Source organism: Spea bombifrons, chromosome 12, assembly GCF_027358695.1.
Source record: "Spea bombifrons isolate aSpeBom1 chromosome 12, aSpeBom1.2.pri, whole genome shotgun sequence".
Lineage (NCBI taxonomy): Eukaryota > Metazoa > Chordata > Amphibia > Anura > Pelobatidae > Spea > Spea bombifrons.
The window spans coordinates 22870440-22942528 of record NC_071098.1 but is presented as its reverse complement, the minus strand read 5'-3'; the positions used below and the strand labels follow the sequence as shown (position 1 = coordinate 22942528).

The 72089-nt window shown below is 38.5% G+C and overlaps 1 protein-coding gene across 1 annotated transcript; it reads left to right on the top strand.

The window, feature by feature from the left end:
- The first annotated feature begins 16029 nt into the window (after positions 1–16029).
- CACNG7 (calcium voltage-gated channel auxiliary subunit gamma 7) lies at positions 16030–45970 on the top strand. Its single transcript, XM_053452477.1, has 6 exons — positions 16030–16071; positions 32853–33090; positions 37570–37656; positions 40569–40709; positions 42194–42339; positions 45556–45970. The coding sequence occupies exons 2-6, from the start codon at positions 32895–32897 to the stop codon at positions 45811–45813; spliced, it is 828 nt and encodes a 275-aa protein (XP_053308452.1). The 5' UTR covers positions 16030–16071; positions 32853–32894; the 3' UTR covers positions 45814–45970.
- Positions 45971–72089: the final 26119 nt, after the last annotated feature.

The following is a 72089-nucleotide window of genomic DNA, read 5'->3' as shown; positions in this document are numbered from 1 at the left end:
GCAATCAAATGTATTTTTCTTTTTTTTCCCCTCAAACACGCTTCTAAACGCAGGGCACGTTTGTGTTGTAACACTTTAATCACCTATAGGTGTGGATCACAGTTCTTCTGAAACCGCGTCACTTTCACATCTTTCTTGTAATGCCACCTTCTACAGCTGACAAAAAACGTGGGTGGCATTTTTTGTCAATAAGAACGAGAATTATTTTTACTAGAAAACTGTAAGCTGAAGTTCATGCAGCCACAATCCATGTTTGCTTATAAATTTGTATTATATTTGTGTTATTAAGAATATAAATCAGTAAGGGAAGAAATGTAGAGGAACGTGGAATGAACAGAATAATAGTAAACATCCAAACTTAAATATGGAGATAAAGTAGCCATTTTTTCTATATCTCATTCTGACCAAAATTATCCATCTATTGCAAATATCTTGTCCACACATTAAATATCTCTAAGTATTAAAATATTAGTAAACAGACACAATGAGACCTCTGTAATCATTAGAAGTCTAGATGATCTCCAGGCAACTGGTCTCTATCACACAAGAAGATTAATTGTTTGCTTTTATCCCGCTATCCAATGGACATAAATGAAGCATTAGTCTTTTTGTGATTCTACTCAAAATGGTTAGCTATAAAATTAAATGTATACCAAAAAAAACCCCACAAAGATGTAGAGTAGGACAAATAAACGTGACTCAATTTTGTCAGTGGATGTAGCATTCAAAGACAACAATGAAGGAAGATGGTGGATTTAATTGATTTTACTGTATAGTTAAAATGTAGGATCCTTAGCTTGCCGACAATAACATGAAAAATGTGTACTTGGCTTATCCATAACTCTTTGGTTATGGATAACTCTCCATGAATCATATCCATAACTCCCTTAGAGGCTGTGGGAATTGGGGCTAATTCTGATGCCTATGGGGCATGGTTTCTTTTCTGAGTGAGGAAAGGGTTTTTAAGTTCTACGCACTCACCATCTGCCTTGCCTAATGTTATATTTTTTTCTCAAAATTTGCTATTCAGTATACCCCCCAACATTTAAGGCATCCAAATCAGGACACCTGTGTTGGAGGGTGTGACAAGACATGGGGTCAACGAGGAGGCTACATGAGAGCACAGACCTCCATTGGTTTTTCACATCCTCGTGCTGGTCAGGGTAGATCAGAGGATCTCCCCAACCAGCCCATGCTTCCCACTGCCCACAAATGGAAAGTCTCCAAAAACATGGCCTGTCCAGCAAAAACTGGACTGTTCGGAAATATACTGTACATAAGGAATAACATCGTATCTGTACTTCACAGCTCCTATAAACTGCAGTGCACGTTTAGCATTTTACTTGACAATCCATACAATATACAGGAAAAAAGTCTGTATATTCTCCAACAAACTTGAAGTAACCTAAATTTCCAACTTGCATAACCTTCAAGAAAAAAAATCAGAGCTACAACCACTTTGTACTTGAAATCAGCATTTCGTTGTGAATAAATTCTCATATTTTTGCATTTTCTAGCCTATTTATAAATATGCAACTTTACACACTTCAATCATTATTGAAAAATGAATGTATTAATTTTTTTTAGGTTAATACGTTCACAAATAGAAGTAATAAAATAACACACACACATATATATATATATATATATATATATATATTTCCATGTGTAAGAAACGGCTACTGTTAATCCTTTAGTCAAGAATTAAACATATGATTTAAATTATATGCATGTCTTAAAGATTGTTCATGTTATTTTGTACATGGTCAGTTTTAATGAAAATTGATAATGTTCTATTCTCCATTTTTGCAATTTTCAGCTTTATGGAATCTGCTGGCGCTCTATAAATAAAATGTAATCTATCGATCTCTCTTTTTCATCATTTTCTTTTACTCCCCTCTCACAACCCCTTCCTCTAATCTCCTTCCTTACCCTCTCTGAAGTCAGTCACCTTCACTAGTTCTCTGTTTTTGCAGTGCTGGCATGGAGAATATTTCCATCCTTGAACAGACCTCTCGAATTTCACCACATACAGTATTTTTTCCTTTCCAAAATAGAATCACTTATTGATCAGTTGTGTTAACAAAACCCCTATGGGGGTTACTACAGTAATACACCCATTCAGTCTCCTCTTTTAACTTCAGGTTATCCTGTTCTAAAAGGTTATTTGCGCTTTAGAAATTCGCTTAGTATTCTACACACGACAAGTACAATGCAAAATCTATTTTTTTAACAATACTAATAATGTCTAATAATATTAGGCAGAAATAAATGTTCAAATCGACAAATTCAGCAGTCCTTTGATATATTTAGTCATAATAACATGCAATATAAAAATACACTTTATCACGGTATACATGAATCATTACTGAATCTAGTCTGCCCCTTTCTACAAAAGGTAAATCCTTAACCTTTATTTGGATAGCCAAACTTTTCTCGTATATATTTTGAATCCCTTTACTGTGAAGAGACTTGGTTATCATGCCCTAGGCTATCTAGACCTCCTCCAAGAGTTCCCCTCCAAAGCCACTACCCTTACTGTTGATTGCTTGGAAAAAACTACTTCGTGTCTTCCATAGCATAAATGGGCTTGTTGGGGACATCACAATAACTTGTCCATTGAGCAATAGTGCCCAATACAGCAATCAGTTTTGCTGCAGACACCCCCCCTAGACCAGAGATAGACTAGAGTTTCACTTCATCTCCTGCAGGGATGGCTTCTTACCCAAACATACACAGTAGTAAATAGACATCAAATCAAGAAACATCAGCAACATAAACACTCCATTGTGTTGGCAGCTATGAGCTTCTGCTGTGGCAATGACGTGCACTAACATCCATTGCAAATTTTCTTTTGATTGTAATAACTATGCAGTGTTTTTTCACGTGGAATCACTGCATGCTGGGATGTGGTCATGAGATACACGTGCTAAATTGAGTGCATTTGAGCGGTTAGTTAACATTTTTGGGATCTGTGCCCTGTGAGTTGGATTGGTTACTTTCCAGTATGATTGTGGTGCATATAATTCCCATCAAAAGTCTAAATGTAAGACAGGTCATTAAGGCCAATTAGTAAACCAGCATATATGTGATTGTGTTGAGCAGAGTTTTTCTTAAAACCATTGAAAATGTTAAGCACCCAAAAATTTACAAATTCAAAAGTCCTATAAACAAGCTGTGAATTTCTCTCAAATTCTAATTAAACCGCAGTGAAAATCAGTCTATTATATAAAACGCGGTGGCATAAACAGAATTTTCGAACTTCTAGCTTTTTTTTTTTACCACCATTTAGATTAGTAACCTTTTTTGTCATGATACAACTTTTGTTCAGCTTTAATGTTATATAACAAAAAAAAATACACTGTAAATGATATATTATCTATATCCCTAAAAAAAACTTTGTAAAAGTGTTTACAAAGTTGGTCTATTGCCTAGCTTTTAATGCAGCCATTAGATATTAAAATATATCCTGCTGGTAATATTACGGAAAAAGCAGAATGTAAAATGCAATTTTCCTCACTGTTGGATTTTTACATCTTTCTTGAATTAGAACTAGTGTCCTGGCTTTTTGCCTGGTTCTCTCAGCTCCAGGCTATATAATCTAACCGTTGAAAGAACTCAGTATTATTATGTAGATCTGGGTTTTGTACCTAGAGTTTGTGTAGCAATTACTTACAAATGACAGTCTGCACCTATGAATTAATATTCAAGATTCAGTCTGCCTTTAACTTCAGAATGCTAGTATTCATTTTCGTTAGAGCAGAAGGCATTTACGGTGCAACCCTAACCTTTAGCTTCACTTTTTTATAAAACAAAAATCTAAAAGTATATGTCTTAACGATGTTGAGAATTAGAATTTGCATGTGTTTTTCGATAATAATATCTTTTACATTACAGATATTTACATGTCATATAGATCAACATTTGCTAAGGTTCGTCATGGTTTTCTGCTTTAAATAGTACAATTGAGGAGCCCATGAACTCAAGGACATAATTCTGAAGAAATTGTATCCAGGAGTATAACCGTGTAGTGGAGATTATCTATGATTTGATATTCTTTGTCCAAAATCTCTGCTTGCTATACCTTGTTTTGCTCCATACAATTGTTTTGCTCCATACAATAGCCTTAATGTGGCCCTTATTGCTATTGGCAATATTTATTCCACGGTGATTACTATTTGCAGAGATTCTCTTTGCCTAACACATCCATCCATATTAAATGACTTGCAAATGAATAAACAAACAAATGAACTGGGAAATTACAATAAATAGAAAAAACAATATTGTAAAATCCCCTAAACTCACCCAAACATTCAAACTGTTCAACATCTTTTTAAACACTTCACCATACAAACATTACTACCCCCCCCCCCACCATACAAATACTGGCCAAGCAACTTATAGGTGCCTGGAACACCATGGCAGATATAGTGATGTGATGTGTGGAGCCAAACACGACTACCTGGAAACCTGCTAAAAATCAACCCTAAGAATATACTCACACATGAGTAGGATTGGGGTTCTGCACTGTACTTACTTGTAACTCTCCAAAAATTAGCAGACTAAGGATACAAAGATTTATAATATTATAGAAAAGGCGATAAGTGCCATGGAATCTGTCCAAAGATAAATATTTTAGCTCCATCCCACTGATCGTTAAGAAAAAAACATAATATTTGTGGGTATAAACAGTATAAAGGGTCTAGAAGTATAAGATGAGATCACCAGACCCTGCAGTGCAATATGTGGGTCAAAGTATTTTTACACATAATGAGTGACTCATCTAGTATGTCCATAGAACAGCAGCTTGGATAACATGAAGAGTCACTTTAATCTCGCATCGAACATTATGTTGTTCATGGATCTTAAAATTAAAGATAAATAAAAATAAAGGAATAGTTTATTGTTCCTTTTAATAAAATAATACCCTCCACTCCATGTACAAAACATGGTGTATCTATAAGAATCAAAATACTTTCGGTTTAAGTCTCTCCAGTGTTCTGAATTAACCATAATTAAGGAAAATGTAATAAAACATGTGCACATGCAGTGGTATCTGGCATTTTCGAAGGTAGACATGAATGGATCCAAGAGCTCACACAGTGCTGGAATAATGAGGTAAATCCCAAATCCCAGGCTTTATGTCCCTAACTTCTAGGAGAAGGCAGGGCTCAGAGGGGTCAAGAGATGTTGCACTGAAGACAGACTAAGGGCTTCACACAGGGTACAATAGTTGTATGAGGGTTGTTTGTATGTCTGGGTATGTTTGTGTGTGTTAGCGTGAGTGTCTGGGTATGTTAGTGTGCATGTCTGTGTGTTAATGTGAGTACATGTGTGTTAGTGGGTGTTTTTGTTAGTGTGAGTGTCTCAGTTAGTGCTCCTCCTGAGATCAGGTTCTGAATCTGCCACTGACCAGAATCTCCTTCTTCTAGGGGAAGGGCCTTATGAACAACCATGGTTAACCCCGTGTTTACATGAGTTTTGCTAACCCCAGGCAGCTTTAGAGGGCAGGTGAGTGGCAGGTAAGTGGGAGGGAACTAGGCATGGCCAAACCCCACACCCCTGCCTGGAGAAATAATAAACTGACCGGGAAACCTTGGAAGCAGAGCTTGATTCTGAGACTTGGATTAGGAGGGACCCAAATTACTCTGTCTTTTATCCACTGATGTCTGTGATGACTGTATCATAGTTTTCTCTTATTATTATTATTATTATTATTATCTTTTATTTATAGAGCGCCAACAATGTATGCAGCGCATCTTACAATACATATATTTAGGGTATATGACAAGACTAGAACAGACACACTAAGACAAACTTGCAAGCTTACAATAAACAGCCCTAAATGTTCTTCTAAATATTTAATCCTATTAAATAAATAGCTATCAATTGTTCACAAAGTCCCCAAAAAGTTGGCCATTAGAAATGTTGGGATGCGTGGCCTAACTGACATCAAGAGCCAGCATCTAGGATCACAGTTTTACCACTTTATCTCCTGTGAGCTGCTGGGCCATGTGGTCTACATTGTAGGGGGGACTCTGCAGATTTATGAGAAGTGAAAGCTGCTGACTGACACACTTAGCAGGGCCCTCAAACGCATGTGAAATACTGTGAAGGGACAATGTTCAGCATGTTTAGGGGAGAGAATTGACTTGCTGATATGTGAGAAGAAGGTTACAATACAACAGTATGGGTGCTTGTGCTGGAGATTTATAATTGTAGATGCTGTAGGACAGATGAGGGTGACTGTTTGGAGCACTAAAACTGTACGTTTTGTTTTTTTTTAAAGATAATAGGTATATTTTCTATTTTTGAGAGTCTGAATGCCATTACTCTCAGCCACTTAGCTGCCATCGGTAAATCCATATTGTGGTCAATTCCCAGTCACAGCCCAAGGTGCAACATTTCATTCATAGTGTCCAGGAATCAGCTCAGCAAAAGGTGGCCACCATAAATAGAATGCAGATAGAAGTCATATAAGACTGAATGTTTTAGAATAACTTAAATGTTAGAATAAATTAAATTTTGTTTAGCAGATCGTAGAGATGACCATCCACATAATCTAGACAAAACTGGCATGAAATCACCAGGATGAATTATATTGGGGTTCTCACAATTCTCTTATAATAATTTTAATCCTGCTGCCACTAGCTGGAAAGTAACACAAATACGTGGGTCAGAGTTGGGGGAAAGATCTTGCCATAAAAAGTGAATCTTGGACGGATGACAATAATGAAGTAAACCACGCCAGGTGCATCAGAAATAAAGTGGCCAAAGGAACACATTTTGTACACCTGGAAAACACATCCTCCAAAATATGACTATATAAAATAATAAACTATATAAAAAAATGCAGTGTATAAATGCTGCCCAAGGCCCATGTTTTTCTGGACTTCAGGACTTTAACTAGGACTCTTAGCACCTGACGCATGGTTGGAGGCTCCACCTCGCACGTCTGAAACATTGGCTTATTGAAGCAGGATGGGGAAGCGTTAACTGGTGGGAGGTTCAAGTGCATCTGCTGCCCCTCTTACCTTGTAATGTAGGTTTTGCTAGACATTGTAGTAGCGGTCATTAGACTTGCATGTCAAGCACACAACAGGCTACATACACAACATTTGTAGAACCTCCTTACAAGTATATTGAAATACATTTTGTTAAGCTTTTGTCAATTAATGTAATGCTTTGAAAAAAACATTTATTGTGCTTATGTTATTCAACCATATGTAAATATAGTGTTGTGTGGACTGATACAGATTCCTAGGTTCATTATTTTCCCTTTTTAATGATCAATTCAAGCAATTATCTCAAGGTCATTAATTATTCTGCATACTGCTTTGGTTCCCTCTTAATTGTGGGTTTTTGCAATTGTTCCCACAAATACGTGAGCACCTGGTGTAATTCTCACCTGTTTATACTTGGCATTGCCACTGTTAATTATGTTAATATCTAGCCATCTTACATTGTTGGTGGAGATTTGCAAGAAGACATTCTGAATGCCTTATTCTAGTTACTAATGTATTTGCAACATAAGAAATGTGCATTTTAAAGATGGTGTCCCACAGTACATCAATTGCATTATCCACCATGCTAAGCAGATCTGTCATTTTATTCTTTCCTTTGAAAGTTTAATGTTGTAAAAACATTTAAGAAGCTTTTTCCATTTACCTACATCATGTGGGGGACACAGGGAGAGCGGCAGGGGACATCTGAAACTTTTTCCCCACAGAAGAACACATGGTAGTTCTGAGGAAAGGTGTGTGGCAAAAATCTCTAGGACAATAAGAAGAAAGTTTACAAGTTCCTGATGCTATTTCATTGAATGTCTCTGCCCAATTGTTGTTTTTTTTAGCATTAGCTACTGATAAAGAGGGCAAAATTAAAGGATGCTCACAATATGAATGGGGCCACACTGAGCCAAGATAGGTCCTGGGCTGGAGCCCCTACTTGTTTGCCCTGCTGAGGATCACATGGTAAAGGACTCCACAGCCATCATATGCACTATAATGTTGACTCTTGACTCTTTTAATTAAACGGTATGCAGGACTTTCTTACATAACAGATGCTCTTGTGTTTAAATCAGTAAATGATGACTTTCATACTAAGGTCAGGATGGAAGATCAAACATCCTTGAACAGAAAAACCTTAATCAATAGTATACTTTATAGTCTAGTTCAAGTGAGAAGTTCGGTCATGAGGATGCCTCCTACTGGTATTGTCAATGGAGTCCCTCAGGAAGAGATACCTTACCAGCTAAAATCATTGAGACATTTGCAGACATGTGTTTCGGTCACGAAGACAAGAAAAGGCTACCCAAGACTAAAGTCTTTTTCGTGGTTTTGCATTAAGGTACAGCACATATATTAAGGAGGTGTTTTTGTTGAAATAAAATGGTTAATGTTTTTGGGTACGAATCAGTCTATTAAAGTCTATTTACCAGTTTAGAATAATGAATGTTTTCAAAAATTACCACAATATCTGGATTGTCTGTGTTTGCTGTAGAGTTTCTAGTTATCACAGCTGGGTATTTGGCATGCCTGGAAACTTCCCATAGCAGGATACCTGGAGCTCGTCCTCTTCTGACTGCATGCAAAAGGAAGACAGAAGGGCAGCTACTCTGGACAGTGCCTGAAAATCGTGCTGCCCCCCAAAATTCTGGACTGTTAGGCGTTATAAGAATGTGCTAAGGCTACACAGTACAATGGAGGTTCAGGTCTATTAAGGTCCTAGAAGGGACCTCTCCAAAAGGTAAGATTGAGAGGCCTAGGAAATGACATCACCTGGCATCAAGCAGCACATAGAACATGAGGAATTTGGCTGCACAGGCCTCCACATTCATTGCACTGCACCATCAATGGTGGTAGGTACAGTTGGACTGGGGTAGGCCACTAAGGGCCCTAATATTACAACAATGGGCAGCAGTCTTAATTAAAAGTAATCCAGTAATATCTTCTATCTTGTTGTATTAACCCTGTCAAAGTAAATTTGCTACAATGGAGGGAGAAGAATTGCTTTCCATGGCCATGCTTACCTATACTTATTTATTAAAATTGATACATTTCCACGTATTTATATACACAGAGAAACAAATATGGTATCAACTCATAAATATACCCGCTTTGTATATTAAAATCTTATTTGCCCAAATCATTTCTAAGATAGAAACATTTATAAAATATCATCAATAGCCCTCCTCATTAACTTGCCAGCACTCTGAAATTTAAGGATGGATTAACAGACCCAGCACTCCTGACAGACAATGTGCAGGGAGGCAGTCATTGGTAAGCAATCCTTGAAACATTGCACATGATTTTAAACTTTTGAAAAGAAGTCCACAGGCTGTATATAAATTTATCAGACTTGAAGGAAATAGAGAGAAACCATAGCAATGGAAAATATACAAGCAATTTGTTGCACTATGTAGCAGAACTGTTTTTAATAATTTATATTTACAGTATGATAAGCTGTTTCATTAATGTTTCATTCATGTGCTTATTAAGCCATTCTAAGTGCTCTAAATGTTTTATCGTTGATTTCAAGTCACTCAAGTGCTGTTGCTTAATCTGGGAAACCGGGTTACATTAAACTATGACTGGACCCTGTTCCACTCAATGCCCCAGCCAGCATCAGCCAGAATTAGAGTATTGTGTGTGTGAAGTGATTCCGTGTGACTCCAGTGTATCACAGGCTCACCGGCCTCCCAAACTAAACCCTCCAATAGCGCTAGACTTCCTGTGAATAATGTAATCCGCAAACCAAACAAGACAGCCATTCAAAGCGGGTTTCCAAAACAACTGACCAATAAAAAGCAAGGGGTGTGGCTTATATTAACCAATAGGGTATGGGGAGAGGGCAGAACAGCCAACCAATAGGCACACATCATTCGTAACCTATGAGATTGGACATTTTGAATGCACAACTAATGATTGAATCCTCACTGAATAAAGGAAACCAACACGGGCAGCTGGGCTTATCCTTTATCGGAGAAGACTGCCCTATACAGATTACCCTTATAGTTCTCTGCTTCTACCCACAGCCTGGGACAAGCATTGCTCATGACAGTGACGAGCTTCAATTCCCCACTGTGACCTCTATCTTCCTAGGTAGCCAACAGCACAACCTATAGCAACCCCAGTATTACTCGCTCACTAGTGATCACAACTGGAGTGCTTGGTTAAGGCTCAGTAATGCTCCCCCAAGTTATTTTGCATCGCCAAGAATTTCAGGTTCAATACTAATACAAATTACTTCTGGGTTTTATTAAATAGGTATTCTGCCCATATATATATATCTATATCTATATATATACATATATATATATATATATATATATATATATATATATATATATCTGTGGCAAGGGATGACCCCCATGGTCAAGTGATAAGGAGGAGAAGCTGTGAAATTTATATGAAAGCATAAAAATATTTCTAATTACAAATAAGCATAGATATCTAATAAGTTACAGATATTTTGTTAATACATTGTCACTAAACGACAAACAATTGGATCTGTGGGAGGAAATAACCAATAGGGAGGGTAGAAAAGTGATGGGGAGGAATGACCCCTTGGCAGTTTTGATGTCCTGTCGCCATATGTTTAATGACATTTCCACATATAGACAACAGGGGGTCTTGCTGGTGAGATATCTGTGGAAGCTCCGCTCTGTCCTGGAAGTAGTGTGTGTGTGTGTCCAGCAGCTCATGCCGGTAGAAGAGGAGAGAGAATTTCACAAAAAGTCCCCTCAGAACTGTGATATGATAAACTTAAAGCCAGTGTATACAAGTGCGATACTACAATGGAAGTCATGGCAGGATTATAAACACAACTTCAGGTAACTGAAGCAAAGCTAAATCTGTGTGTGCATTCTGTGCGACTGAGCATAGCAGAAACATTTTGGTGGGACCTGAATCATAGGGAGAAAATGATTCTACCACTGAGTTGAGTCTATACACATTTCTGCCTTTCTACATCTACCAAGGAATATCCCAAGAGTAAAGAATGATTTCTTCCCTGAAGCACTTCACCGTTCTCGGAGGCTTAGCAAGTTATTTTAGGTTTCTAGTTCAAAAATTATGGAAAAAAAACATCAAAATTCCTTTGACAGGAGACAATTTTTTGTCATTCTTAAAATATATGGTCCTGCCCTTCTACAAAGTATAATACTGACCTTGGCACAGTCTACCTGGAAAAATCTTTTCTGGCCATGCAATATTCTTCAACAAAATAACATGACAACTTTGACAGACACAAGATGACACAAAGATAAGTTAGAACAGAGAAAGTGAGGAACCAAAAATTACATATAAAATTCTAAAGACGGTATATAGTGGTAATTGTATACTGCGCATAAGCAGAATTGTGCCCATGTGAAGTAGCGCTTCCCTCCCAAGCTCCGGCATCCTGATTTGCCGGTGGTAGAAGTTGGGAGGTATTTTGTCACTTTACATGTGACCGGCAGAGCATTGTGTATACTTCTCAAGGCCCGGGTGCCCTCCGCTCCTGATTGGGTGCTGTAGCATGCGGTCATTGGCTGAATATGTGTGAGCATAAAAGCGTAGCATGGGGCTGCATATCCATCCGTCGACCGCTGGTCTTAGAGTGCCAGTACACCCCTGATCCTACTGGAAACCTCCAAAAAGATACAAAAATTCTGTAGAGCCCAGAAAAATTATATCTGCATATCTGTGTGGCTTGGAGAAAAGATATTACAGGTGTATGATAGAAACTTAAATTCGGGGCGAATGACACTTCTGACTATGGTGATGAAGTCACTAATGAAGTCCTAATTCTGTAAATCTCAGCCAGGATCGTTCATTACGTTACTATCGCACCACCATTATTATGATTAGAGAATCAAACATAATAGGCTTCTAATTAACACTGTATATAAAGTGTACTTGATTGTTTCTGGGAATAGATCAACTGCACATTACATTTTCCATATTATTTTAATACTGTAGTAGATTTCAATCACTACTATGGGAAAAGTCCATTAATTTCTTGAAATGTGCATCAGAATGTAATGGACGAGTTAAAGGGGAACTCCCAATGTATTTTTTTTTATTACTAATACCAGATAAATTAAAGTTATGTGTCCAAAAATATTGAGCCGTTTTCTTTTTTTATCATCATTTTAACATCTGGTTATTGCAGCCGGGTATTAGCCATTTGTATATAAACATACACAAACTTAGGGGAGTTAATTAAGATTTTAATTTAAATCTATGTATGTTAGAGTTTGCAAATGTTATTTAGCATCCCTTTTTAATATGATTATGCAAATCAATACATAAGGGGGTGTTCTGCCCCCCCTGAGTTTAGCTCCAGGGAGACTGCTTCCCCCATGGACCTGCCGCCCTAGACCTGGGCCAGGATAAGACGTCATATACTGGCACTAGGCATCAATGGCTGGCACACAGCTCTAGGGAGCGCACGCCTAACTTTGGGCAGATTAAAATAGCAGTTAAGGCAAAAACAGTTGAAAATATTGGCTGAAAAAAACTTTATTTTATTGTTTGCGGCAATATGTAATGCCGTTCTCCACTTTTATTTTATTTCAGCAGATCTCATAGATGGTGGAACCGTAATCTGTTATTTATGTCATTTGAATAATAAATGAAATGTTCATTTGCAGTATAGAAATAGCAGAAACTGCTATTATATTAGAATATTATGTGGACTTCGCTTTAGTATCTGCAGTACCCCAGGTAAATATAATACGCTGTCTGAAATGTTCAAAAGACAACGGTGAAATTTAACCAAAAAGTACAGAATGCCCTGAAATACACATCATTAATTTCTACTCCCTAAATTACTAGGGGCTGTCTCTTAGAAAAAAGGTTTTGGTTTTGGTTATATGAATTGGCCAAAGCATAATTAAGCTCACCCGCCACGTCAAGGCACACTCTCAATAGGGTGAGAACCTACTCTCACCTCCTACATAGTGGGCACACAAAGCAGTTTATACTGCTACCAAAACCTTATTAAAAAACCTCTCATTTATATTATGTTTATATGTTTGTTGCCAACTTTATTAGGGTGAGAAGCGCAGACAGTTTTTGTTTTTTGCATACACTGTACAGCCAATACACTGTATTTGTAGCATGCTCGCACCTGTTTGGTAGGCCTCATATTACACATTTGTATTATTTGAGCCTGAGACTAGCTTAGCGCACCGACAATTTTTCTTTTCACTATGTAATTAGTTCATGAGAAAGAACTTAATGCATGGGAAATGTTGATTTAATTTTGAACCCACATTTTACCCTTTGTTAATGTTTGTTAATTCAGCTCTGCAACTCTAATCTATTTCTCAACTCTTACACTGTCGTAACTACAGAGGGCCGGTGCCTCTAGGGGGCCCGGTGCGTTTCCTTCTCCCTGTCTCCTTGTACGGGTTCAAATTTTTTTAGAAAGGACCCTTCCAAACTGGACCGTAGTGATCCAAGTCAGAAGGGCCCTTTCTAAACTATTGTGAACCAGCACAGGAAGACAGGAGCACATCGAAGGTCACGTGACCTTGTGGTGAAACCGAGGCTGCCCGCACAGTGTGTGAAAGCAGCCAGAGAGAAAGCTGCAGGATCGGTGAGAGGTAAGCGGGGGCGGAAGAGAGGTTGTATGTATCGGTATATATTATATACAGTATATAGTGTATATATTTGTATATCAGCATGGATGTGTACTTGTGTGTGTGTGTGTGCATGGGTGTGTGTGCATGCATGTGTACTTGTGTGTATGTGTAAGCATGGATGCGTACATGTGTGTGTGTGTATGTGTGAGCATGGATGTGTACTTGTGTGTAAGCATGGATGTGTACGTGTGTGTGTGGGAGCATGGATGCATAAGTGGGGTGTGATGGAGTGTATGTTAGTGACTATGAGTAAATGTGTATAATTTGTGTGTTTACATATGTTGTATGCTGGAGGGAGATGAGGGGCAAAGAAGGCACATACCAGTTGTGTGGGGGCAATGATGGCACAGACTAGCTGTTGAAGTTGGGGGAAGGGGGATTTTTCACACCAGGGCCCCCCGTGGTTTCTAGTTACGCCCTTGACCCCTTTTTTCATGCTTTCGCTCTCTGTGTATGCTTGGTATAGCCACAATGTAACATCAGCTTTATTCTTGCTTTTTCTTCTCCAACTTGACTTCAGTTAAAAACCATCTGTTCATCTCACATTTGAGATCTTTCATCTTCTGCTTGCAACATTCACGACAATCAAGTTTCCCTTTCCGGCAGCCCCCTGCCTTTCTCGATCACCTTCAATTTAGTGCAGGACCCTCTTATTCTAGAGGCATTGCATGATTCTTTTATATTATTTACTTTCTAATTGAGCTGACCCTGACAATCTCAAAATATTAACCCTTTAATAGCACATTGTGGTTTCTATATACTTACCAAATAGGTTAAAGACTCTAGTAGCAATCCTCAAGGAAAGATACATTTGAGTTACCTGCATTCAAGCAAACAGATTAACCATAACATAGTGGTGCCAAAAGCACCAATTGGGTTGTATATGAACAAGTCCCCCCCCCAGACTATCTGCCCCTTCATCCTGAGACGAGGGCAAAGACTCTGAGACCACAGCTAATATTGATCCAAACTGTCATCAGTATTTTATTTATCCGTTCTTTTTCATGTATGTTATGTAGCTGGCAGTCGCACACTAACAGATCTTTTGCACGAGTGGCAGTAAAGGTGACCAGCACTGGCAGACTGGGCAAATGTCCAGTGGGTCATTGCCAGATGACCAGACCTGGCCTGGCCAGGATCACCACAGGTTATAACTGTAGAAAATAATCCACACCAATTCATTACATCTGATTGGGGTAATACGACTTCAAGTGACCCCGGCAGAGGCTACTGTAAGGTCGTAATAGTTAGCATTTATTTCCAGAACATTTATTTGCTTTGTGAAGCACTTGGTACAGGACATCCACTGCACCAACCTCAGCGAGCCACTACTAAAAGCGATCTGTTAGAATAGGAAAATTCCTGGTTGTTAGTGATATAAGCATTTTTTGTTTATATTACATACATGAAAACAACAAATAAAGGCCACGGGTATTCTTGATCCGATCTCCTGCCAGCATTTTATCGGTTTATTTTGCTGCATTTTATGTAGCCTTGACCCTAACAGCATGCATGCGGCTGATATTTATAAGCCAGTGGCTGGCTGTCCTCAGGCAGTGCTTTATTAGCGTAGTTTTTGCACTGCAGTTCTCATGGGTGGCAGGTATGACCAGGAAACCTTAATGCGGATGCAGATGATGGTGAAGGGGAAAACCAGCTGTCTCTTTAAGAGAGCTCCCTCTGACATCACACTGATGAAGAAAGAAGGGGAGGGGGAGTGGGAAATTGTGAATTCTTGGCCACTCAGAGGGTAGAGAGTCCTCCTGAAAAGCTGTGTAGAGGAAAGACAATGGGAACCTCAGGATAGACCAAGGAGTCTAACTGATCTTGCAAAAGCTGTGGATGATTCCCACATCACTGCAGCCATCCTTCTTTTTTCACAAGCTGCTAAACAAGAAGAGAGAATCTGAACACTTCTTCATATACTAGATAATGATGACACAGAGATGATATATTTTTATTACATCCCTTCTTCTTCCCTTTTTTGATTTGCATACAAAATGAGAAGCTCCCTCCCCCTGCTACAGACAGGTCCCCTTAAGTCTTATTCTGGCACCAGTGACTTTCCAGTACCTAGACTTTAACAAGCTGCAATATCCAGTGGCCATCCCCTCCCCCCCCCATCTTACATACAAATCCATACCTACTCCAATGTATGTATCTAGAAGATCACTCTGTTTCGAGTACAGCTAAATCTAGAAACAATGTCACAATATAACTAATATCTGGACAGAGATCAGAGACTTTAACGACAAGAGAAGATCCAAAAAGAAAACTCATCCAGGATTCTATGCAGAAAGCATAGGTGCTAGAAAACTATTTTTTTTTTCTAATAAGATTTTTTTAATCATTATTAATTTTTTTTCAATTATTTTCTCGAAGCAATAAGCATGCAGATGCTAAGAAGAGGCTACCGATCATAAACCAACAAGAAAAAGGTGAGCATTTGGCTTACAGATCTAGATGATGAGACCATACTGCATTCTGTTATTAATAATGTTTGGTTTCACTGCTTGGTCCTGAAGAAGAACATTTGCACTGTGTGTGCATCAGATGGGGTTAAACCCTTGATCCTGGCTCTTCAAGGTTTTAATCACAGTGCTGATCAGTTGATTTAAATTTCCTTTTTAATCCTGCTTTTTTTTGTTGTTGTTGTTGTTGTTGTTGCAGGCAGTAGCTTGCATTATTTTGGTTGATATTCTGCTTGCCTGCTGGCTCTATGTATCTGCATATTGTGAAGATTTCTGTGCTAGGGCGATGGGGATGTCTGGGCAACATTATAGGAATGTAAATGTGTGAGAGCTAATGCTGTGTGTGGAGCAGGGATTCAGTTTAGCCCAACAGAGATTTATTGTGGGATGGATTCATGTATAACATATAATTATCCACTAACTGGCATATAAATGTTTGCCTGCTTAGCTAAAAAGTACTTGTATAATTATCTCGCTCTATATAAATAAATCTGTGTATGTGAGTGTGCGTGTGCGGTGTGTATGTTTATAGTTTTTTTGTGCTATGTATATTATATATATGGATGTTTATATATTTATTATATACATGTTATATGCATAAATTATCATATATGGATAGTCAATTACGTATAGATGTTTAAAATTGGTTGTTTTATGTGTTACACAGGGTCATAGTAAAAACACTCTTATAGATGAGTATCGAAGTCATTTATTGCACATTTTAGCATGTCTCATGGTGGAAGGGTTGAGACATTCCCCTAAGAGAGTTCTTTTTAGGTAGAGGAGGAGTACATGTAAAAAGTGTGGGAACCATCAATAATTTATGGTGACCCATAATATTTTTTTTTTTGTACGTCAGTCATGGTTTGTTAATATAAAAGATTAAGACTAAGGTTGGTTATTGTGAAATATAAAAAGGGGAAAATAGAGGACATTGTAGACTTTATACGGAAGGTGGAAGAAGTGACGGCGAGAGGGAATGCAGCAATTAAGGAAAGGAAAAGCTGATTCAATTCCTCATTGGATTCAGTGAATTTGGACGTAAGGTATGGTACTGGTGAGATGCGATGTGCAGGTAGGGACATGATTCTTACTGCAGAGGATTAACTAGAAAAAATGTTGGTGTTGGGAGGCTTAGCTCTACATTGTGTGATGAATATTCCCGGACAGAGGATGCCCATGATCATTTCCATTGGTTATGATACTCCCCGGGACTGCATAAGAAAATAAGACCGCATCGCTGCATGGCCCTTCATGGCTCATAGCTCCCTAGTACAGCAGTTTGGGCTGAATCATATCTGCACACTGCATGGGCCCTGGACCCGTTTGCTAATTAACCCATTGAGTTTCCAAGGCAAGCACAAAATTCCATATCCATATGTTTTATCCAAAAATGTATGGATGACCCACATCGGCGGTGGAAATCCTACTTAGCATGTCGTGGGTGTGTTTGATGTTAATTAATATAATCAAACAGTTTTTTTCAAGTGAGTGTCACAAGTTCATTTATCCGATACCAGTATAAATATAATTGACAATGAATTGAAGTAAGCGGCTTATAGTGTGGCCAATGAATTATGGGACCCTGAGCCAGTTTTCCCGCTGATATGTCACATAAACAAGGGATTGCAACTGGAACAGGATCAATTTTATCTATATAAGAAGACCGTAGGTTCTTTAGGTCAGAGTTTAGTGGCTAACGATACTCATGCTACAAGTAGAGTGGTGCAAAGTATTGAAAATTGCTTGTGAGAAGGAGGAAAAATATGGTTTTTGCCTATTTCTACAGTAACTTCAGTTGAAGAAATGGCGTGCATGAAATTGGTCGAAAACCGCCAGTTACTCTCCACGTGGTGTTTTATATGTTGCATATATCATGACATCACAGGTGGTCATATGACGTGTAAGCAGAAACGCAGATGTGGGAACAAGGAGGGCATTTTTTTTTCTAGCGTTTAGAGAGAAAAAACAAACATAATAATGTATATTGTATAAATAATACATAATAACAAGAAAAATGTTTGATAACTACAACATTTTCATAGTCATTGAATATTATTCTGGTCATTCAACCTCATATGTAGTAGTATCACTATAAAGTAGTTATAATTGATTTATTTCATCTAGCTAAAACACTTAAGATGACCTTATCATAATGTGCACGTATATCTGAGGTCCCACTATGTCTGGAGAAACCTTTACCCTCCAAAGAAGCAATATAGAGAGGTAGAACCTATTAGATCGAGAAGAACCAAACTTCAAATGGAAACAAGGCAGTCGTTCACAGTGAAGACAGTAAAGTTTTGACTGTTTATGGAAATGGCAACCTAATGAACATTGGTTAAGAATAAATTGAATTACCTTTTTCAAAGGAACAGGATCTGCAAACAACTTAATTCTAAGCAGTTAAAGGAATTACTGCATGAAATGTTTTTTTGTTTGCCTACATGAACTTGTGTCTATTTCTTCAGCCATTGTGACTACTGTTTGGGTATGTATGTATAACACACAGGGCCGATCCTAGACCAGATGGCACACCAGGCAAGAATACTTTCCGGGTCTCCATTTATATTTTTTCACCACCACAAAATTTAGGCCAGATTATTGAGTAGTTTCTGGTTTCGTCTCCAAATTTTCAGTGTGACTATAACATTGCTAACCAGATATTTTTAACACATTAGTGTTTCAGCTGACCTGTGAGGAACTCTTCACTTAGCTTCCGGGTTAGCTCAAAGTCTACAAGCAGCAGTTAATCATGTTTGCCTCCTTTGCTGGTTCAGATCTGTTGCCTTAGTAGTTTCCATGGCTGATTTGGGGGCAGATTGCCAGTTATCACAACATATCCATCCTATTTGTCCATCCTGTAAGGTACTGGCAGTGGAGCAGCGAGACAAATACAATGAGCATACATGCTGTAAGTGAGGTCCCAGGTCATATACCCATGGGGACAACGTAGAAAGTTTTCATACAGCTAGACATTCAAACGCAAGTTTCTTTTGTGACCTACTTTGTTCAATCGAATTCCAGTGGGTCAAAACTTTACACACGCCAAGTTGACTGTGTCTTTAAACAATGTGGAAGATTCCAGAAATTGATGTAATTACTTGTTAGGATCTTCTGGCCAGTTGTCATAATTAGGAGTTGAGTGACACATATGGCTGTATTTAAGAGCCTGCTTATAAACCCATTAACTTTTTGCTCTTGATACCATGGGAAAATCCAAAACTGTGGATTTCAGAGAGTCTGGTCCTTCAGCTGCAGGTACCGAGATCAACAGTGCAAACAATTTGTATGCAAATATAAAAAGCATGGGGCTACACAGACACTGCATTGTTCAGGAAGGGGCACAAATTAAGTACCAGGGATGAACGTACTTTGGTTTGAGACTGAGCCCAAAGACTACAATAGAGCTTGTGAAAGGGTTGGAGGGATTAGGTACCAAAGTATCTACATCTACCATTAAGAGATTCCTATATCGCTATGGCCTGAAAAGCTGTTATGCCAGGAAGAAGCCCCTACTCCAAGACCAGCACAAAAAAAGCCAGAATGAAGTTTACAGGTAACCACTAGGACGAAAACCTGGTGTGTTCTCTTGTCAGAAAAATAAGAAAATTGAACTGTTGATCAACACCGTCCCAACTGTGAAGCATGGAGGTGGCAGCATCATGAGGTGGGGGTGTTTTGCTGAAAAAAGTAACAGGTGCACTTCAGAAAACTTCAGAGGGCATCATGAGGAAATATGATTATGTAGAAATAATGAAGCAACATCTCAAGAAATCAGCTAGAAAGTTAAAACTTGGTCGCAAACTGGGATCTTCAGCAGGACAATGATTCTAAGCATACCTCCAAAATTGTAATGGCTTATAGACAACAAAGTGAAAGTGTTGGGGTGGCCATCATGAAGCCCTGACCTGAATCAGATTGTACATTTGTGGACTGAGCTGAAAAAGCATGTTTGAGCAAAGAGGCCCACAAACCCAACTGTTCTGAAAGGAAGAAGGGGCAAACATTCCGGCTAAGCATTGTAATAAGCCTGTGTAAGCCGCAAGCTTTCACTGGAGCCATTTTTCTTTTGCAATTTAAACAATTGCAGATACATCTATAGAACTGATTTAGGTACTTCATTACTTCCAATTAGACAGCTGTTTTGTGTGGTCCAAATTTTAGATAAGCCAAAGTAGATTACATTGTTTTTATCCTTTGTGATAGCTGTCAGATATCTTGTGACGTTAGCCCTCTTTGTCGTAGTTGTTGCTTGTGTCCCAATTTTGATTGAGTCTCACTAATGGTGAATTCAACTCCCAAAACTGCATACCTGGTAACTTGGCACCAAGTATTTGTTTTGTTTGCCATAGAAGAGATTAATACGGGATATCCTAAGGCCGAAAAAAGGTGAGATGACGATTCTTTAATGATTCACATTTGCTTATGTGCCGGTGTAAATAATGCCTTTAAATCCTGGGAACTAAGGAATGCTAATTAGGACCAAATAATGGGGTAGTCTTTTTTTTAAAAGCCCTTTGGTATGCCATTATGTTCAAAGGCATTTACAGCATATGTAGCATTGGCCAAGTAGACCATTGCAACGTATAAGCCATCACACTTACAGTGACATTTAATGCAACATGGCGCATCATTCTATGAAAGCTCCAAGAGGCCATTTATTCAGTCATGTTTGCTTCGTCTATTTTCTCCTACCTAGCATATATATAAGTGTGGTGATTTTGTTCTGTTACAGCACAGTTTATCAATATATGGTATATAGGTGAATTTCTGATTTGAATGAATTTGTAAACTATGTAGTTTAACAAGTTCTTGTAATGATTGATTTATATATTTTTTTTAATAATTCAGTTTCATTTACTACACATGGCTTACAACCAACAATGTCCAACAATGTCAAGGACTGCAATCCTGCCAGAATTATAGTGTTTCTCTAATTACCATTTGTAGGAATTTGGAAATAGAGGACCTGGAAACCGAAATTCTCAGTTATCCAAACTGATGCAGAAAGATAAAAAAAATACCAAAAAGCCGACATACAATGGGTCTCACAAAGCATTCACATGTAGGATTTCTTCACAAGTTGTTCTTTATTGAGTGACTCAGCTAGGTGTTAAGGGGACTGTCCACAACATTCAAAAGAATTAGCGCCCCAATGACACAAACTTAATTTTGTACCTATAAAGGTGAGCTTGGAGAAGGGAAAGAACTTCAGGACAGGGACTTCATAAGTTAAGGCTAATGCTGCCACCTGAGAGACTCAGATCTCAGCTTTCTTGAGGTTTACATGAAATTTTATATTTCAAACAAATTACATTGATGAATTTAGTTATGTTAAAAATTGGTAAAAAAGGTTGGGATGCATCTCTGAACATTGTAAATCAAAGACATTGATACCTGAAGACAGGAATTATTGTGCATGTGAGTGTATCATGACTTAAGGCCGCATTCAACATATTAAGGGAAGCCCTGTGCATAATACGGTACTATACATTCTACATTCTCCTGAAGTTGATGGTTTAGGCAGCCATTTTGAGGATGAGATAGGGAGAACTTTAGTCACAAAATTCATCCAATATTTCAGCTGTGCCACTTTAGGACGTCCACCGACTGGCCCCCACTCACTTACCCACACTGGTAAGTCTAGGGGGCAGAGTGGCATATCAGGGAGGCAGAAGGGCATACAGGGGTTATAAGGCATTTCTGGGGGGGGGGCAGAGTGGCATATAGGAGGTATAAGGCATATCTTGGGGGCAGAGTGGCATAAAGGGGGTATAAGGCATATCTTGGGGGCAGAGTGGCATAAAGGGGGTATAAGGCATATCAGGGGGCAGAGTGGCGTAAAGAGGGGTATACCATATATCTTGGGGGGGCAGAGTGGCATATAGGGGGTATAAGGCATATCAGGGGGCAGAGTGGCGAATAGAGGGGTATACCATATATCTTGGGGGACAGAGTGGCATATAGGGGGTATTAGGCATATCTGGGGCAGATGTGCATAACTGTGGGACAGGTTGGCAAATAAAAGGAAATAAAAACAAAAAATGCATTTTTCTCAATCATAGTTTTTATTAAATATGAAAAGTAGTATTTACTAGTAAAACATTTTCTCCTATAGAGTAGTCTTATATTCAGGCTTTTTCTTTTATTTCCCCTAAATTAATATTCAAGCAAATACGGTATTTTTGAGAGCTATGATATGCTAGAGCTGTTTGGCCCCACAGAAGCATATATTTGTGGAAAGGAGATACCCTAAGAGGTCATTTCCCCACCAACCTTTTCTGATACCACCACTGGAAAATAATTCAATTATAACTCATGTTTCAGTTATACCCCACATGCATAGGCTTTCTATATTTTGGCAGAAATTAAAATAGCCAGAAGGCGCCCTTATCCACTATACTATACCATGATAGTTTGCATGCTTTTACATATTTGTTTGTACTGCTTTATCAGACAGATCAGAGAGCATAACTAGAGATCCCTTTAGGGTCTTTGTAGGCCCCAGGCTTCTCTCTTATAAAGTAAAGTGAACTACTTATGATTTTACGATATTACTTCAAATATCCCTTTACTTTGTATAGTTATTTGGTTCATTTAATCGCATAACATGTTGCAAGGCCAGTCTTAGACCTAATAGCTGCCCAGGCAAAAATACACTTTGGTGCCCCCCCCTATTTTTCCCCATTTTAAAAAGCATTTATTGTATGTTTCCAAAAAACGATTCTGATCTCTTAGAAAAGAGGGGTGTAAAGAAGGGCACAGTGATTTAGGTCCTAATAGGTCAAATCTGACACTAGTTAAATGTCCCAGTGGCTGGCACCACTTTAGACTTGTCTCCTTAGGAAGAATGTACATTTCCCGGTGCCCAATGATTCCCAAGTCTTCTGACACGGAATCATATTGCTAATTCTGGCCTTAAGGTGCTGATCACACAATGATCATGATGCAGGGCTGTATGATCAGCAGCAGGGGGTCAACGGAGACCCCAGCAAGGTCTCTGTTACACTGGGCAGTGCTACCTGCAGTGTCAACATTGACACTGTGGGATAGAGAATAACCAGAATTCCAATCAGATCCTGATGGGGTTAAATTAAACATCACGGACAAGTAGACACTTAAAAAGAACAGGGACATGCTATAAGCAGTTTTCGTTTAAACATTTTGCCATGGTGAGAATGCGCATGGACTATTTGTTTAGTTCTTGCTTAGGCTAATTAATTACTGCATAGTTTGCTGCTTACTAAAATATTATGGTTGGATCTCAGGGGGACTCTTTGAAACATGAAGTAGTAGTCTCCTAAGTAAATGCTGTGAATGCATCTTCTACACACACAAAATTGGAGCATTGTTTATGAATATGCAGGAAGAAGCTGTAGCCATATGGAAAGAAGTGTCATTGCTGTCCTCCGTCCGTACTCATGACTTGCTTTTTTTGCTTTCCTTCGTAACTGCTTTGACAGTATAGTGCCAGGGGTTCCTTCTTGCTTTGTTTTTGCCTTCAGTGGTTGGGGTTTAAGAAGAGACATATGGATAGAAAAATGCAACCTCTGATGTCAACCCTCCACAGCATTTCCACTTCTAATTCCATCGAGCTGACCATGCGCTGACTTCACAATGCCATCTGCATAATGTACATATTATCATATACGGTTGGATCAGGGTGCGAAATGGGATTCAGCCTAACAGGATCCCCTGCTTCAGCATACTACAGGGGGCACTATGGGTGCCCTCTATATTTTTTGTGCTTGGGTTGGATAAAGAGGTTGTAAGGAGCAGCTTAACAGCCACTCCACCATGCTTAGAGTAGACCAAGATAGGGAGCCACATGCTGTTTTTTTTTCTAGTTAATTACTCTTGTAATTAGATGTGGGGAGAGGGGCTTTTTATTAACAAAAGTAGTTAATTTCAATGTAACACCTGTCAGTATATTCAGTTGAAAATTATATGATTTCCAGCACTCATTCAGCTGAACTCTTATTAATGAATCTATGTGCTGCTTGCAGAAATGTAGGTGAAAGTAATCAAGTTAGGTCAATCGAGTTCCCTCTTTTGTTTGACTGGGATCTTACTTTTTAGTTTTAACTTTTTAAGATGTTAAGATTTGTTTTAAAATGTGTACTAAATAAATATCAACTTAAGAAAGAAAAGCCTAAGGAGTAGAAGGAAACAACAATGACCAGGTTACTGATGCCAAAATCTCTGAAGATTTTGCGTTTCGTAATACACGTGCACCCTGCTTCTTATTTCCATGGTGGAATTCAGTTTTCCATACTAAATCCAACTAGCTTTATCCAATTCCTCGCACGTAGTAATCTAAATGCTATAAAAAAGACATGAGGTAGGTATTGGAAAGAATTGTGATGAAACACTGCGTGACTAGGTTTTGGGTGTATTGCAGCTTCAAAATGTTCTCTGTATGTTCTCGGTGTAAAGGTGAAGGAGGTTTTTTTAGTCCAACAAGAACTGGAAACCAACAGTTTCCTTCAGTCTTGCTTACCTGCCAACAGTGCTGAAGTTTGGGTCCTGTCCCATGAAATTCAGGTCTGTGCCGACATGAAAATACTGCCTATGCACAGCGCACAGATGGCATTGCATTTTAACTGCCTACACACATGGCCTAAACACTAGTTATTGAGATCCAAACTACCCTGTATCTGTACTGGGTAACCTAGAGCTCAATGCTGCAGGGTCACTTAGCGTGCAGTGCCATGCCCCCCCTTAGGCCATGTTCCCTCATCCCTGGGATCAAGGAAGGAAATGTTACTCATAAGTGTGAGCATGGGCACGAAATGTATTAAGCTTTCTTCAGCTTGTTCTTGTAAGGGCAATACTTCTTTATTAAATATCTCAAGCAAAGCTTTGACCTTGGATGCACCTTACTCCAAACACCCTGCAGGATCCAAATAGGCTTCAGAATCCATTTTACCAGCTCCCCTGACCAGACTGTAAGCCATACTTGTTGGAGTTAGGCTCATGCCTTGCTGTGGGCAGCTAACCCACCTCTTCTCTCAGTTAAGACCACCTATTTTTTTAAGTTTCATCTTTACATCATTCTCAGAATTGTAAATATTTCTCATACCTTCAAAGGGCCAATGTTCAGTGATATCCTTTACCTACAGGCACCCAAACAAATCCCCAGTATTTTTTATTATTATTACATTAGCCCATATGTTGCTAGCAAAAACAGAATTGTATCATGTGCAATGCCTTGCAGCAAAAGCAGGAAAATATCTGTAGTTTTTAGTTGCTTATGAGCAAGAAATCACATCACTACTTGAAAGCATAGTTGGAGAATGCTTAGATCTATCATTTGTCACTACTATCTCCGAAAGTGTGCCTGAGGGACACGGGATCACACCAAGTGCTCGGTTTACATCAGAAAATTGCACAACGCATGCAAACTTAGCAAGAAATCTGCAGGAGTGCAAAGCTTGTAAAAAAAAAAATTGCATGCGTTCAATCCTTATATTTGCAAGGAAAGCACTATCTTCCATTTGGGAGGAAATAGTAGAAACCTATTTCTAATTTGCAAAACCACTTTTCCACTTTATATTGCCTGGATTATTTCCAATGACACATCGTGTTTAAGGATCATAAAGAAGAAATACAATTTGATGGGGTTGATTCTGTTCAATGCAGTGGAGGCTTTGAGGTCACAATGAAGAGTATTTATCTGTTTATTGATTGGTTTTATGTATCCGCCAACTGCTAAATTTTCACTTTGGTAATAATTGGTGCCTTAGGACACGAAGATTGTGGACTCAAAATGGTCTTGTATTGCAGACCACATAATGCTTTTATTTCAATATATTTTAAATCAAACTGCTTTATAGTAGATGTTTGATCAGTTGCATTCACGGTCCTTTCAAATAGTGGGGTTGAAAGCGAACATCAATGTTTCATGTGCAATATGTCGATGCATATGATAGCTGCATGGTCTCTGAAAAGTTTCATGATGTCCCCCTTACAAATGCATGGGGGAACCTCGCAGAGACCCCAATATTTATACACGCTTATATATGCTATGTATATACACTAGCGTCTTAGAGGGGATATTATAATGTTGGATCGATACATACAAGGCCAATATAAAGAGATCTCCGGTGAACTGTTCATTAACCGAAATGTACACGGAACAAGAGGTCATCCTGTGAGACTGGACGAGCAAATGTAGACAACAAAGGAAGGGATTATTTAAAGTAAGGACAATAAAGGGTATGAGATTCACTGCCTAGTGAGATGGTTCTATGAAATACAAATGGATGCCCTCAAAAAGGGTCTGGATATATTTTTTTTTAGAAAAGCAGAACATACCGGGCGATAAAAGATAGAATAAACAATAGTATTTGAGAGCTTCTTGATCCAAGAAGCGATGAGGTACAAATTTGGGTACTAGAAGTGAAGTAATCATCAGGAGTTTTAACTACTTTGTTCCTAAACCGAACTTTGTAATTAGTTATATTTAGAAATGTACCTGTATGTTGTCCACCTCATCATTACATAGACAACCTTCTCAACATGGCTTGTGTGATCTGTTGACCATGAGCCACTCGTCTATTCAATCATTTGAACTCAGCTGCCAACTTGATCGAAGTTCCACTGACTCAACTCAAGTGTCCTTATATCAGTTTTACCTTATTTAGTTTGTAAATGTTCTAGAAATTGTGCACCTACAAGGTGTAATTATTTAGGTGTAATTTATTTTTCACACATACGTTGTCCTATCCAGTTGGATATTAAGATAAATCATTATTTGAAAGATTAAATTTCCCCCTATTATCTCTGTGCCGGCCGGTTTGATAGCGGAGAGATAAAAAAAATATTTATGGTCGGTGACTAAGCTGTGAACTCACAGGCGGCCATATTTGACAGGACCTAGAACCTGTAACGTTCAAGAAAGTAAAACTTAAAAGATGTACCTTTGCTACTGAGTTGGCTACCAAAATCCACTTATAAAGTGTAATACTTACATGTAGTGGGTCCTATCATCCACATGTTTATGGATTATAGATCCACTTTAAGTAGGAGTGGCTAATTCTAGTTCATCTAAGAGGATAACACGCCACACATGCACCCATGAATATGCCACCCCTTCCTAATAAATTGAAAGCATCATTTCAATAAACAAAGTCATTCCACTGATACGACTCATTCAAAACTATTAATATCCATTTACTCACTAATGCTCAAGTTTTTTGCAAGGCTACATGAAGTAGCTCTCATCATTTGCTTGTTCATTCACCGCTTCAGAGCTCTTGAGATTTTTGCGGCAAACTTATGTTTTGTAATCAGACTCCTTTTCAAGCTGAATTATGGTTGTTATCAGTGTCTTTGTCTGTACACAGCATCAATACCACTAATAGTCTAATATGGTATCTTTTGTAGGAAAGTTTTTATCTAGCTCTTACATGTTTATTTTTCCATTATATCGATTACTTTAAACACATTTCCCTTCTTTCCTGAAAAAAATTATATAAAAAAAAAATAAAAATAAATAAATAAATAAATATATATATATATATATATATATATATATATATAATTATAGTAATGGGCACTAAGGAAGAGTGGATTAGGGTATTCCATCAACTATACATTTTGTGTATGCGCATGACAGGTAAAGATTAGGCTAGGAGAAGATCTTCAGATGAGTGGAGGGACCAGTTAGGTGGTTAGAAGAAAATGAATATATACACATACGAGAAACAACTTAAGAAATGAAAAAATTGTGTTTTAAATAGAATCTACAAGTGTACATACAGCTAGCACTGGTAACAGGATTAATCATGGATTGTAAGGGGGCAAGATGGGAATTGAGACTCTGTAGTGGAAACGGTGGAGGAGAAGTGTGTGAACAAGAGCTTTGGTTGCCTTTTGTTTTAGGAAGGGTTTAATATGGGAAATGTTTGTACCCAGCAGTCTTTGGAGATAGACTGAACGTGAGGGGTGGTGGTGGGGAAAATGTTTGCATGGTTCGCATTGAGGGACATATGTTAGCTAAATTTGAGAGGTAAAGATTTAGGGATTGTGCAGACATCCGAGAGAGACCAGGTAAACTGACACGGATTAGGATCAATGAGACAAGTGGTTAAGTGAGAGGAAAGAAAACTCATCTTATGTGGCTGTATATAACCAGAGCCTTGAGGAGGGAGGAAGGAGGTTAGACTGTATTCGGGAAAGCAGGCTGTTAGAGAAGATGGGAACAGGAAGAAGAGAGTGCAAAGATTTCTTGTTTATATAACAAAAAGGACCAAAGAAACGTTTAAGGTTGTGAGAAAATGAGGAGATAAAGGAGGTGAAAGTAGGTTTGCTTGGCAAAAAAGAGAGGGCCGAGTGATAGGAGCGTAACATGAACTTACGTGAAGGGAAGTTTGAGATGGGACAGTGGAGTGAGAGTAGATAAGTAGAGACTTGCTGTAAAATGGCTGTATAGCCTCAAATGAAGATAGAAAGGACCATTTGAAGTCTTCTAAAATAAAGTGGTCTTGAGTTGGGAAGAGAATGAGCGAGTGTCCCTTTGCTGGAGTATACACTGATTTGTCTCCATAAATTTTTACTGAAACAGATAAGATTACCGTATTTGCTCGATTATAAGACGAGGTTTTTTTCAGAGCAAATGCTCTGAAAAATACCCCTCGTCTTATAATCGGGGTCGTCTTCTAATCAGACCTCAAATAGAGGTCTGATTAGGAGACTAAGATCCAGATCCCCCGCACCGCTGCAGGGGACCTGGATCCTCCTATCGTCGCCCCCCCCCGCACGCACGCACGCACGCACGCACTTACCGGTGCTTCCGGAGGTGAAGTTGGCAGCGGGGGTTTGTATGCGTCCGTCGCAAATACCTTCCCCGACTGTCAGAGATCAGAGTTCCAGAGTTCCTAATCGCTGACAGCCGGGGAAGGTATTTGCGACGGACGCATACAAACCCCCGCTGCCAACTCCACCTCCTCCCGGCTGCCGCGGAATGAGACGTCAACCCGCTGCCCCGGCAATACAGCAGGAAATTGGAAGCACCGGTAAGTAAGTAAGTGTGTGTGTGTGTGTGTGTGTGTGTGTGTGTGTGTGTGTAGGGCATTTCTGGAATGCCTTACACCCCTATATGCCACTCTGGCACTTAGGGGGTTAAAAGGCATATTATGGGGCAGAGTGGCATATAGGGAGGTATAAGGCATTTCAGGAGGCAGAGTGGCGTTAAGGGGGCATTTAATAGAGCACTCTGCCTCCTGAAATGCCTTATACCTCCCTATATGCCACTCTGCCCCATAATATGCCTTTTAACCCCCTAAATGCCAGAGTGGCATATAGGGGTATAAGGCATTTCTGGAGGCAGAGTGCTCTATATAATGCCTTTTAACTCCCTTAATGCCACTCTGCCTCCTGGAATGCCTTATACCTCCCTATATGCCACTCTGCCCCATAATATGCATTTTAACCCCCTAAATGCCAGAATGGGATATAGGGGTATAAGGCATTTCTGGAGGCAGAGTGGCACATAGGGGGTCAAAAGGCATACCATGGGGCACAGTGGCATATAGAGGGTTAAAAGGCATATCATGGGCCACAGTGCCATATTGGTGTGGCAAGCCTGGGGGCAGATGTGCGTAACTGGGGGCAGGTTGGAAAATACAAGGAAATAAAAACAAAAAAAATATTTTTCTCAATCATAGCTTTTATTAAAAAAAATAGTTTACATGAATTAACATTTACTGGTAAAACTTTTTTCCTTTAGGGTCGTCTTATATTCAGGCTTTTTCTTTTTTTCCTAAGTTAATATTCAGATTTTGGGGGGTCGTCTTATAATCAGGGTCGTCTTATAATCGAGCAAATACGGTATTTATTCTAGACCTTATAATGCTGCACGTGGCACCACAGCCAGCTGCTAGGCTAATGCCCAGGATCTCCATCTCTATGTGAAGTCACTGTGAGTGATATCATTAAAACTGCAGCTCCTTAGCCGAATCGGTATGGAAATGTTCCTTTGTAATCGCAGACTTAATACGATAGGTCGCTTTTACATAGATTTATGTGTTTTTTGATTTGACACTTTTTTACAAATAGGTAAAAAAACTTAACTTAGTCAATGAAGCACAGGAACCCTGTTGTAGACAATTCTATGACAAAGTATTATGGAACCCTGGATTAATGGCTTCTGTGATTGCAAAGATGTTAAAATACAATCTCACTGTTAATACCATTCCTTGTCATGTGATGTGACATTAATACACTGGCCAATCCAGCTGACTCAGCTATTTATATCCAGCAAAGGTATGCGTTTTAGCAGAGGGTATTAGGAGACTGCAGGTGGTGTGCCATTAGCTACACAAGCCACGCTCATTTTTATTATGGTGGTTTATATTTAAAAGGCTGCTGAAAAAAAATGTTATCACCACAGCCTTTATCTTTTGCAGATATAAATAGGTCTCTCGTATTCACTATGTAAGCATTCATTTTCTATAAGTATCCAATTGGATTGCATGCTCCCTCGTATCTTCTTCCAGGGTAGGACACTTCAAAGGAACAATCAACCCCAGGACTTATGTTTTGCTTGAATGTTTGCTTTTTTCTGGGTATTTTATATATTTGTTGTTTTCATAAATACGGCATTAATGTGAATTCTACCTATTCTCAATTTATATGGGGCACACAACAAATATCCTTTGAGACATACAGATACCTTAAGAGTTGAGAACCCTGCCCATGAGCTGCCATCTTACCTTATGGTACTTTTATACAAAGATCTGCATAGAAATCATGGGCTTTTGAGGGCTTTACTCGAGAGTTTAAAATCTATACATCCACCAGAGGGGATGGCATAGAAAGCAAATAAAAGGACCACATAAAGGATCCAGTCATTTAGTCACGTTAAAAAACAAGAACAAATTACCTGCTCTGAAATTCAAGCTCCATGAGCATACCTGTGAACTTCTGGGCTCCGGCTACCTGGAGCCTTCCTTTGCGGGATGCAGCCAGGACTGCACACTGACGTCAGCGAGTGGTCCCGCTGCCGTCGGTGGGCGGTCCCACTGCCGTCGGTGGGCGGTCCCGCTGACTGAAGAAAAAATGGTCGGGGAGCAGGGCGACTCGGGGGATTCGGGTCTTGACCCGGAGAACCAGAGGAGCAGCGCTCACCCGGCAATCTCCGGGTCAAACTCGGAGAGTTCCCAGGTATGTCCATGAGAACTGAGCCCTAACGGAAGTATGGTATTATGAAATTAAGATTAAAAACAAGTATCTGTTGTAACAAAGAGGGCAGACTCTATATGCATCACCCATTTAACCTTAACACTTCCAACAGGGGTAAGTATATTCATGTATGCTCTTCTTCAACAATCATTAGTCCTAATTGTATGTCAGACCTAAGCTTGGAGCAGATGCAAGCAGGCGACATAAGCCTTACATTGAATTACAATCCCAAATTAGGTGAACGGGCAAATTGTGTTTTAGTAAATCAACCTTGTGGGTTAGTAGTTGGTATCCAAAAAATACATTGGCACCCACTTTTTCTCATATGTATTTAAGTCTATAAATATACATGTGTAACAAGATGTCAATTCTGTAACCGCGCTGGATGAGGCCTGACACACGCTCGCTTTTGCGCATTCATGACCCATTTTTTGTTTAAATGTGAAAGAAAGTTAACCAACAATGTAACCTCTGTTATGTATCCATAAACCAGCGAATATTCCACAATGTCTGCTTAAGATACCTGCGAGATAGTAAAGTCTATTCCAAAATTTAAGAGGATTTACTAGTTTCATTTCATGCAAAATGTATGCAGATGAAGGATTTGGTGTCAAAACTTTGATATATACCCATGTAAAATTAAAGGTGTGTGTTCGTGATAAATTCAGTGTTGGTTGGGTAACCTCAATTATAATGCCAATGGATTATACAGCCTAGCTCTGCTTTGGCAGGAAACTATTAAAAAATCAACGCAAGGCGTTAGTTTGTTACTTAATACCTTAAACAGTCAGAAAAACCAAATGAGATTTTTTTTTTCAGCAGCATTGCAAATTTCCTTCAGCTTTGAAGTTTTAGCCTCAATCCTCATTAATTCCTTTAGTTGAAGAAGTAAGGGGGTACACGGTATAGGATAAAAGGTTGAGGGAAGTGTGAGGAGTGAGAGGGGCCACCTTTCATCTTTGATCGCGTTAATTCACCGAGTTCTAGCTTTGGGAAAAGCTAAGAGTGAAGGCAAGTAACTGGGAATATTGAAAAACTGGATTTGTAGGTATATGCAATACTAAATATAAGTAATATGTTTGAGCGCAGGTATTATATGCAATATTAATTAATATTTTTAAAGGATATTAATGATTTGATGGGGAAACATATGGATGCGTTACTCATGTCTACTTCAATATGTTGCAGTATAAATTTGATGTATAACGACTAAACATAATGCGTTGCGTTCACTAGTTTTATCCAATAAAAACGGGGCTGGTAAATTGTGTTGCACAGGGATCCTAAAAACCTAGAGGAACAATATAGGGATCGTACTGCGTGGGGAGTGTGATCCAGACACACACAAGTACAGCAAGTGAGACTGAAATATGCAGCGTTATACTCCTAAGCTGCCTGTGGTTAAAGATAATTAAGCTATAGTAATAATAGGACAACAATAATTAAGCAACCATTAGGATCCTAACTGCCGTTTAACGGAATTGGTAGGCAAAGTATACGAGCTGCACTGTTAATAATAAAGTGTTCTTTTCTCCCCCTGGTCATTTCTTACTCTGTAGGTAACCTCAACATTGTGAACTGGGTTCTAGCTGGCTTCTAGAATGAGTAATTGCAGCAGCCGGGCATTGACCCTACTCAGTAGCGTCTTTGGAGCATGTGGTCTCCTTCTTGTGGGCATCGCCGTTAGCACCGATTACTGGATGTATATGGAAGAAGGCATAGTTCTGCAGCAGAACCAGACAACCGAAGTAAAGATGGCTCTTCATGCTGGGCTTTGGAGAGTTTGTTTTGTTGCAGGTAAGAATAATTTTAATTTATTAGATAATCTTCATGTTCTAAGTGCCATTGCGGTCAATGTTTACAATGTTATCTACCTCAGTTAGGAACACATTCCCTTTTTTTATTTAGTTTTATATTTCAAACTCCAACACAAGAATCTTACCAGCCACAAAATAGTGGTTTAGCGAATCAGAGTCATGAACACGGTCACCCAACTGTGAAACAACCAATCGTTAAATTGCTTGAAAATGGTAAACTACACACACCAAATGGCCGTAATTATAAATTCAGTATAAACAGTCTGTGATTTTGGCATAAGCTTTAGGAGAACACAGATAAAGAACATCTGGTTCATTTGGCATTGCACATGCATAATCTATTGTGTGCTTGGAAATTGATAAATTGAAAAAGGGCAAAATAATTATTATAAATACTGGAATAGAATGAAAAAGTTGGAACAAATGTAAAAATCTTGAGAATATGGTGTATATCTGACATTTACATGATGATTGTGGATGGTTTATAGGAGCCAATATACATACCCCCCCCACACACACACAGTGGCAATAAAAAGTAAGTTAACCCCTTGGCATTACCAGCATTTAAGTATAAATTTGACATAAAATATGATATGATCATCATCTAAGTTACAATAATGAACAACCACAAACTGTTTTAACTAATAACCATACCTGGGAACACTCCGGGTTTGACCCGGAGATTGCCGGGTGAGAGCTGCTCCTCCGGTTCTCCGGGTCCTGGGGAGCGGGGTCTTGACACGCCCCGTTCCCCACCCATTTTTCCATTAAATGGGGGTGTTTCCCGCTGCCATCAGTATATGAACCCCTAGACTAATCTGTTCAACAAAAGCTAATTGGAGTCAAGAGTTAGCAGACCTGAAGTCCAATCAATTAAATGGGATTGGAGAGAGTTTTAGAGATACTATGATAAAAAAACAACATGCTATTCTCAAAATGTATGTGCTGATGTGAACCTTGCCTAACAAAAAATAATTGTTGATTTGCATAAAGCTGGAAAGGGTTACAAAGTAGTCTCAAAGAGTTTACATACATAAATACAAATACAAATATCAGCCCACAGTTTGACACGTTGTTTATAAATGGGTCGATTTTAGTACTCCCTAGAAGTGGGCACCCAGCCAAGAGGCCTCCGCAGAATGCTCAATTAGGTAAAAGAACCCTAGAGTAAAAGCTAAAGGCATGAAAAAATCATTGAAACTGGTTAACATCTCTGTTTATGAGTCTGCCATATGCAAAACATTGAACAGTCATGGAACAGCCATTGCTCTCCAATTTAACATCCATGTTCACCTGACGTTTGCCAAAGAGCACCTTGGCACTCCACAACGCTACTGGAAAAATGTATTGTGGACTGACAAAACTAAGATTTATTTATTTGGTAAAAACATGCAGCACTACGTATGGCGTTAAGAGAGCACCACATACCCACGTGAAAACATCATCCCAATGGTGAAGTTTGGTGGTGGGAGCATTATGATTTAGGGCTGGTTTGCTGCCTCAGAACCTGGATATCTTGCAATCATAGAGGGGACAACAAATTCCCTGGTTTATCAAGGTATCATACAGTATAATGTCCGCCAGCTGAAGCTCAGTAGAAGTTGGGCGATACAACAGGACAATGACACTAAACATCAAAGTAAATCTACTACAGAAAGGTTTCAAGAAAAGAAAATCCTCCTTTTGGAGTGGCCCAGTCAGATCACAGACCTTATCCCATCAGAGATGAAATGAACCCAAGAGAGATGTTCCCACCAGATATCCTAGGAAAATGTCTGAGCTTAAGCAGTTCTGTATGGAAGAACGGTCCAAGATTTCTCCTAAACATTGCCCTTCTGATGTGCTCCCAAAGGAGGTTCGACCCTAAAGTAAATCCAAGGCTTCACTTTCTCCACCGGCACTGTTAATGTTTAATGGGTATGTTCAATAAAGACATGAAAGGTTATCATTGTGTGTGATGTAGATCACATCACATTTTATGAATTAATGCAGAAAACCAAGTGGCCAATCAAGCCCACCTCCTTACCTAAACTGCAGATTTCCCGCGCAGTCCCGCAAGGCTGCCCTCGAGTTGTTCCCTCACAGCGTCTCTTCACGTGACTCCGTTTTGTTCCTGGGCAGAGCAAGAGAGGAGACGCTGTAAGGGAGCAGCAAGGAGGCAGCCTTGCGGGACTGGGCGGGATTACCGGGACCCTCAGGTACAGTGTCTGACCGCTCGCAACCCCAGCAAGACCGCCCGCGTCCCCAAGTTTTTTGGCGGGTCCCCCGGGACGCGTGGTACCCGCCATCCAATGCAGTCCTCTACCCCAAACATCTCTAAAGAGTCAACAGTTGCCTCTTTTGTTCTTTGCCTATACAATATATGTAGAGGGCCAAGCTTCAAATAGAGCTAAAGAAAAGAAAGAGCGTGACTTAATTCAGTAGCCAGACAGGGAAAACCAGACACTTGAATATGAGAATAATTGAATGTCCGTGCAGTGATACATTGAAAAAAATACAGTATTGTAGAGGAGATTTCCAACATTAGTGGATTATTTAAGTAAATTTTATCGCCTGAACTGAGTTTTGATGTATCTAATGGCAAAAAGTCACATAATTGTCCCATAACGGTGAAGGTTACATATCTTCAACAGGAGGGAATCTTTCACAAGTAAAAGCTATTTAAGTGCGATAATATAGGGAGCTTATATTAGGCATTGCAAATAGGTTTATTGCTTGGAAAGTAATACATGAATTTCGCTTTAGATCTTTTAATGGATTAAGGTGCCAGACAGTGTAGGAACACCAGAGAAAATCTGAAGAGTAAATCTCTGTTGAGGATGTTGGCTTTTCCAGGGCTTTGGCCTCTATTAATCATATAGTAGTTTAGGAGGGTTAAACCGTAGAACACCTTGATAAATCTAGGCCATTGTGTCTATGCGGTAAAGCGATTAAGTACATACACTTTTGCTTGCGTGAACCTTGTCCTCTCTGAAACAACAAAGATCCATTTTAGATTAATCATGGTTTTGTCAAGTCATTCAAGTCCCATACAGAGGCCTACGTTGCTGGCATTACAGTGCCACCTAACTGATGCGCAAATGGCTTATAAATATATGTATTATATGGTTTTGCAGGATAGTCGATCGCTAGGTGATTTTTACATTCTAACTTTGTAAATACTTGTTCGCTACATGTCCTAGAGCAAGTAGGGTAACAATCAAAAATGAATAGGTGCAAGTAAAATCATAGCCACATTAATGCGACAGTCTGATGTCCCATAAATCCCCACCAACAAAGAATGCTTACTAAGGTACACACCACTGATTGGCTGCTTAAACCCCCCCCCACCGGAACCCTTGCCGAACCAAAACTGAAGCTGATTGGTGGTAAGTATACCACATATGCTCAGGCAGCAGCCACACATCTTCTGCAAGCCAAGTAGCCAGCCAGGGGACAAATTAATATGAGGATCAAATGCATTATATCAAGCGCATAATATATCTTCTGTGAAAGATAGTAATTCTATGAGATAGCTTTACACCTCGTGTGTATTTGGCAATTCTGTAGACACATTGGATGTGAATTCTATATATAGTATTTAGTACATATATATATCTAGTATTCCTAATGTATTTAACCATTCTTACCGTGAAGGGGAATACACACACATACACACACAGACACAACCATGCGAAAGTTCAGGGTTTCTTTCAATTTAACGGAAAACAAGGACATTTCTAGCTGTAACATAATTTCAAAAGCGTTTTCTAATAATCAATTAGCCTTTTAAACTTAAACTTGGATTAACAAACACAACGTGCCATTGGAACACAGGCGTGTTAGAGGGCGCCATGAAGATATTCCAAAATCAGCCGTTTCCAGCGCAAAATAGTCACGCACTCACAGGACTTGGAAAATAAATAAGTGGTTTATTCACAGAACCATCAACGCGTCAGTCCCACCGGACCTTTGCCAAGATGACGAGATTCATGACCAAGACTAAGAAGACAAGACAATCTGTAGATCATATCAGATTTGGGTGTTAATGTAAAATTATCTAATTTTATATTTATATAAATATAATTATATATATATATATATATATATATATATATATATGTGTGTGTGCAGTTTGCTACAGGGGGTATGGGGAAGGGTCAGTGAGACTCTTGTTGGGTCCCGCATTAAAAAGTCAAGGCGCTCTGTGTTCCATCATCATTACATATGTCTATGCATCAATTTCTCACGCTCAATAATTCTTAAGCAATGTCCTTAGCAATTCGCGTGGGACACAAAGCGTAATCCAATGGCTACCAGTTTTGCTTTTGAGATTGTCGGTAAGAAACGAATTATTTTTTTACTTGGTATATTCAGAATGTGTTTATGGTATAGCTAACAAGGCCTTTACGAAAAGTTCATTCTATGTCAAGTTTATTACAGGGTAAATTGTTAATCCTTTCTTCATTACCGATTGCAGGCCGAGAGAAGGGTAGGTGCGTTGCTTCAGAATTTTTCCATGGGCCGGATACAGACATCGTGACTGAAAACACTGCAAATATACTAAGTAAGTTATAAATATGGCATTTCCGAATTTTAGCATATGTGTCGATGGCTATAAACAAATCAAGCAATTGAGCTTGTAGATTGTAAGCTCATTTGAGCAGGACCCTCTTCATCTGTATGTCAGCTTGTTATGTTATATACTAAGTGTTTTATATCTACCCTATAATATAATTGTTTTATACAGCGCTGTGGAATCTGATGGCGCTATATAAAACGATATATATATATATATACAGTACAACGTTAAGAATCATGTCAGTTCCTCAAGTAAAATCTCTGACTACACATGCACCTCTTTTCTTCCTATAACGTAATAAATTCAATATGCGTTTTGCACATTTTTCTTTATTATATTGTTTTTACTTCATAACTTAAACTCATCCATCTTTTGTCCAACAAATATAAATATATTTAAATATATACCTTAATAGTTTACTTAAAGCGGACCTGTCACTTTTCCAGATCCTACAATATACAGTACAGTATTAGATTAAATTAGGTATGTGTGTATTAAAATTTTACCTTGTATACACTTGTATATACTTATAATTTATTATTATTATATTATTATTATTATTATTATTTGCTTTAATTAAATTATGCTAAAAGCTGTGATGGGGACAGTTCCTCTTTAATATCACTTCACTTTTCAATTTTAAGGTTTTGCTAGAACTGACATTTTTCGTACACGTTTGTGTTCATTTTTACAATGCCTTTCACGGATACTTCCCGTGCCACTGAATGCAGATAACACCTTTTATTGTGGTCAAAGTAAAGATCATTGGAATAGGGGCAAAAGGCATCGGAAGGTGATCAATATCACGGTTCAGCAAGTGTTACAAAAAGGTTATGTGTCTTTAGAATAAAACGCGTGAATGCATAGGAGTGGCAGCAAAATATCAATGGCTCTGTAACAATAATGTTGTATTAAGATGTAGCGGTAAGAGATCGCTTCTGTATTTATGGCACATAGTAGACTGGTGGTTTCCAGATGTATCAATCATGAGACCTACTGGAATTAGGTTTTTGAATGTTTAAGGTTCTGAGTTTATGTCTGAACCCCCCCCCATCCCCTCCGAGACTAGCTCACCTAGTATCATATAGGTTCAACTGAGGGGCGCCGTATATGACCCTAAAAAAACACAAAGACGAATCAAATAGAAGCTGTCTGACATCTTCTTTCTTCCACCACAGAATATCTCATTCGAACTGCGGTATACAGTACAACTTTAGTCTTCTACCCAGTTCAAATCCCTTCTCTGAGCAAAGGTCTGGTATAGAGAGGTTTACTAACAGTTCAAAGTGTTTTCAGTTGTTAGTGATGTTTTTGTGAAATATACCCGTGTTGTTGTGGTATGTGTTTATTTAATAGTGTTGCATGGTTATACATAATTGTGTGCATTGCTTTAATCATGAGTAATATGGAGTTCGTTGCTAGGTTAGACTAATTGCCTTATTTAGATTTATTAATTAGTGGCAAGCTGGAGAATAGACACTATAGAATATGGAGAACTTTTTAGATTTTCGGAGAGGGAGGTAAAACGGTCGTAATTTGGTTATATGGAAACTTTAATGGGATTGTTGTCCATTCCTGCCTGGCATTACCATTTGAGTTTGTCAGAAGATAATATATCAAAAATTAAGTAGAACACTTAATTAAAACAGAGGTTTAAAACTAAAAATGAATCAGTTAAAGGTTCCATGGATCTTTAACCCCTTAAGGACAATCGGCGGCCCCTAAATCCATTGAAAACAATGCATTTTGTCATTAAGGGGTTAACTATCAACTTTAGATCCCTAGTGTACAACTATAGTGTCGTCTTTTCTTATACTAATATACAAAAATGTTCTTGGTAGTCAATTCCTTAACAAATCAAGAACCAATCCCATTGTGCACCCCTCTTAGTGATACGTTTCTTTGAAACTTACGTAAATGATGCACGATGACCTTTAACAAGTATTGTAGTCTTTCTTATGAACACTTTATTTAATGTGCGCAACCTTTTGCTAAATATTTTTGGTAGACGGGTGGCAGCTAATTGGCTTTTTTAGTGACAGTGATTGATTTATAAAATTATATATATAGATATATATATATATATATATATATATATATACAGTTCAAAAACTCATTGATATTACATTTTTATTTCATTTAAAGTTATTGAAGATTAAAAAAAAAATCACAGAAACAGTAGTGTACTAAAATGTTCTTAAAGAGGGAATAATATGATTTTAATAGTGTTTTCGGTTTGTTATAATTCTTTATGCAGTTTTTTGTGGCTAAAACCTTTTCTTTGCTGCCTTTTTTTACTTTATGGAGAGCCGGGGGTAGTAGCTCAGCCCATCAGGGACCTCTAGTTCTCTATGAGGAGACATGTTGTATCTGTCAACCGCAGCAAGCAATAACAAAACCTTAAATAGCACAGCTTTGTATTTACAATAAGTTCCTTTTTAAGAGCTCTTTACTTGGTGCATAATTCCAGCCCATGCAGATGCCATATATTATTTATTCTCATTTTACCTAATTATTGAGATTCTGTGGGAAAAGAATAGATAAGCGGTCTAGTATCAGCTGATTATAATCACTAGAGATTTCTGGCGGACAAGCTAAACAAAATGATACCGTGACCTATAGTGTATCTACTGTTCCATCAAAGCAGGTCCGATTTAAGACCAGATCATAGTGCATCTGCATCTATGCATTCATTTTTTAGAGGCACCGACTGACTTAAATGATTATGGTTCCTTTTTATTTTTAGGTTTAGGTTCCCTTTAAATCTTAAAGTGTATGCTTTGACTTGAAAAAAGGTAAGGTAGTGTTTGTAACTGTGCAGTCAACTATGTGATGTGAATCTAGGGTAAATGAAGACATTTTCAATAAGGTATTTTGTTTTTCTTTGCCATTTACAGAGACCATCCGCAGTGCTACTCCATTTCCCATGGTCAGCCTTTTCCTGGTTTTTACAGCCTTTGTAATCAGTAATATTGGACATATTCGACCACAGAGGACTATATTGGCTTTTGTCTCTGGAATCTTCTTTATTCTTTCGGGTAAGCTCAGGCAGCAGTGATAGTGTCTATAAGCAAAAGAGTCGGCAACAGATGTTCTTCAGCACGTTTCTGATCATTCTATGAGAGGACAACTATTCATATGGTCTTCTTCAAAAAGGTCTATTTTTAGGGCAAGGACAGTGGTTAAGTCAGTCAGCCTTCCAATGGTAGAGGTTAATTCAGTGAGGGAATGTAAACAATGTATGGGATAGGTTTATGGATATCCTGAATATAAGACCAAATACAGAGTCTTTACAGCAGAAATAAGTGGGGACGGCGACATGGTCCTTATCTGCTGTCAAAAGCTATGTTTCCATGAGATCTGTGTTGAATATCCTACTTGAGGCTCATTTTTTCTGTTGGTAACCAATATCTCCCCGAAGAACATAATTAACAAGTGAATGTAATAATCAACCAAAGTGAAAGCTTGCATACTGAATGAAAAAATATAGACAATGCCATAATATAGACAAACAGGACCAATAAACATTCAATTATAAGCAAAATGGTATCTAATGCAAGAGTCAAAATGCTAAATTGAACTCCCGTTGTGAGGGAGCTCTGTAGCTCACAGCTGGGTTTCTACTTCACCTCCAGTTGATTGCGGAAACAAAACAAAGCTTGCAGAATTCTTGTGCCACCATGATTTATTACGTATTATCACAGAAAGCAACGTTTTGGCTCTATCCCAGTCCAATACGTCTTGTTCGTTGATAGTACTGAATAAATCATACTGCTCGGTATTGCAGCTACTGGTTTCATTCCACGCTTTGTTATCCAGATTCCTCTTATCTTCTAGTCTTTAAAAATGTAGAACAAAAGTACACAGCTGCTCTATAACCATCTATGCTTCAGATCAACAGGACTATGGACAATGCCTAATATCTAAATTAAGCATGGACTTCATTTTTTGACATTGCTTACAATCCTTAGGTAAACTGTTCTGTTACTAACAGTCATTCACTGATATCTACTTCGCTGCTTAAAAGCAGTCTTATTGGATTTGGAACCCCAGTTCTTCTTAGGTACCAGCTAGAAAAAGTTACGGTCTAACCATATCATATGTGCCCCTTAGCATGTGTCAGCATGCGCTCCCACAGTGATGGTTCAAAACGAGGTACTTGTTTTATGAAATCAGTCCTGCTTGTTATGGATTAAATATACCATAATTATGGAAGAAGGCACAAAACACTGCTTATCTTCTACGACTCTGGTGTATATTATGCTGACACGTCCTGATCTCTACCATTCATACTGTAAGGTAGTTCCACTATCTGTTTACTCTATGGCTTCTAGTGCACATTTAGGGTTCCATCATTTGGAATACCAGTGTCCAAGCATGCCTTCTCTCTTTACCGGAAGGAATGAGAATTTACCCCTTCATTATTTGACCCCTTCTTTATAGCCATGCCTGGATCCCTTAACATTTTGAGGTATCTGTGAATAAATTAATCCATGTTAATTGTATACTGGGATTGTTGCAGGTCTTTCCTTGGTGGTAGGACTGGTCCTTTACATCTCAAGCATCAACGATGAAGTCATGAACCGTCCCAGCAGTTCTGAACAGTACTTTAATTACCGCTATGGCTGGTCATTCGCATTTGCTGCTTCTTCGTTTCTACTTAAAGAGGTTTGTAAAAAATTAATATGTTCTATTTATAATGTTTCCTTGAGATTGTCAGGAAAAATCAGCCTACATTGAGCGCCGTTCCTTAGTGTATTCCTTTGTTGTCATTTTAACATACAGATACAACCAAATATATGTACATTTCTTTTTGATTTTTCTTTAATTCAGTTTTGAATTCTTAAAGCCCCACCGTGCAACATAGACTGTCTTTTGATAAACACTCTGCAGAGATGCTCACACCAGATCCTAGGCCTCTGTGTTTTACCCATATGCAATGGAACATGTACTGGGAGCCTTGGCCATTAGGTGAATGGTAACTAAGCCGTGTTCTCCAGTGTAGTACTGCATAGATTGCAGAAAAACATGGATGACAAAGCAAATAGCTTGCTCCATTGTCACTTACAATTTTGTGAGAATACTCTTCTTCTTTTGTAGATTATTAGCAATACAGCAAATTAACAGGTAGAGTATGTAGGGAACTCACAGACAACCTTCATATCATCTTGTGTATGCGTTATCTTTAACAAATTTGTGGTGAGCAAATAAATTTATGGAGGGCTGCAAACAGGCTATCATTTTTGGATATCCAAAAGTTCGTTTCTCTCAATTTTTTGGCTAAACTTTTTTTTTAAGGCAAGAACACACGGAATTCCAAGCCTTTTTGTATCCTTGAGGACTATAATTCCCTGAGCAAATACTACCCATTTACTCAGATGAAAATAAGATTGCACCACACTTTTTTTTTCTCTGTAACTAATCAGTTTATATTAAATCTGTGTCCTTATGAATTATTGTTTCAATGCGTTCTAGTTATTGTATTTTTCACTGCATATACATTTAGTTTTAAAGCATTAACATATTACAGCTGCAATACTAATAGCGTTGCCTGTATTTTTGGAATAAAAATAATAACTAGACTTGTGCAAATGGGCCAAAAAGGATTCAGACTAATTGTTCCTTTCATTGTTGGTCCATTTAATTTTGAAATGAATTTTTTTGTCACTCACCCTCACTCATCCTTCCATCAGAGAAGGCTTGGAGAGATTAAGAGAGAATGAGTAAGACTCACATTGGCGAATTTCATTAAAATTTGTACAAATCCAAGCACAAGCAACTCTAATAATAACAGCAAGGTATAGCTCGAATATCTTGTAAGACCCGTATTTCTTTTTAAAGTTCAATCATTTCAAGCGATACAGCCAGTCCCAGATGAAATAGGCCAGCATCAGTTTAGACAACAGCATTCTACTATAAAGTAACTTATACCACATTTGAATTATTGCTCTATGGACGATATTTGTGACAAAATAGGAGCAATTCTCATACATGTGCAAACATTGGAGCAATTATGACTTAAGTCAATGAAATGTTTTTGACAGCTATCTGTAAGTGGAAGGCTCTGGCCCTTGCATTAACAACCCTATGCGACGCTCAAAGGCTTTGTCTAAAACAGCCGGCATATGCAAATGACAAGAACACTTCCATTAATGAACACACTGTCTGCTGTTTTATGTAAACACTTATGACATCTAGTGCTTTAGCAAAAAATGATACCACTGGTTTCTGGGATAGCATATTAACCCATTAGTGGAACATAATATCCCTACCCAGGTATAACGGCTTGTAGAGACCTTACGGTGTTTCTAGGAAAGCTAGAAGGGGGAACTATTTACTCAATTAAATTAAATATATATATTAAGCCATTTTATCCACATACAAACTAAGGTATCTGTGTTGATAAAAGAATATTTTAAATACAACCATAAGGGAAATAAAGTATTTATTGTAACACACTGTAACAGGAACCATGGTCAACTGTGGCCATCACTGCCTCCTTCGTCGTAGTGTAAACTGGCTAAAAGTGAGCGGGCACTCCAGTTGTCTGAGTAAGTTGTGCTCCTCCAGGGAAAGTCTTTCAAAGAGTTCTACCACCAGTATAACACCAATCTAGATGCAAAGTAACACGTATATTTTATTGGGAAAAATATTGGGTCTTTAAGGACAGCAGCACTTCATCTTTGGCTAATGAAGCATGGAATGTGAAGGGGGAAGGTTAATTTATTGTGGCTGATAACCTTGAACCTGGGAAGGTGAGGGACAAGGACCAACTAATGGCTTGTAAATAGGTAATGAGTGAAAGGGACAGCCAAATGAAATGGCACCTACAATCCTAATCCGTAAAACATGAATGCGGTTATACAAGCACTGCAGAGATTCACAAACTGCCAACAGGCTATGACATAGAACATATTATAACAATGACATAATACAGTAACAGGACTGGGCCATGTCACACACACACATAAATATATCTTGTTTTATGGTTTAGAAATTGACATACACCGACCCAGATCATTACCTCGGCTAAACATATCTGGTTTTTTCCCCCCCATTGCAGTCTATAGGAGGATTTCCTTTTTTTGTGAAAAAAATGCCTATTTATATGCCTTTCTACTATTTTTTACACATTTATTTTCTGAAAATGTGAACAAATAATGTGTTTTGGAAGAAGACAAATATATATACGTATCACTATAAGTTTCTCATTCTCAGCAACATTTGTATGAAATAACAAATTATACAAACACATGTAAGTAGAAACTGTGTAAGTATAAACTTAGATTGTAATCACCATGCCCCCCTGGAAATGCATTTATAGATGCGTCTATAGGTACCAACTCAAGCATGTGGGGGTATTTCTTATAAATGCTGTTGAATACTACTATGTTAGTTTAGTTAATAGAAAAAGAAAGAATAAAAAAAAGATGGAAACCGGATATAGCGTAAAAAAAGTATAACAAATAATTTATTGGCCCCTACATACTTTGACTGGGAGTCACACGTGTGTTTAATTTCATTTTATTTTTTTCATATGTACCTCACTGAACTAATATATGTTACCAGACAATGAGAAACGCACAGCGACAAGTATATTTTAAATATTTTTTCTTCTTGCACAACACGTTATTTATTCCAATTTTTATTATATTTTAAGTGGTTGTAGACTACACAATTGTGTTTGCGGCACTTTGTAAGGAAAGCACCTTGTGTCACTGATATTTTCTGAGGTACCGAAAAAATGTAATGGACATTAACCACTCTGAACGCACCATTATGAACACTTGTGTGCCCTAGATTGCAATGAATGCTACTTTGCCTTCTGTTTTAATAATTTTTTTTTAGTTACAGCTTCATATTTGCATTTTGTTTTTGTGGCAGGGTGCTGGGGTGATGTCCGTTTACCTCTTCACCAAACGGTATGCCGAAGAGGAAATGTATCGTCCCCACCCTGCTTTCTACCGTCCCCGACTCAGCGACTGCTCAGACTATTCAGGTCAGTTCCTTCACCCTGAGGTGTGGCACCGTGGTCGCAGCCCGTCGGACATCTCTAGCGATGTATCAATTCAGATGACTCAGAACTATCCACCAGCCATCAAGTATCCAGACCATATACACATTTCTACATCACCGTGCTAAAGGTGGAGCAACTGTTTGAAAGTTGATAAGCATCTCATCAGGTTTAAACTCACAGTTTGACCTGTTTCATCAGAGACGGTGTGTTGTGGAGCCTAAAACTTTACTTCAAAGTGTTTGGAACATTATAGCTCCATTTTTCTTCTTCTTTTCTTTGTTTTTTTTTTTTTTTTTTTTTTTTTTTTTTTTTTTTTTTAGAGAGTCCCATAATTCCTCCCTGACCTTAATTATGTTTTAGACCTCTCTCTTAAAATCATTGGACATCATCACTGTATCGTACTCCCCGACCACTGACTCTATTTCTAGATTTTTCTTACTGTACTTTTTGAAATTTCAGTCTAGAAATGGCGTTCTAAATTCTCTGAAGGGAGTGGATATATTATGCAACAACAGCCATATGAGCAATTTTCCTTGATTCTACAACGAAATCCAAGAATTTCTACAAAAGACAAACATTTTCTTCTTACGAAGCTTTACTTAAAAGGAGTAGTTCATTGGCCCTTCAGAGGAAAAAATACATAAATGAAACACTTGAACAGAGTTGAATTTATAGAAAAGAAGAAAACACCTTTGTTCAAAAAATTAATTGAATTGTACAGCTGAAACATCCGACCTTCAGAAAGTTAAGTGCTGACTTTTGAGTGTCAAAGATTCTCCCACATTCTTGAAGGAAAAAAGAAACAAATCTTTTAAGTATGATGACGTATTTTGGAGATGATATGAAGTAAAACAAAATGGTTGCCCTGTGTGTGCCTGCGGAGCGGATTGAATTTAGAAATTATGTTATAGAACTCCCCATAAATGTTGCTTTCTGTTTTAAACATTACCTTCCAACTGATGTTCATCATGATTCCAATACAAGTTAGAACTTGGTAGATAACAGAATTAATAGCTACATTAGGCTTTGACAGTTTTCCTTGTGACCATCCCAGCAGCCATCCCAGCAGGCTATTCTTTCAAATAGGATTTGAGGTATATTAAGCTAGGCCTTTGATGATCAATGTAACGTAAGGATGTTATACTCTATTGAGAGGATGCTGGATAAGTGGAACAGCTTTCCAGCAGAGGGAATTTACACACGCATGGGATAGGCATATAGGCACGCAATGGGCCGGTTATAAGGCAAATCTGCTCTCCAACCAGCCTATTTACGCTACGTAGGCTGTGCCGTCTCAGCACAGCCTCCATAGACTGCATGAAAGGGCATTGTGCACCTTTAACCCCTTCAGGACCGGCGTTTGCGTACTGCGTCTTCCCTTGAAGGCCGCAGTTTTAAAAAAAATATTTTAATTCCGTGCTTGTGATTGGCTTCAAAGCGATCGCATGCACGGAATTGAGGAGGAGTGGCTGCTGTGGATCGCTGGGGACAGTAGCAGCCGCCCCTCGTGATCCCAGTGACGTTGGATTGCACCATCAATGACGCACCTGGTAAGTCCTGGTCTTGCAGTGACCTATGACCAGGAAGTACCAGGTACGTCCCGGTCTTGAAGGGATTAAGACATGGCATGTCGGGACATGATGTCATATCTCAGCAGTCCATTTCCTAAAGGTGTTCTTCACCTATTATTGTACCGGAGACACCGACCAGGGAGGTGGCAGATTAGTTAGACAGAGTGGTTCTTATCTGCAATCAAATTCAATCTTTTTGTGACCAACTCCATCTATTAAGAGACACAACCCTAATGACCTTCTACAGCAAGATGGGCCAGCTAGCCTTGCATAACGTATAGTTTATGTAGGAAGATCTTAAGTTATCTAAATTTAACTGAAATTTGCCAATTATAATACAGTTACATCACTAAGTTGAAGTTTTAAACTCACCCGCGCATTTGTTGTTTAGTGAACACACCAAACAAGGTGTAGCGTGGAAGCTGTCATTCTCATTTTCAACATTTTAGATTTTCACAGTTAATTCATCGTGAAAAATGGGAGTTTGATGTTGTTTTCTCTTCCAGCAAAATACCTTCAGAAGAAACATCAAGATGGGTATTATTAGAGTGACATGTGGACATCCACAAAACATCATTTATGGGGAGACTCATAATGTAATCTTCTTATCAGAAACACGAATTAACATTATTGATGCAACTATCCTGAAACATCTCTGAAACATGCAAAGACAGAATAAAGACTAATAAACTCAAAAGAAGGTCCAATCAACTTCCCAAAGCTGACAATGAAGTGTTGGCTAAGGATATGTTCCATGTTGCACTATTGTCACAACACATTCTGAAGTGTTGGTTTAATAAGTATAGCAAAACTAATGGACTGCAATATGCCGCTGTGATTATCACAGGGACACAGGTAGACTTGGCTTGCATTTGCCCATCCTTTATCCTTTCATCCATGGAAGACATTTTGTTTCTGCTGTGAGCAGACTATGATAGTGTCTAAATAGCACTGGAATGTATGTAGATTGTTGATATATATCAATGCAATGTAAGAAATGTAACACAAGAAATAGTGATGCAATAATGGACTGTCTGGAAGCCATTACCAGTAGCAGAAGAACCTATGGCTGGTAAGACCTCTGGATAGGTCATTATTGATAATAGTTTTCTCCTTACTAATTAAGGATATTATATTTTTGCAATAGATTAGATTTCGGCTATGCTTTCATATCCCATAATTTGTTAAATTAACTTTATGTGGGGGTGTATAAATGTTTCAAACACAGAATATGAGACAAATGTAGTATATGATGAATTCTTTTTAACTGACCAAACAAATTGCTTAGTTCCCACTGCAGTTAATTACCGATCTTATAATTAACGTTTTATGATTGTTTTGCATTTATAGTATGTGTTCCTGCTTTGCCTGTTTTAACATTATGAAAATTAGTCTTAAAGTAACTTAAAATGTGTTAAAGATGCTGTTCCACCTAGACATACTGGATACACTAGTATGTCAACGCAAAGCGATATAAGGAGATCTGTTTTATTTCTTCTTCTTCTTCAAACAAGTTCAAAACACAGAAAATGGAGGGTATTTTTAAGAAGCGTTTTATGCCCTTACAGCAACAAAACCTTTTAACCAGTCAGTGTCACTTCACTAAAGGTGGGAAGTACCCCCGACTTTTTAAAGACAATATATCATTATGATTATTTTTTTTAAAGAATTTGGATGTTTTTTTCTAATTTTGATATATAGCTATTGTGTTACATTAGGGTAGTAGGTGGACAATCTCCTTGAATTGCCACCAGCCAGTAGATGTCATGAAGAAACCACACAGAGTTTGCAAATAACATGGTTTGTCTGATGTAACTGTACAGCTAATGTAACCGTAGAAAAAGGAGCAGAAATTAACAACTAATCTTCAGTCTGCCTGCATGCCACTTGTCATTAAACCCCCCCTGCCACCCACATAACCGAATGGCATCAGATTTGATGTCTTACAGAATTGCGACTGGTGCCTTTACAAACTAAACCAGTTCAATACGTTACATTATCTGTAAAAGTTCCAAAATGTTCCATGATTTTGTATTGCCCTATTGAAATACTGTAGCATGTGTTTTAAATGAAAGACAGACCGTTACAAAGAACCTACGAGTTACTGCACATTTATTCTCAGTGTAGGAGTGTCTAATAATGACAATTCTGTACTTTTATCCTAAGGCTACCAGACTCTGACAAATCTTAGTTTGGTACGCCTGGTGCATATGAAACAGTCTACTCTCAGTAAAAGCAATCGGATTCTCTATTGCTTAATAAACAAAAAGCATTCTCTACCTAGTAGCTGGATATAATTCTGCCTAAATATTTCACATACGTTTTTATCCATTTTTTTTTTTCATTTTCAGTTAAGGAATTCTGCCATTTGTTGTATTCTGGAATACTATTGATTTGATTAGATTTTTTTGGCAATTTAAAGATGAGTTGACTGTAGTGAATTTTATACAGAAGCATAACACTGTGTTTATTGGAATTATAGCTGCATTTATAGCAACCCTTTCTAATCTATACATGGTATGTAACTGCTTCCAAAAAGTATATGTCACTTACGGTGCTGTTTTCTTTACCATTACACCTGTTAGAGGTAAATATTGGAAATAAACTAAAGTACAGGTAGGTTATATGTTGGCACAAATGGGAAATTTGTAGAAAGTGAGTATAGAGTGTAAGGATATATTGAAAATTAGAAATGGGAGAATGGAAATCCACAGCCATGATATATTTTGGTTATTTGGTTATTGTCCTAAAGGTTTGGGGCCTAACCTCATAAGAGAAAATGGAACATGGACATGTCTTACTATCAGGTGCCCCTTGGGCTGTGGACCAGTGAGGAGATCACTCAGTTGTCTTCCTGTTTCAATCTCGATATTTCCGTCTTTGGACTTTATTCACTAAAGGAAGAGTGGGCAGGACAGTTTATGGGAGAGTTGTGTTTATCAGCTCCTTGGCTTCACTACATATTATGAAGGGCCAACCTCAGTGAGCATCGAGCTTGGCCTGTCCTATATAATGCATAGTTAAATAAATGAGTTTCCCTTGAAGTCTCCTCATCCATAGAATTATGCATTATTCTAGGCTATCTCAGCTCTTCTTCCTAGAGAGCTAGTGTTGGCCCTTCATAGTGAAGTGAGAGTTAAAACCACTCCTCTCCTCTGCCAGCTCTACCTTTAGTGAATACACGCCGTTGTCTTCCTCAGTGTTTGTCTTGCTGCACGCATGTCTTTGTCTTTCTTTGTGTCACTCTATCCTTCTGTGCATTTTGCTCTATTAACAAAGTCAACTGGTCACCTTTACTGGCCAGAATCTACGGAGGTCCCATGCTCACACTTTTCAAAAAGAACTTATTGTGAAACAATATTCACTAACTTATGACTTGTTTGTGAGTGCATGCAATTAAAATTGTGTGTTTCAGGCGGTGCCATGTGCGTTAAATGAAAATATTGATGTCCTCGTCACCAACGCCCCTTACAATATAGACAAACATGCACAACACAAAAAAGGTTAAAAAAAATGTGGGTCTACAGGACCCCTGATTTACAAAGCAGGGGTCCATCCTGTGACAGGTTTGAGTTGAGGGGATTCAAAAAAATACCCCTTATTAAAATACTTGAATGGCGTTCATAGATTTGAGTGAGACTCATTAAGGAGGCCATGTCACCATGCATTCCCTACCATTTCTGAGATTTAATATGCATGTTGAACATATATTTGTTACTTCAAAGCAACTTGTGCGTTCATGAATTTGCAAGTTTCCTGCTTTTATCAACTTGCCTCACCTGCTATGAAATTTATGTAAAATTAGTGAATTTTTCCCTAGAGTATTTTTTGCAAGCTGGCCTTAGTGAATTAGCAATTTAGGCTTTTGTCCAGCTTGTGCAAACTCGTTTTTTGGCCAGCCTGTATATATAGTTACAGCTTAGTAAATATAGACCTTTTCTGTGTCTGTATATAACGATAACCGGCTGTATATACTTATTTAATTAAATAACATGCTTGGATTTTAAGATAACTCCCATTAATCCCAAAGATAAATACACAAGAAAAATAGACAACCCAGGCAGGTGATTAGCCTTATATCAAGCAAACTGAAAGAAGAAGTAGGATGTGTAGCTCCTTCTTGAAAACACATTTTATTATACATATTATTGCGTGGGCACGTGGGTTTCTCATTCAGCCTCACCTAAAATGCATAATCCCACACACACACTATAATTATAAATATATATTTTAAACTTCTGAGAATCGCTTGTCCTATTTCACAAATTTTTAAAGCTATAAACTGTCTCGCCGTTTGGATATTCCCTACTAAACATAGGGTTTCAGCCCCATGGAGCTGCCCGCCAACCCTTAAGCATGTCTAATGCAAATCATATTTGCAACTGGATCCAGAAATGTAAGATGCTGGAATTAATTTACTAAAGAAAACCCTCAGAAGCAATAGTCACTTAACAGTAGCCATACGTTATTGTATAGCAACAAATAATCTTCAGCACTGGTGTTTGTAGATCCAATTTGCAAATATTTTTGCGTATAGTGAATTGAAAACTCTATTGAGATATCATAGGAATGGATATGAAATATCAAGCGAAAACACTTAAACCGATGGTGGAAGTACTGTTCTGCCACAATCCAGTGATATTATTGATATCCATGTAACAGGGGCCTAAAGGCTAGAAAGTAAAACTTTTATATATATAAAAAAGGACTCAGGTTGAACACTGAGAAGAACACCTGACCTTCTACGCTCTGCCAGGTCAGATCTCTGTGATTTGCTACCTCACGCAGTGTAGGACAGAGAAATGGAATGTATTTGCAGCCATATGATCGAGGACGCTGTCTTATGAGGGTCGCAGACCTCCACAATCCACAAGAGGAGCATCCCTGTGTACATTTAAACACAAGAAGGGAGCAGTTTTTTGTGTGACTATATTGGGAACATTCTGGTCTGTCCTCGGCCAACACCATCAAACACATCACTGTAAACAGTAAATTGTAAATTTATAAACACAATCGCTTGTTCTCTCTCCATGACATCTCTAAACTACCCGGTGGATCATTGAAAGCCACGTCTTGATCCACCACTGAGACCTTCTTGTCTTCTCTAATGCCACCATCGCTGCTTGGACATATTGTACTCACAAAAGCACACCTCCCAACATTATAAATGGGCAAAGAGGAACCATTTTGTTTTATGAGGCGTGGTTAGGGGCATGTCAAGAGGAAGAGGCTTTAGACCGACTTTTTAGTGTGAGATTGTGACCTCCTAGATATTTAAGGAATGCAGACGATTAGTACATTTTATTTAGCTATTGCTTTACATAATATAGTGACATTTAGGGCTGTGGTACACTCATACCCAGACAACATTCTGGACTCCAAGAAAGAGGGACACTTGGAAGGTATGCAAAAAATGTAAGGCCTTTATGGTATACTTTGTCATGGTTAAATCTGTTATTTTCTGACAGCATAATCACAATAAAATGTACTTCACCTCTACGATGTTGCTGTAGATAAATGTTTATAGGTGGATGCTGCGGAGGTAGAAACATTGGGCCTAGCCACCAGTGAATATTACTGAGAGATGAAGAACAGAAGTACAACATGATGCAAAGTGATATATATTATATCTGCATATAGAAATATAATAGAATGTTCTGCTCTATACTTGTGTTTAAAGGGACACACGTACAGTAAAAAAAGAACATTCTAAAGGAAAGTATTTTAATATGCATTTATTTAACCTGTCTCAATTAAAAGGGACACTTCCACCATACACACACTTTAATACATATGATAGCTGTGGTTGCAAATAAATATAAAGATTCTCCAGAATCCCTACCCCCAGGTACATTTGCGTCTCTCTGACCCCCGTTTGACTAAACACATACATTTTTGGGAAAAACAGAATTGATTACTCCCATAAAAGTGCTACTTTTATTTCACCTGTTTGTCTAGTAAACTGGGTTTTATGACATCACCACCAAATTTATGTATTGGAAAGAGGCATGGTCCTCTCTATAAATGCAGTTGCAGTTTTTTGCATCTATAGCAGTGAAGAGTATTTTCAAACTCAGAGTTTTATTCACTAATACCCCCCACACACACACAGATTATGCTATGATCTATGGGGGGTATGCTCTGCTTATTCTTTATTTCACATCTCTGAGAAATCATAGTAATACAAAAACTCCCCTTCACAGACCAAGCGCATTGAGGACACAAGCTTTGCTTTTTTTAGCAGTTGAGATTAGGTGCGCCCCACTGTCGAGACGCAGGGAAACCACAATGTGTGACTAAGTAGGATGCAGCTTTTGTACAGAAAATAATTGGCTGGCATTCCAAAGTCAGACTGTCCTTGTAAACCGAGTCAAACTGGTATCCTTCTTGATTTGTCATTTGATTAGGATGACACGATAATGAGAAGACCTGCATTATCATTAGGATCACCCTCCTTAACCAAAACAGGACAGGCTGTTACCTGTTCTTAGTTTACAATCTCTTGATCGATTAGGCTATGCGTGTTTGCCACTTCAACTTTAATTCGATTCCCTTTTCACTAACCATCAATCTCACACATAAATCTCATAGACATTATAAGAAAGAAACATAAGCTAGGTGTATGTTGCGATGACACCGATTTGTACCTCTGATGCACTTCACAGGGTTATAGTTCCTATGACCCTTGTTAACGTTCTATCTGAGGGTCATCAGCATGTAGTACACAAAAGCAGCACAGTGTGAAAATATATATTCCCGGGAGATGTTTTGTTTGCATTTTGTGCAAGGATGCAGCATAAATCATGTAGTATGGGTCCCTTGGAGTGGAATAAATGAAGAGAGTGTTTGAGAATGGAATTTTCCAGCTTGTATATACTCGGGTAACCTAGACAAGCTTAACTATCTTCTAATGGAGGTATGAATCATTGAGTACAAGAACTAGTCTAACCATTATCCATGATATAAAAGAAAAAAAGCTACGCCACCCAGTTTTGGAGATCAGAGAAGGGGAGATCTCCCAACTGGCCCATCATCCCATTGCCTGCAAAAGTGGGACAGCGAAGCAGCCATTACAGGTTTACAGGGCTTTATACAGCAGTGCCAGAGTTATGACGCTCTTTAAATAGTCTACATCTTGCAAACCGCTTGTTCTCACTTCACTTTAATTGCCTCACCATAAATACACGGTAAGTAACACTACAAGGCCATGACACATTCCTAACAAACAACTGGAGCATAAAGGTACTGTCAACAAGATGCTAGAAGATATTAACTCAAAATACTACACTAGGATCTCTTTGCGATAAAAACAAATATTGTATCGCACGCCCTAAAAAGAAGTAACCCAGTATTATAGATACATATCCATTTACTTCTGTGTTTTTAACCACCATATGCTGCTGATATGAATTTAATTTCCCAGCTGTTCAACTCAGACCAAATTCAGGGGCACTTTTTTGATTAGGAAACAACATTCAGAGGGGTTCTCAAGGGGGAGGTCCTGGATACCCTCTGGACCTTTCACTTTGCAGCAGCACCTGTTAAAGAAGTTCCTCTCATCTATGTATTCTGGTTATACTGAAGAGATATTGAGATGAGCCAGGAAATGTGCAGGAAGTAAAAGTGCAACCACACCTTAATATCCTGTTACAGTTTTTTTTAGTTCTGCTACACTGTTGTTCCTTGTGTATTTTTTTCTTCTTTTTACATATGTATTTATCACGAGCTCCACGTGTCTCTGGAAACCAGTCACACTCCACCCATAATTGTATTTGTGATGGTTGTAATCCTGGTGCTGGTGGTGCTGCCATTACTGGAGGTGGAGTAAGGTCCACACCTGCTGCAAGAGCAGACCTTCCCTCCTCTTCCTTACTATCTTCTGAACTGCTGCTACTGACAAGTTAAAATGGTGTCAGCACACATAATGTTTGTCCCTTTCCCTTGTAAATGGCAAGAGTGGAAAAAAGTGAGGAAAAATTCCCACATATAAGGACAGTGTATGTGTATATGTGTAAGGACAGTGTATGTGTATATGTGTGTGTGTATAGGTAGCATAAATGGGCAGTGTATGTGTGGGCAATATATGTGTATATATGTGTTTATGGACAAGTGTGTGTAAAGGTAGTGCAAGTGTATATGTGTGTCTAAAAGGTTGTGTGTGGGCAGGTGTGTGTAAGGCCAGTGTATTTGTGTGTGTAAAGGCAGCATGTATGGTCATCCCTGTGCAAGGGCAGTGTATGTGTCTATGTGTGTTTATGGGCAGGTGTGTGTATATGTGTAAAGACAGTGTATATGTGTGTTTATAGGCAGATCTGTGTAAGGACAGTGTTTATGTGTAAGGACAGTGTATGTGTATATGTGTGTTTATGGACAGGTCTGTGTAAGACAGTGTATATGTGTAAGGACAGTGTATGTGTATATGCATGTTTATGGACAGGCATGTGTATATGTATGTGTATAGGCAGCATATATGGGCAGTCGTGTGTAAGGGCAGTGTATGTGTGTTTATGGGCAAGTGTGTTTAAAGGAAGTGCATGTGTATGTGTGTGTAAAGGTAGTGTGTGAGCAGGTTTGTATAAGGCCAGTGTATATGTGTGTGTGTAAATGCAGCATGTATGGTCAGTCCTGTGTAAGGGCAGTGTATGTGTATATGTGTGTTTATAGGCAGGTGTGTGTAAGGGCAGTGTATGTCTATATGTGTGTTTATGGGCAGGTCTGTGTAAGGGCAGTGTGTGTGTGTTTATGGACAGGTATGTGTAAGGACAGTGTACGTGTATATGTGTGTTTATGGGCAGGTATGTGTAAGGACAGTGTATTTGTATGTTTATGGACAGGTATGTGTAAGGACAGTATATGTGTATATGTATGTGTATAGACAGCATATATGGGCAGTTGTGTGTATGCGCAGTGTTTGCGTATGTGTGTGTTTATGGACAAGTGTGCGTAAAGGTAGTGTTTGTGTATATGTGTGTGTGTGTAAAGGCAGCATGTATGGTCAGTTCTGTGTAAGGGCAGTGTATGTGTATATGTTTGTTTATGGGCAGGTGTGTGTGTGTATGTGTGTTCAAGTAATAAAGTAAAATATATAGAACCATTTTTGTCTGAGAGTCTAGTAAATATGCTAAAATATAATATATATGGGTAGTAGAAGCATTATTAAACACTCACCCACATCTACCAGACAAGCCAGAAGGCTTGTTTTTTCCCCAGTAATCCCATGGTGCTGCCACAACCACAAGGAGTCCTGGGTAGGCGAATGCAAATAAGGTCAACAATGATCACCTTTTGCCTCTATATCCACTTTATACATGGATCCCTTGAAGGTAAATACCCTATGTACAAGACAGCCTTTAGACAAAACCCGGGTAAGAGGTGCCAGATCCCCACTCAAGCACAGCTGTTTCGTCCTTAATGGGACTCGTCAGCATGAGGGAAACCCCATTGACAAGGTGCACCTAATGGCGGAGATTAGACATTTTTTCTGGGGGGTTCATAGATAGAGAAGTTGCCGCTCTATGGCTGATTTGCAGATTTGGTTTCATTTCAGAAACATCTAGTCTATCTGACATTAAACGTATAGCTTTCCTTTTTACAGAAGTATGTATGTGCTGTGAAACTGGAGGAGGCAAGAATGCACTTCTACACTACAGACGCGTTTTCTGGGGGCACTTCTACCCTGCAGGGCCAACTACGTACAAGGTACGCAGCTGGCACTCAGATAGTTAAAATGTAATTACATGTATGTTATATTTGCCCTATTGTGTCAGGTTTTCCAATCTCAATTTAACATCTGTTAACAGAAGAACCCAGGTTCACACAGATTATTTCCAGACACAATGACTTCTTATTTCTTGTCCACACAGCAGATATTGTGTATTAAATATAAATTAAAACCAATAAATTAATATTTATTCACAGTGTCACAGTTATTATGCACCAATCTGCAAACCATCAAGCGGAAAGATTATGTTAGTTTGGTGTATTCCTGCTTGCCCCTGGGTCCTTCTGCCTAATAACACACAAAAAAAAAAAATCCCAAGCATCGTGAGTATTTTATCCCCAACATCCTGCCGCGTCAGCTTGGGCTGGTTACAGATAATGTTTCTCCAGAGGCATAGTGTCCCCTAGTGTCATAATATTAAACTGTATCTTTGTATTTATCTGATGGAATTTGGGGTGCAAGAAATCTTAGCTTTACATATCATGATAGCATATTTCCTGAAAGATCCAACAATTTGCATGATAAATATGTGTGTGTGTAGATATATATATATATATACATACATATACATACACGCACTATATATATATATATATATATATATATATAAAAAAATATATATATATATATATAAAAAAAAAAATATATATATATATATATATATAAAAAAAAATATATATATATATATAAAAATATATCTATAAAACATCACATAAACAATGGGCCTTTTGTAGGGCAGTGCTGGCTTCTCTAGTTACAATGTTAACATATGTTATAGCTTAACAAGGTCATGTGCACCTTGAAATATTTGCCCTGTTATTTCCAAAATGCATTATATGCATATAGAGTGGTTGTCACAATCCACAATACATCTTGGGGCAATGTAGCTGGTTTAGTTCCATTCGTTATATATGCAGAACTGTGATAGAAAAAAAAAATCCTTCAAATTATTATTATTCTATAGCCTAACTCACCCTAAAAAAATGTGTGTGTGTATATATATATATATATATATATATATATATATATATATATATAACACTAAAAAAGCTATCTTTCGGTTCCTAAATACACCTGGTCATGGATGGGTTAATCAATCGCTACTTACATTAATAAAGTCTGCTTTATAGTTAAGATCTGCCTTATCAAAGAAGGGAGAAGATAAATAAGCTATCTTCAGGCAAACATAATGCCAGTTTTTCACAGGAGGTAATTTGCGTCTGCATGCCGAGTCATCTTTTTAAAGTAACTTTTTTTTAAGCCCTTGTTTGTCTTGCTACCTCTTATACTAAAAAGTCCAGGTTATGTATTTATTTAGCGGTATAATCTAAGTTAATTGGCTAGTATATTTTAGTGTGAGAGTGAGTTTCTATGTGTAAACGTGCGTTAGTATGAGTGTGTGTCTTAGTGTGTCTGTCCTAGTTTTGTCGCCCCCCTTGAATATATGTATTGTAAGAAGATCTGTGTAAATGGTTGATGCTATAAAAATAAAAGATAATTATAATAATTAGTGTGTATGTGTAAATGATTGTTAGAGGGAGTTTGTGCTAGCATGTGTGTATGTTAACATGTGTGTTACTGTGAGAGTAAGTGTGTATATGTAATTGTGTGTTTGTATGCCTCCCAGTAAAAATGAGTAAAAACGTTATAATATCCCACACTATTTGCAGTTTTGCTCAGTCATTCTTACACTAAACAAAAACACGCAACGTACCCCCAGAAATGTACCACGTGCAGAGGTTTTTCAATGCTTAATGGGCCCAAAATTAAATGTTTTACTATTTAAAACATTTTGTTAAGCTTCGTCGACAGAGAAGGGTTTATAAACTTTATTACTCTACAGTAAAGGGTGTGGGATCATTGCAGACTTTTTTTCACTTTTTAAAACTTATTTCTTTATTTTAACCACTCTTTCAGAGAGTAGCACAACATGACGATTCTCCTACGCATCAGCCTCTCGGCAGAGGACGAAATGTTGTCCTTGGCTTTACGTGAGATGTAATATTGCTCCCTACAACGTTAACGGGTTAAATTTTGTCAGTTAATTTACAAGGCTCTTGGGTATGGTGATGCCTTTGAATTATACACGATTTGGACCTGAGTTGGACCATTACAGCTTTGTAATATGTATAATTCATAAATTGAATTGCATTTATTGTCTTTTAATACATGGGTCTTGATTTTTTAATCTCTCTCACTCTCCATCTGTCTGATATATTTAGTATTTTGGATCTAAATAGCTGTGCCCTGAACAAGTCATTATGTGCAGTTAAATTATATTACAAATAAAGTGATGTGTGTGAAGGCATGATATAACCAACAACTTATGGTTGATTGTAAATAGTCATTAGCAACAGATGCAGCAGCAACAACTAGTTGTAGACCTATAGTAGGAGGGTGCTGGCGTACCTGGGAGCTTGTAGGCTCCGGCTACCCTGGGCTTACCCTTGCGGAACGCGATCGGAACTGATGTCGGTGGGCAGTCCCGATGACATCAAGGGAAGCACCCCCATTTAAAGGGGAAATGGGCGGGGAGTGGAGCGCGTTAAGACTCGGCTCCCGCGACCCAGAGGATTCGGGTGTTGACCCGGAGAACCGGCGCTTCCCCCGGTGAACCCCGGAGTTCCAAGCAGGGGTGTAACTAGAAACCATGGGGCCCTGATGTGAAAAATTTCCCTGGGCCCCCCAACTTCAACAGTTGGTCTGTGCCATCATTGCCCCCACACAATTGGTCTGTGCCTTCTTTGCCCATCTAACATACAACATATGTAAATACACTTACGCAAATTACACACACTCATACACACACTCCATCGCACCCCACTTACACATCCATGCTCACACACACAAAATTACACATCCATGCTCACCCACCTCCTGCCCCCGCTTACCTCTCACCGCTCCTGCAGCTTTCCCCTGCAGTGTGTGAGCAGTCTCGGTTTCTCTGTGTGACATCACGTGACCCCGATACACTCCGGTCTCTCCGTGCCAGTTCAACATAGTTGAGAAAGGGCCTTTCTGACCTGGATCGGTTCCCTTTCTAAATAAATTTGAACTGGAACGAGGAGACAGGAAGAAGGGATCCCAGGGAGCCTCCTAGAGACACGGGCCGCAGCTGTAGTTACGCCAGTGGTTCCCAGGTATGGGTACTGGGGGCCCTGGTGACCAGTGACTGAGGTGGTAGATACATAAAACATTTTCTCAGCAGATGTGGTAGAGGCTAATACAGTAAGGGAATTTAAACATGCATGGGATAAGCATAAAGATTGCCTGGCCAAGGATGTATTAATGAGTCCTTACTTCAGGAAAAATAGGTAGACTAGATGGGCTGAATGTATGCCATCAAATTCTTTCTGCACCTATATATATAAGAAAGCCATACCCTTCCTTTTCTTGTCTGCATTCAGATAAAACAGATTCATCATACACAGCATAATCTGCTTTGCATGAAGGACAAACTGTCTCCTGCTGGGCTTTCACGCCGCGTAGAAACTGCAGCATTTTTTTTTTGCAAGGCAGATAAGATACTATAACAATTAAATATATTCTAAAACCGATCGACTGTTACGTACGACCTTACCATAACTGAAGAATTCTCCCTCCCGGTTTATTTTTGTGTTATGTAGTCAGGAGATACCAATTATTTTCTGTTTAAATACCTGGGCTTTTACTATAAATGTTTGAAGAGTATGCTGCTGAGCTCCTAGTAGGGGTGATGCTAGCCAGATTCACAAGCGCTTTCCCTTTTTTCCTTTGGGAGTAAAGCAGAATTCGATTGTTTATATATGAGAAAACAGACCATTTCAGGACATGATTTACTCTTGAATTATAGCCGTCGTGTAATAATGAATTTAAGCAATCTTGAAGAATAACAAAGTAGAGATAATAGCTACCATCCTACACAGTATTTTGTAAAGTCAAACCATTATATTTATGATTTCAAGGATCTCCTTTTGGGTGCTATCCTATTATACGCACCCAACCGAACAGATATAACTTCAGAAGCTCGGTCATCTGTCAGTGTTTTGTCTCCTTGTTGTAAATTCTTGGAATTATTTAATGTTTCCCTCTGGTTATAATGAGAATATTCTCTGTGCAATGACAAATTCAAGAGCTTGCGGGTTTCACAAAGCTAACAAAAGAAATAACTCAATGGGTTTTCGGTAAATGAGTGACCTGTATCTGCAACAGCAAAGTACTCCTTGGTACTGAGGGGAGTAGGATTCCCAATAACGACTAGTATTGGGATATTTGGGGACTGAAAATCCCAAGGTGCCCATGTAAAATACTAGAGCTCTAACCTTGTTTCAACTCTGTAAATACGCAATAAATTGGCCACGTTTGTACAAGTTGTAAGCGTCCCCTGAATTGTGTTTCTCCCGTCAGACACAAAGACAGAAAAACAATTTTTACTATTTTTACTTAGACAAGTGCTTATTGCTGTTCCAAGAACTGGTGTGATTTTTATGATGTTTTATTTTCAACTTAAATAGACTATTACAGCTCATTTTCTGCAAAATGTGTTCCACAGAGGCTCTATGGGTAATGACAATCAACTATAAGGTTACTGAATAAAAGGCTGACCAACTATATGCCAATGTACGGACACTCCGCCTGTCCCTGTGGTAGACTGTAGACCTTGTTAAAGGTGGAAATGGTAGCTGGGCAATCGGAGTGGCACAATGAAGGGAGAGCCCTCTGAGCTGGTGGTGTGCGGCTGGGGAGCTGGTGGTATTCTAGCCCAGATTTTGGTACAGTTTTGGTTTTTCTCCCTACATGCGGTGTTGTTTCATAATCTGAGTGGTTAAAAGTGAAGTTGTTTGTTTACAATAATGAAGTGTAACTATAATCCATTCACATTGTTATTTGTCACATTGTTTCTTGTGCTTGATTGGTCTTGTTCCTATGTTTGTTTGCATTATTGATCTTCAGGTTTTGACCCCTGTCATTGGACTCCATCTTCTACTGCCCTTTGAGTTATTTTGTTTGCATGGTTGATTGGGTTTCTCTGGAATTTGACTTGGACTGTGATTATCATTAATGATACCCCCTTTATACGTTTGGTAAACCTAGTTTACCATGACCTTGATTTTATCTCTTCTGCTCTTGGTGCCTTTCTTGCTTGTTCCTGTCACACTTTCCCGCTGTCTGCCGGTTCCTTAACACACTCCCTTGGACTACATGTTTGTATTACCTTGTCTGGACTGCTTATTCTGTACATTCCCCTTGTCTCAGATTGTTTACCCTAGTTATGGCCCTGACTTCGCCTTTGCTGATGGTAGGTTTTTTCTGAACATATTGCCTAAGCAGCTTTGCAATTTTTTAAATTGCTAATTTTGGCTTCTGCTAAACACTACAATTAGTAAATACACTCCATAGAGTATGACACCACACTTTTACTTTATGTAAAATTAATTGTATGTAAATGTGCACTCACAATGTATTAAGCGGTTTTATAATATAATTGTCTAAGCATCTTTAAGCATGTTATAGTCCAGGTAAAGCTAGATACTAAAGGTAACAATATAGGTCTAAACTTATTGAATTATAGCTAATTACTCTACTATGATTGTAAACCTTTTTGCAAACCGTTTATAAAAATTACATATTTCCATGTTCAGCAAATACAAATATACATAAATTAATAATATTTACATATTTTGGAATATTGATTTTATATACAGGTTAGACAAGTTGGTTACATTGAGTGTTCTACTGGCACATTGCATAACATATTTCAAGAAGATTGGTTCTTGCTGGTCTAACAAACTGTTAATATTTTTTTGTGATGAATTACACAAATATGATGAATTTCATTATTTGTTTTGACACTGCTCTATATGATGATACCAGATCTTTTAGTGCATTTTATTTGTAATAATGTGTAAAGCCATGGGCAGGCATTTGCAAGGTGTCTGTACATGGACACCAGTATTTAGTCACCACAATTTGTGCCGTCCATCACTGTGCCAGGGCCCTCCAGAGATGGACTGGACTGGGGGATATCATTGATCTACTTCTACGTAGCCTACAATGAAGGAAGCACAAGGTCTCTTCTTAGATCCGCCAGTTCCAGGGCTCCCTCAGAATACACATGGCTTCAGTGGTGAATTCTAAGCCCTGCAACAGCTCTGGATGTGTGTGTTAGTGTCTAGGTGTGTAAGTGTGTGTTAGTGTAAGTGTCTGCGTGTGTTAGTGTGTGTGGCCCTCCTGAGGTGAGGCTCTGGATCCGCCTCTGTTGTAAATGTGTGTAGCATTACTCTTTCTGTGTTGTGCCTGCAGTGAATATGAGGATTCACTAACACATTTTAACCTAGGGGAAACGTTAATTATTGTATATTTATATAAAAGATTGTGCCCTTCAAGAAGTCTGGTAACTTCAAAAACGTTTGCCATGATCTTTGTCCGTGCCGATCCCTGATTTCAGCTGCTATTGACCACTTTGACCAATTTGATTTCATGATTTTAATCTCTTGAAGCTCACAAAAACATTAATGGATCCTATTGTTGTAAGCTAACACACTCTTTTTTAGTATTTCCTTCTTTACATTATGGTTGAGCCACATTGATCTATTTCTTTCAGATGTATTCTTAAGGAACACATGCAGTTATACATTGGAATACAATCTGCTTCTTGGACTATAATGGTCAATTAATGTATATTAAACAGAAGAAATAAATAAAGCAAACGTTCTAAATTCAAGTACATAGAAATCTGCACAGTATGTGTCAAAAGATTTATCTTATTTCATGTGTAAAGGAAAAGAAGCATCATCCGAAGTGTTTGTAGAAAGTGGGAAAACAGCTTATGCTCCACAATGTGAACATTTACGTTAATAAAAAAGGAAAGCTGTGATCAAAAGGGGACAAAAGGGCTTTAAATGTAAATTTGGTGTATGTTTGTTTGATAGACTGCTTCTTCCGCGTTGTAATTGAAATACAACAAGCGAAAACACTTCTTCTACTGCCTTTTGACTTTGGTACAAATAAGCCAATCTGACAACAAATTGAAACATTCTGCTTGAACAAACAGCTTGTGGACTAATATATTCTAGGCCCAAATTTACACAATGTTTGCTTATCAACATGTTCAGTCTATTTCAGAAAGAGATTGTACATTGTGCCTCTCACAAAAATAGAATATTCATTGGTTCTTTTACAGAAAACACTGATCTCATATCTACCATTTTAATTTAACACATGTATTACCTCTGTGAATAGTAGCCCTCTACTGGCTTCTCTTCCTTAAAGTGGAACATTACATTTTATTTTTTATTTTTTAATCCTATAGTCAACGGTGCGGGGATAAACAGATGTTACATTTGCTTCATGAATATTCACGCGGCAATTAACTATATATTTGTATCTGAAACATTTTTGTCTACAGCCAAATGTATATCTCATTAGAGAGATATGCAATGTATATGCAATGTATATAATGAGTAAATGTGAACTCTTATGATCTCTCCTAGAATTTCTATACTGATTATATTAATTTCTGGATTTCCCACGAGGGAGATAATGCATGTGCTCTATGTTCTTAGGGACAGCAATGTATTGTGGCTTAGACCGACTAAAACCAGGCCTGGGGCTGCAGTCCCAATGCCACAAAAACTAAGGGGGCAGATCGCCCTCTCTGTTATCAGGTGCCCCTGTCCTGTGTCCCACTACTCAATGGGTAGGTTACAGGGGAGATCTTTTATCTTCTCAACCAGCCTATTCCCAACATAGAGGATCTGCCTACATAGATTGTTTTCAAAGGCCCCTTGCACCTTTAAGTCATTGGTGCCATCATATGATGGCCATGAATCGGGCATAGGGGGCAGTTTCCTTTGTCAGACCTAGGGCAGTGCCCAAGATAAGTATGTCACTGCTTAGGGATACTGTGGAGTTTATGTTCTCACCATGGGGGGTATAATGTACCCTCACAATCGTTTCTCATCTGAAATAAAATTGCACAAGATTGCTTTGATTCATGACTTAGGGGCCCTAGGCAGTCATAGAAAACAGACCCATAAACCTTGACAACACAATTTGACCCATCTAGTCTGCCATTTCCTTGATGTAAAGAGTCTAACTTTGATTAGTCTTTAGTCTTCTGCTGGGAGGCTGTTTTGCTTAGCCTCCACCCTCTATGTAAAGTAAAACTTCCTTATATTACATCAGAGCCTCTAAAATAAACTTCCCTCCTGTCGTTTGTTATATCCCTTTATGTATTTATATGATTCTCTCACATCTTCTATCTCGGTTATTTCCTCCAAACTATACATATTGAGCAGCTACTTTATTATATTCCTTCCCATTATATGGTACCCCAACAATGTTTTGTTCATCTTTCAGATTTGTGAAGTTTAAATGTTGAACCTAGCTCTACATTTGAAATTAAGCTGAAACAACATGGTAATTGATACAAAAATACATTAGAACAGGATCCAGTAAGGGAAGGTCTTATGTTTTATGACTATTTCGTAAACTGATAAAAAGGTATTATTTTTACATTTCCTTATTTGAGAACTTTAACCCTTGCCCTATACTTCTGTCTTACATGGTACCATGTTCTCTGACTTTGGCTTGAAATTATTTGTTGATTACTGTGCCTTTGTTACTGCCACGAAAACCCCACAGCCATGAGAATGCTGACACACACGTTCATGGGGGCCATTGTTGCTGCTGATGAAGAACATTATACCCTAATGCCTTCTCTACTCCAGTCTGATACCTGACAGCGAAAGTTACCGTTTTTAATTTAGTATTATGTTAGCATTTTATTTCTTAATGAGGTATCACCTAGTGCCAGAAAGTTACCAACTGCAACGGCAGTAAAATAAAAGGACTGAACAGTATAAACCTTTTCCATTTCATTGAAGATTATATTTTTAACATATGTAATAAGTCAAATTTATGTCTTCAATAAAATAATATAGAGGTTTGAGAAAAGTTACTGTATTATATGGTACAATAAATGAAATTACTTTCTCGAATGTTGCAGACATTTGTGAATCTTAGTTGGATTCCACATATTTCTATAGAACTAAAAAATGCAATTTTGTTTGAGCACTGCTCTAATAGTTTGTGAGATTGCTTTTACTGGATTCAAACATATTAGAGACGCTAAGAAACTTTACTTTCCAGTCGACCTGTCACACATAAATGTGTGTACAACCTATTGCTGCGGCTCTGGTCTTGTTGTTCCCGACATCCTGCCGTGCGCCCTGCCAGAGCGCTACCATCCAGTCCCGCTTTTCAATCTGTTGTGTGCCTGTCTGTACCTACCTACCCACCAAGATGCACGAAGGGTTACAGACAGACTCCCTAGTATCCCCTGCAGTTGGACTCCTACCCGACCTGCTTACCCGAGTCCTGACACTGCCACACCGACACCCAGACACACACACCAGGAAAGGCTCTACCACACCGACACCCAAACACACACACACCATGACAGGCTCTACCACACCGACACACCCAAACACACACCAGGACAGGTTCTACCACAGAGACACACCCAAACACACACCAGGACAGGCTCTGCCACACCGACATATCCAAACACACACACACCAGGGCAGGCTCTGCCACACCGACACCCAAATACACACACACCAGGACAGGCTCTGCCTCACAGACACCAAAATACATACCAGGAAAGGCTCTGCCACACCTATTTTTAATGCATATTAAAGTACTCAAAAAGTTATTTATTTTATGTCCCTTAAAACTGCCATTTACATGAACTGTATGCTTAGACCTAGATATTTTATGTGGCCATCTATATAAATAAGATGTTTTTAAATAAAAGGGAAGTAAGCGGATTTATTTGTTTTGAAACATAATAGTTTGAAAGTACATTACTATAGTACTATGTAGTTAAGTACTAGAGCAGTTTGGGTTTTAATTTATTTTGATTCTTTTCCAATAGTCTCCTTATATCTGCACGCTTTCTAGTCTCTGTCATTGATAGTCGGATGATATTTTGAGTGACTTTCGCTGCTCCAACACAACACTGAGCTAATTCTTTGTGCAAATGCTTATGAAGTCCTGTTTAGTCAGAGGAGCCCCTCTGGCTGATTAAGACTGAGATATTCTATTGTTTATCCCAAGACTGATAAGCAGTCAGCGTATTTGTCTAGCAGACTGAGCTAAGATAGCATGACAAATTTGTAGCAGCCTAAAACCTTATGTGGAAATCAGAATTGTTTTAACACAAAGAAACACAATATTTTCACAAAATCGTTTTTTTTTTATGTGACGCTAGTAACATTTTTGTGGCAGTTTCCAGTTTTTTTCCGTTGTTATGACAACAAAGCCTTTCAGTCTACCAGGGCTCTCTAACTAAGTCATTTCATTACAGAACAGAATTCTGCATTGCCTGGGAAAATATGAATGAAGAAAAATGACACCAAATAGTAATTTTCTGCTAGGGTTTGAGCAATACACAGACATTTCTTACACATATGAAAGTGATATGAAGTGGCCCAACATCAATGCTTATATGCTTTTAAACAAATACCCTTTCAGTTGTCTTTTTTCAAAAATTATTTTCTAAGCAGAGGGTTGCATTATAGAAACAAAAATGGAAGAGCGTTATGTTGTCTCCTGGTAAGAATAGTGAATTTTGGACTTCTATATGTAACAGAACCCGGTCATGTTAATGTAATGTTAACATTACCAGTCACTCGGTTCCCAATACACTATAAAATCTGTTAATCAAAATAAGCCAGTCCTAATGACTAAGAAGGCACAGATTGAACAGCATCTTGATTGAAATTATAATTATTTCTTTATTTGAGTTTTGCTTTATTATAATAATATAATGGGTTAAACAAAAACACAAATGAATTGTTATAGCAGATTTAGAAAACTAAGATGAAACAAAAAATCTGATTTGGGAAAGATAATTAAATTTATCTCCTCAATCCCGCTGCTTTCTCCTATGGTGGCCTCCACCTCACTCACACTCCTAGATCTGATGACAGAAAGGGTGGTGGGGTAGGCTTCCTACTCTCCCCAACTTGTACATTTCAACCTATTCCCTCTGCTCCATCACTCCTCATTCGAAGTCCATGCTTTCCGACTATTTAATCCCATCTCTTTACGCATAGCTGTTATCAGGGGCGTAACTAGAAGCCTCAGGGCCCCGGTGTGAGAATCTGCTCTTGAGGATGTAGCCCCAGTTACTACTCGCTCTTCAAGACATTCACGTTTCCAACATTGGCACACAACTGTAACCAGACACCTACGACCGACCTTGTTCCCGCACTGCTGAGCATAGTTGGCGAAAGTCTCAGTCCATGGATGGCTTTCTGCACTACAAATTTATGCTACGTTCCTACTACTCCGCTCTCAACCTTGCTAAAGAAACCTACTTCATCTCCCTCATCTCCTCCCTGTCTCATAACCCTAAACGACTCTTTAGCACTTTGAATTCCCTTCTTTGTCCTATCCCTACTACCCCTTCCACTAACCTTAATGCCTCTGACTTTGCCACATATTTCAATAATAAAATCGAGACTATCAGATATGACATATCTGTACAGTCACCACCCTGCCTCCACCCTCCCTCTGACTATTCGCCCTCCTATATACTGACCCCTTCTCCCTTCACTACATTACATCAATTCTCTGCTGTCGCTGAAGAGGAGGTACGTTCTTTCCTCTTGTCCAACCACATGCCCCCTTAACCCGATCCCTTCTCATCTCACCCAGTCTCTCTCATCTACTCTTGTCTCTACTCTAGCTCACATCTTCAACCTCTCCCTCACTACCCGATCTGTCTTATCCTCCTTCAAGCACGATCTGTCCAATTACCGTCCCATCTCTCTACTTCCTCTCACCCCTAAGCTTCTTGAAGGAATTGTTTATACCCAAGTTACTTAATACCAACTCCCTACTTGACCCTCTTCAATCTGGTTTTCACCCTTGACACTCTACCGAGACCGCCCTTACTAAAGTTACAAATGGCCTGCATGGTACTGGTCCCCGGTTTCCGCCCTCATACCAAAAACTCCCCTGCTTGATCACTACATTCTCCCCATGGACTAAGGCTCTCCATTTGCACACTTACAAGACTTCACTCGTACTGCCTAAACCTCTGAAACCGACTTCCACCTAACCTCTAGCTGTCACCCTCCCTTTCAATATTTAAGAAAAACCTTCATATATTATATGGTCCTAATACACTAGTCTCTGTCCCCCTTTCTATACTCCATCCCCTTTAGATTGTAAGCTTGCAAACAGGGCTCTCTATCTAATGTATTTGTTTGTCTTTGTCAATTCTAGTCTTGTCAGACCCTTTAATTGTATGTATTGTAAGAAGCATTGCATAAATTATTGGAGCTATATAAATAAAAAAAAATCCTAATACTACTAATAATAATGTTCAAAGGGGAGGCACCAAGGAACATGTTTTTATATCTTGAGCATACAACACTGCATATAAAAATATAAGCTAACTTGGTTTTATTTATTTTTTTGCTCCAATAAGCTCCATTTATCCATAGACTTGGATAAAAGTTGCCATTTTTGTTAGTGGTGATATTTTGGATGAGTTTACCTGCTGAAATGCCACACTTAGCTGATTCCTTATGGCAATGCTAATGAAGTCCTGCTTGACCAATTAAATCCTTTCCTCCATGAACATTCATTACTCAGTGTCTCAGGATGGTGACTGAAACAGAGCCATTCCAATGCAGTATGATAAGGAGTCTGAGTATTTGTCTTGTAGAGTAGGCTAAGATGAATGCACGAGGAACACATACGATCACTAGTATGCTTCTTTCTGAAAACATTATATTATAAACATATGGTAGTAGTGTCTCTTTAAAGGAAGCAAGGGGAAAGATTTTTGAAATCAATGATAATTCAGAGATACACAAGCTGTAGCTGTCCACCAATTGGTTAACATTTATAAGAACTTCCATAACAGCTCTGGTGTTACATCTCGGCTACACTTGGTGTAAAAATGAACTATTTTTTTTACAGTTTTGTATTTTCTGGAAAAAAAACCCTGCACGTTTCTGTAAAGAGGAAATGAAATGCTTCTGCTCAATGATGTTACACATTCCTCCTTGACATACCTTCAACATCTTTCCGCATATCAATGCAGTGAGGTCAATGAGTAGTGCAAATAAGCATTTCAGTAACAAACAAACAAAAAAAACATGAATTTCCTCTAAAAATATGTTTCTCTTGCATTTCATCATTTGATGAAAGTATGGTAAGTAATAATAAAACTACTCAAAATAATTGGAGTTTTAAATTGCTCTGTAGAAAAAAACCACATTTTTAGAATACCATGAATACTTTACCATCACATTACCTGTGACTGTCTGAATTCACTGGGATCAACTAAGTTTCTCTTTCTAGGCAAATGCACATCGGCGGTGAAGGAGGAATCAGGGTATTTAAGGGCAACTCTATGACAACTTTGGTAAAAAAAAAATAAAAAAAAAAAATAGAACTCTTGGGCCATTGCCTGCTAAGCTCCTTTGAGCAGGGCCCTCCTCACCTGTTGTTTCTATAGGTCATATTGTTATGTTACATAGTACTTGTTATGTCCTGTCTACCCATTGTACAGCGCTCTTATGTTGGCACAAAGTCTTAGATGCTAACTAGTCTCAACCTTCATAGCTTAATTTTACAGTAAGTGATAAAGGCTCCCATATCCTTCCTAAGACAGAAAAACCCAAAACCTGGAATTTAGATGTCTATTAAATGGTAATTATGTTCATAACTGAAGGGTAAGTTCTGGATTGACATTGTGCTGTAAGGTCTGTGCATTACAAGTTTATTCAACTGGTTCATTCTAGACACAAACCTTATTGGTTGCTACATGTGTTCGTAAAAAGGAAATAAGAAAACTGAAAGGATGTATGATTCATGTATCCGTTTGGAACCATTAATTACTTTCTAAAATATATATGGTATCTGCATTACATAAATATTTCTTGAAAGACCTGATCATATTTATACGTTGTACACTTGTAGCTACTAGTGCCCCTTCAAGACTGAATGTACGTTTTTCCAATACATGGTAATGTTATCTTAACATATTAAGAAGAGATGAAGGCCCTCCCTCAGGTGTTGCCCAAGAATCAGTGTGGATCTCTTCACTTCCACCAAAGACCAGCTGTACTGGAAGAAGCACAGGTCCTACTGTCACATTCTAAGGACTGCCACAAAGGTGTATCCCTCAGTAAGGTAACGGAGGTAATCGGTCCCAAGAGGGACGTTCTGGTGCGTGCTACCCTAGGCCAGGTCTAGCCCAACAACCACCATAGATCCATTACTTAGCTCTTGTCTTGTCACTCCCTTTCCATGTAGGCAATGTTATCAAGTTCAAAAATATTGTGGGCTATTAAATGATCCTATAAGAAGCACCAGAAAAGAGAACTGTTACCAATACTGCCGGTGATGCCAGGATGATAAATTCACGGTTGATCTGTACCGTAGCTGCATCCACAACATTGTAGCAATTAAAATCTTTGTTTTATACACCAGCCCTTAAAATAAGATTCCAACTTGGGGAAACTGTCAGAACCAACACTCCAAAATGCTAATGAAAACATCTTAAAATTATATAGAATGATCTACTGGGAAGGACAGAAGTATTAAACCCTTTGAAGAAGGACCAGCAGGTCCAATATTGGAGGATCTACAACTTACATGATACTGTATGAACATTCTAAACGAAAAGGATTATGACTATACCCTGCTGACCATCACAGGACCTTAATGGTGGTAATGCTAAAGGAAAAATACAGAAAGGGGAAGCACACCCTAAAAAATCATACACATTCAGATTCCAGGGTGCTGCTGAAATGACCAACATGAAACACACAGCTCAGCAAAAGATCAGCGCACACCCATTAAAAGCTCGTGTCTGAGGCCAAAATATTGGGGATTCTTTCACATTATATGGCCATATATTGTTGAGCCTGCCACTGTGTCAAGTAGCTGAATTAGTGGGACTGAAACCACAGAGACTCTTCGGACACCATTAATGAGGCACATGTGTGGTAGGTGGGGTGTTTAACCCCAAAGATTGGTCAGAACCTGCAAATATGCACAAAATACATAAAATATATATGAACACAAATACAGAGAGGGA

What these genes read in the sequence shown, in the direction of transcription:
- CACNG7 (XM_053452477.1), top strand. Translation starts at nt 32,895, where the DNA reads ATGAGTAATTGCAGCAGCCGGGCATTGACCCTACTCAGTAGCGTCTTT. An exon ending in AATCTTCTTTATTCTTTCGG is followed by an intron (nt 40,710 to 42,193) that starts GTAAGCTCAGGC and finishes GGATTGTTGCAG; the next exon opens with GTCTTTCCTTGGTGGTAGGA. An exon ending in CTTCGTTTCTACTTAAAGAG is followed by an intron (nt 42,340 to 45,555) that starts GTTTGTAAAAAA and finishes TTTTTGTGGCAG; the next exon opens with GGTGCTGGGGTGATGTCCGT.